Source organism: Trachinotus anak, unplaced genomic scaffold, assembly GCF_046630095.1.
Source record: "Trachinotus anak isolate AG129_WGS33_773 ecotype Australia unplaced genomic scaffold, CSIRO_AGI_Tana_v1 ptg000010l, whole genome shotgun sequence".
Taxonomy (NCBI): Eukaryota; Metazoa; Chordata; class Actinopteri; order Carangiformes; family Carangidae; genus Trachinotus; species Trachinotus anak.
Genome location: NW_027273861.1, coordinates 4,362,893 through 4,422,500, shown reverse-complemented (window position 1 = coordinate 4,422,500; position 59,608 = coordinate 4,362,893). Strand labels below are relative to the sequence as shown.

Genomic DNA, 59,608 nt, shown 5'->3' with positions numbered 1-59,608 from the left:
ATTCACTAAAGAAAATTCACACAAAACACACCTTTTGTCTTTATGAGAAAGTCCACATCCTCTTTTCCAGCGACGCCAAGTTTCACACAGATACACGCTGCACGTCTGCATCTGTAAACTCAGCAGCTCCACTGCTCAGTGTCATATGTTCAATAAATCTTTTTGTTTCTTTTGAGAACTTTAATGAAATTCAAAATGTTAACACCAAATCTAATCTGCATATTTTTTCACTGGAGCCATGTTCTGCTGAAGGAAGAGTCCATCCTGTTAAATTTATAGGTCGACAAATTAATCCAGGTACAAGCGAAGCCATTTCAGACACATGCTTTTCATCAGTCTCTGTGAAAGCACAACTGTATCTGTTTTCATACAAATAGGAATCAAACTGACTGTCGGATGCAAACATCAACATGTCTTCATGCAGTTTATGGGCACAGCTGATGATGATGAGTTTTAATTTGCTGTTCTACTATATTTGTTTGTTGCCGTTGACAGAAGTGGAGGGTGGGAAGAAAAAGGAAATGAATGGTGCATTAAACCGAGAAGTATCAAATCAGGAAGGAGAGGGAACAGAAATGTTAAAGCTTATGCAGAAGCAGCCAATAAACTAAGGATATTTTATTTTTATATTTATACAGTTATGCCATGACACTCATTTTCAAGTGATTACTTAATGTTAAACAAATATAATGATTTCATAATTTAAAACCTAGTGACCAGCTTCAGTTAAAAATAGAATATGTATTTAATTTATATATGCAATTTTATTAAAACAAAATACATATAAAAATTCTATATGTTTATATGTTTTACTTTTTAATTTCTGTCTTTCTATTCTGGGAAAGTGGTCTTAGACTTTTGGATCCTACTGTATATTTAAACATATAGCAAGAGGCTTTGGGATGGATGTGTATTTATGCAGCATATGTTTACAATATAAGCATAAACACATAAACATACATATTTTATTGACTAAACATACATATCAAAATGTGACATTGTTCCAGACATTGTTACATATGTTGTTACATATATGTTTTTCCATATATTTCATAAATGGAAATTCAATATATGCAGGATACATATTTGCATATGGGTGCTATTGTGGTTTCAAAGAGGCTGATCAATTGCATGTTAGTGAAATGCCCTTTTTCTGTGTAACTGGAATCCAGCTAATTTGGCAGCATATACACTAATGTATGAAGTCAGTTGATGATCAGTTATATGTTCACTAATCACACCATCATCACGAGCCATGCATTAGTTAAGCACATGTGTTGTACCCCTATTATAAAGTGCTACCATCAGTTTTTAAAATGATAAGTGTCGTCACCTCAAAACATTTTTCCCTCTCAGCTCTAGTGACTAAGGATGACCAGGCCTTTGCTGTTAGAGCCAGCAACCTGTGGAACAGTCTATCTATTGATATAAACTAGACAACATAATATATTAATTATTAATTAAATCTTACCTTTATGAACTCTTCTTAAAGGCTTCTTTCATCAGGAAGCTTTTATGAATATTGCTACATTTTTGTATTTTATTTTCCCACAATCCAGACAATTAATATTTTCATGTAACCTACAGTACTTGTACCTGTTTTTTATATTTATGTAAAGCACTTTGTAACTTTGTCAAAAAAAGTGCTACATAAATAAAGCTTATTATTATTCATGATTATAGTGGTAACTGGGAAAATGTTTTTCACAGTTTGGCTGCACCAACCCTTTATCTAGGTGAGCTTAACCCGGTGAACTTCAGCCATGATTAATGGTTTACTATCAGTGTGAAACGTGGAGATTGTGTGACTGGCTTGTTTGCTTGTTGGATATCAGGTCGCCCCTTTCACCAGCCTGGTTTTCCATCCTGATCGTCAGCTTGTAACCTCAGCTCTGATCGTGACGTCAGCAGCTGGTGTCAGAGTGGTGATATGTAATGAAAAGCTGGTGCCTGTCTTGAAAATTTGTAGTATTTTGTGTCTTTGTTTGCAGGTGAGTCCTGAACAACAGATACATGCTGCGAGTCATTATACGCTGGCCTCAGCCTGTTTGCTTTGGAGGATAACTCTGTCACTGAACTGATCTCCTTACACTTCCCCAGTGGCTCAGGTAATCCAGTAATGCACGGAGGGTGGAAAGTAATATCTTATCAGACTGAGATGCATTCATACGACGCCGAGCGGAGCCTGGGAGGTGTAATCTGCATCACTCACCTCGCATCCATTTAACGTGGTCTGAGAGGCTTTAAGTCACAGCTGCAGAAAAGGAGGATGAGGTCTGCCTTTTAGTGGTCTACCTGCCTAAAACTGAGTTCATCATTAACTCAGCAGTTAAGAGCCTTCTCCAGGCAAACATCCACTCTGTAAACATTTCTTCACCATCATTTTTTTTCCTTTTGTTGCTTCTTGAGGGGGTAGGGAGGAGAAAGAATGTGTGAACTCTGACCTGACTAAAGATGGTGTGCGTACACCATCTTTTCTAATAGATAAACTGGTCAAAATATGCAGTTTGCACACTGACTGACACTGAAGGCATCGTCATCTGAAGAGAAGAGCAAGATGGAGTGGGAGGAGAGACAGGAGGTTACAGTTCAAGGGAAAGAATGAGGGAGGGAGGGAGGGAGGGATGGTGATGGGAAATGAGGCTGTGTAGAGGACATCCTGTGCATCGTGTACCCACCTGGCCTTCAACAGATACCTCTGTCAGCTCATACAAAATCAACCTGGGGGTGGAGATAAGGCAGGCCTGCAGGGTTTGTTATTTAAGAACGGTTTTTGCTGTTTTTGTTGAGTTTGTGTGCAACAGAGATCCATTACGTTACAGAGATAAACATACAGGGTGAGTGACCGGCTCAGCATTTCTAAAATTAGTGTGTAGGCCATCCTTTAACTCACAAACTCACTCATCCTCTCTTCTTCTTCAAAAGCTCTTCTGGCTCTTGACAGGAAACAAAAAAACAAAAAAAGGCTGGAAGCCACAATTGAAACCAGATGAAAAAGGACACGAGTGAAGAGTGCATGTCGTGTCAGCGTCTAACTTCCTCTCATTATCCAATAAGAGAGCAGTAGTTGTCAGCGTCCAACTTCATCCTATTATCCAGCGAGGGAGCAGCATGTCGGCGGTGCCTGAAATTCTCGGGGGACAGGGAGACATAAACAAAGAGCAAAGTTTAGACTCACAATCACACACACACACACACACACACATGCAGACACACATAGAGGCAGATTCAAACAGGAGTCTGTGCCCAGCCTTTTTAGTGAAACTCTAGAGCGCAGCCGCTCCAGGCGTGGTATGTCAATTGTAAACACAGCCGTGAGGAGGCCGAGACAAGTGGAGGAGGCTCCGCTCTTCCCACTCTGCTCTCTGTCTACGGCGAGAGGAGGACAAACTGGGAGAAGCATGACATCATGCCCAACACATCACACAACTGACGTTCACACATACATTATCCAAACAGAAATCTAAAGTGATACTGAACCCTGTTTCAACACGTCAGTCATTACATACATAACATGTATATGGTAGACATCGTTGTTAGTGGCAGGGGCAGCTGTTCCTGCCTTTGATTCAAGTCTCACACACACACACACACACACACACACACACACACACACACACCTGTAACTTTGTATGGCTGCACTGTAAACACACACACCAGACAACGGTTTCACAAAGACAGATTTTGACTGTGGCTTAGATATAACACATTGTCAGACTTCAGGTAAAAGTCTAAAGTCTTCTTCCATTGCACAATGCAGTTTAGTTCTTAAACTGGACTGTGGTGCAATGAATTCTGGGTAAATTAAGAATTTAGGGGGAAAAGAAAAATGGCCGACTGAGCAACCACATCCAGCCCCTGAGCTCCATTTACTCCAGTGGAAAATGTTTCAACAGTTACAAGGACATTTTACTTGAAACATTCAGCAAAGAGGGAAAATCTGACTTGTTAAAAAAAATCTCTTTCCCTTCTCATTGTTCTCTTCATCACAATGTTAGCAAACCACGAATTAAAACCCATGTTTTCCTGTTGTTCTTGCGTTCTACCGGTAAGCGCAGCTGTCATTAATTGTTATCATGGTAAAAAAAAAATTGATTTAATTTGATGTCTTTTGGTTTGTTGCTGTTTTTCTTTCTATGGACCCCCAGTCTTTGTCCTTAATGAAGACTGAACTGAGCTGGTCTTAGGCCTGGGTTCGCTGAAACCGGCCCCAGCTCCTCTGTTGCTGCTCACGGAGTGTTAGTTGCTGTTACTGTGGTAACCACAGGTGTTGCTCAATCAACCAGGACACAAATCCTGAGGGTAACAACCTTAAACTCATTTCTAAATCGCACAATGCATTAACATTATTGTATTATTCATTACTGTATTGACAGTGCAAGCTACCGCTATAACGATAAAGCACCAAACAGGCCCACTGGTTTCATAATGTAACTCTATCTTAGAGATTTGTGCTATTGTGAGACAACGAAGGGTAGCGCTCTGGGACACAACAGCTGCACCCAGCTCACACTGTGTATGACAGTGTAACAAATGGTCCCAACACATGCTTATCCACCTTGGACAGTTAGGAATATGCTTATGATTTGACAGATGCAGCATAGCTGTGCCCTGTTAGACCCGGAGCTGTGCCAGAAAGGAAGATATGCTTTGTAATCTGAGATGTGAATATAGAGGAGACATACACACACGCAAGCACAGGAAAAAAAGAAATGTGTGGATGTGATTTGGTTTCCTGGACAACAAACACTGAGAAGATCATTTCATCGGGGACATGTTCGGTAATAAAGTTCAATATTTAAATGAAACTTGAGAGCTGCAGAGACAACAAGACAAGACGGAGCATAGCTGTGGGGGCACTGCTTCCCTCATCATAGATTATAGTTACATTTATGATTATCACTACAAACAAGTGTAACCTACATATGTTTTATTCCAATTTTGGATCAACATTATTTTTTTATAGATTATTTTTTTAATTAGATTTTTAACCACATATCATAAATCCATAACATTACATGAAGCCTCACCTCACTTTCTCATGCAACAAGAACAGATGGATTACTTTACATTGATTCATCACATCTCTTATATAACTGGTTCAGACCCTGAAGACACATATACATATACAGTACATGACATACATTCAATGTACAGCTAATCCTGCTTTATATTCAAGGACAATTCTGCATCTTAATTTACAGCTTGATATCCACTTGACTTATACTAATGCACAGTATATTGCATCTATCTATCTATCTATCTATCTATCTATCTATCTATCTATCTATCTATCTATCTATCTATCTATCTATCTATCTATCTATCTGTCTGTCTGTCTGTCTGTCTTTCTGTCTATCTATCATGGCATATTTGAATTCACTGCACGGATTAATTGCAGTACATTAGATTTCTTTCCTTCAGATGTCACATGAATTGATTCCATATTCTTTCATAGTAATAAGCTTATCTCATATGACATTGTTCTAAGTAACACGTCTAACTAGTTTTTACTGTATTGTAAGTGATTCCTCATTTGGAAAGCACCAGCAGATCACTGACAAAAGATCTATACATAATATTTTTATCTGTATTTAATTCAACTCAGGTTTTTCGGATAAAACACATAATATAAACACAAATTCTCAGACTGTCTTTCAGTATTTTTTCCTCCTGCCTTATTTCATATACAAAAACAACTGTGGCTACTCATTAAACTGCTGGTACTTTCTGCAGACGTGGAGAACGTGCAACAGGAATCAAAACACTCACAAGTACAAATGTATTGATCTTTTTACACACATGCACTTGTAAAGTTAGTCATTACACAAGGTTTAGATACAAATACAGGTGCAAGAATTTGGTTGATAATGAAAATGCAGGTTTTGCATGTTCACCTCTCTCAGATAATCTGATAAACACAGCAATGCTCCTCGTTGTGGCATTGCTGTGTAAAGCCTGTGTTTCTCATTTCTCTGCCAGAGTTTCAAAGACTGGATTTACTGGGATCTTTTATGGTCCAGCAAAAACACACAGCAAACTGAAAACTTACATCAAATGCAAATCATGCATTGCAAAAGTGCAGACATTTGTAGAATAACAGCTGTATTACAATTCAATGCTGACACATCAACTTTCACTTCTTTAACACATTATAGTGTTGAGCAAGTAATGATGATGTAAAACGTCTATCACTGAAATGCAAGAACCAGCGTGTCTCAGAGATTTAGAGTTTCTATCATGTGGGGAGAGAGTGTTTCAATCATCGCAGAGACCTGAGAAGGCCCAGCAAGGTGCTCAGGCTTTATTAGATTTGTTCTGTGGTTGTCAGGGGGAATTTCTACAAAAACTCTCAACGTCTGTCTGTTGAGGAGGATTTTCAGTTGGTCCCAAAAGAGACTTTACAGGAAAAGACCATAAAATCCTTTTAAAGAACATTCCAGCAACCATATCACAGTCTGCTGGAGCAGGCCAAGTTTATGGCTCTGATATGAAATGTTAGAGATGAACAAATTTACCCAGCACACATACTCGCAGCCCTGGAGAAATATTCATGGTCATGGAAATCCAGTTTACTGAACTGAAAAACATATAAATTAAATGTATTATAAAAAGATGTTTGACTGACTTTAATATGAGCACATTAAAAATCAAAGTGGTTTAAGAGAGGCTCCAAGAATTCAGTCGCTTGCTCCCAAGTGTCACGCCTGTTAAGGCAATATCTGGAGTTGGCTTTCAGATGTCTGAAGCATTAGGAATGCAAACACTGCACCCTCCTGGCCAGGGAGGCACACTGCAGCCGTCTCTGTGGAACTACATAGAAACTGTCTTCAGTGTCAGCGTCATATCTAGTTTTTCCATGAACTGCTCCCTTACAGAGTCATTCAGACACACTAATCAACAAAATTCAGATGTGTGTACCCACTAGCAATGAACTGACCTAATACATGTTTGAACATTGAAAGATTGAGAGATATTCAAAATAAATAAATTAAAGCACCATGTTCAATTTTAATCATATCTAAGCCTGGACCGTGAATTTTAAAACCATGTTTGTCATTGATATAATTTTCATACAAAGGAGAGTAGAGGATGGATCCTGTAATCTTTCACCCCACCACCACCCCAACCCCCACCCCCATGTCTCCCAGTTTCAGATGGTTGTGACACCTCATCTGTGCACAGAGGGATCTCTTTCTCTTTCAGACAAATTATTCTGAATTAGACTCAACAGGTTTTCACATTTATGCTCTTTCTTAAATAAACAGCAACCAACAACCGTCCTCCTTCCCATTATTTATTTTTTATTGTCATTACAGCTGGATATGACATTTGTTCATGATATGTATCTGTTCATCTTAATTGGTCTCTTGATTAATAGGAGGTAACATGGTGAACGAGTGTTTGTAATAATCTGAGGAAGCTCTCTGATCCATGTGTGGGAACAGGGATCGTACCAAAGCAGATCAGTGGAACTGGGAGTCTGTTCACTGGAGACAGGTTTAACAGAGAGCCTCAGTTTAATCTCTCAACAACAATAAACACACCTCAGTGAAAGACTGCTTAACATTGGTAATCCATAACAAGTATGATGCGTATGATACTTTTTTTTTTGTAATTTCTATTGAGCAAAAACATGACATAAATAACCATTATACAGAACAATAAACACAGATCTAACTTAACACACTAGGTCACACTGAACAAACCAAATAATGAACACAAACACATAAATTAGAAACCAAAACAAAACAAAAGCAGAATAAATCTGATTCTTCATCATGTATTTAGCTCAGTACCATTTTTAACAGCATCAACTTCAATAAACCTTTCCCATGTCTCTAAATGTTTTTAACATTTTTAAAAAATATTTAATTTCACCTTATAGCTCTAAGAAAAAAATCCAGTTGAAAGCACAGCTTCATTGCATTAAACATCTTTTGAACTTCCCTCCAAAAGGTGGGATGCACTGAAGCTGGAGAGCTGGACTGACTTACTTTACCTGTGAAAATATTATTGTTGTTGTTGTTTACTTGTTTTATTTTTATTTAAATTTTTTTCTGTTTTTCAGTAAGTAGCTAGCTTTGTATTTTAATTTATTGTATGTCTTTGCATGTGATCCCAGACCACACGGCTTCATGAATTTGAAATTCTAGAGGTACAATAACACACCAGAGGACACAAGGTGTCCAGTTTGTTGGGTGTTCCTCAATCAAAAGGTGGAGCCCAGGGCTCCATACTAGGACCACTGCTGTTCTCTATATGTAAATAACCTCTGTGCTTTGTTCCATTTATGCAGATGATACAGTTATATTTTGCACATCTCCTTCAATAGTACAAACCCTTGAATTCCTGCAGTCTGCCTATATGTTGTTCAGTCCCATTTAACTCAACTTACAGAAAGTCAAAGTCATACTGTTTTCAAATGGTAAAGCATCCAATTCTCCTAAGAGCTCAACCGCTCAAGGGGTTGAAATTGAAATTGTCCCAGGTAGAAGTGTTTGGGTATTAATACTGATCAGAATAAATTTAGATTTAAATAAATTCTGTTTCTGCCTTCAGGCAAGAAAACTGCTTTTTTTTTTTTACCTTTACTGGATGACAGTCATCTGCTCTTTATGAATGTACCTGACCAGTATTTGACAGCACTCTTCTCTGTATGGTGCTGTTTATCTCTGTGTGTCTGCACACTTTCTCATTGGTTGGCTTTCATATATAAATCTCTGATTGGGCTAGTTCCTTCTTATCGGTGTACTTACACATGTAAGAACCAAAATCAAATCTGTGCTCTCACAATATTCTACAAATGTTGATCCTCAGAGTGAGAACAAAAGGAGTCTACAAAGATTTTAAATGTGCTGCCCCCTCTTCCTGGAATAACCTACAGATTACTGTCAGCTTTAAAGGATTGAGAAATTATCACTCTTGGTCAGTGTGATTGCTCATTTTATCATTATATATATTATGAAAGAAGAGAGAGATTCAGTACGGTGAATGTTTTCATTTTCCTTGGTAAATCTCATCGATAGTGTTAAGAAGTAAAGTGTTAAGAAATGATATCCAGAAACTAGTTGCAAGTACGTAATAGTAAATGTCCATATGTAAATTCCACCGGACAGTTCCTCTCCAGACATGTTTTAAACTATGTAAAAATACTCTGCTATGATTAATAATGTGTTTACCATGGTTTTCCCACATAAACAAATGTGGGTCTGAAGCCCATCTACTCTGACTTCCTCATTGAGAATTCTGGATCAGGCCTTGCTGAGGGGTTAGCTTGTAACTGGCAGTGGCTGACACAGTGTTAGTGGTTGTGCTAATGCTAACTATCACTGTTTATACAGACAAGGTTTCAGGTGTATTTAGCCCCGCCCCCTGTCTCCACAAGTTGACAGGATTGGTTCTTCAGGTTATATGACATATGAATTCCTGGCTGTTCAAGGTGGAAACACTCAGACATGGTGATGACTGATTATTTCACTCATCATATATCTTGTACTATATAAGAAACATAATAAGGACATGTTAACATGGCTTAACACTTGATATGAAGAGTTCTGAAGAAGTTCAGTCAAAGCTAATTTGATGTTTCAGCAGTCTGCATTATACAAGCTTATCATCGTTTTAAGTAGGCTTTTTTGAGCATTTCTTTGATGAGCCATGATGAAGGGAGAACAACACAACAGAATGAGGAAATTTCATACTAAAAACACCATAACACTTGGTAGATACCCACTTTATTTGCCTAATTCACACTAGGGAAGCTTTGTATTAGATTTGGTGGAACTTAAGAACGTATTTCTGCTTAGAATGAGGATGTGGATTTATTCACGTCAGTGAATCTGAGAGATCTCTTCACAGCCAGTGTGGACAGGAGGAATGATGATAGCGATGCATCACCTCCCGAAATAGATGTAATCAATGCAACTGTTTTTCAGGGACTGTATCATGCTTCTTGTCTTATAATCTTTCCATTAAAACTGTGAAGTACCATTGACCTTTCACCTTTTTGTCCAGTTCAGTTTATTGCTGAAACAAAACCAGGGTGAAAAAGTCATCTAGTCTCTTTATATTGAATAGATACTAGGTTAGTCGTAAGGTAATTATAGTACATTATTTCTACACAAATGTCTTTTATCTCAGTAATAATTGTTGTCAAATATGAGAAGCACCACTTGTGTCTATGACAGTGATGGACAAATATAAACAAGACATTAATGACTGTAGACATTAAGCTCATTCTCACTTTATCACAGCATCTTAAACAAACTTCTCCATAAGGCTGCTCAGGAGACCATCTGGACCAGCTGCCTGTCTCCGTTCACCTTCATCCCATCTTCTCTGAGGCTTCAGTGGATCGACTGTCAAGCTGTGCTGCAGATGAGTCAACAAAAGCCAGAGGAGGGTCTGTTGGGGGAGGGGACTGTTTACTATACATCAGATGAAGCCTATTTGATCTTCCATGACTCTCACCTGGCCTGAGGGACATTTATGGTCACATTGGACATTTCAGACCATTTATAAATATTAAATTCAATTAGTTCTCACAATTCTATCGGTGTAAGTGACAGCTACTAAGATCAAGACCGGTGTAAAGAGCAGTCAGTCGGGATCAGTCTTAGCGGTGTCACTGTTTACATGTAATGATGGCAAAAATCAAAACAATAAAAAAACAATAACCAAGGCCCATTTCCAATGTATACTCTCTAAACACTTTAAAAATGAATGAATAATTAAGTGGTACAACATAATAATTGTACCTTTTTGTGATCATGAAAATAGACTTCCTTAAAGAATTTCACCCAGTTTACTTTAAAGTTTTGTTATTCTGCATTGTTATTGTCTTTCTGTCCTCAAACCATTGATTGAAGCCCTTTTATATGTATCATGGCTGAATTCATGTAAAAACATATGGGTAACAGAAAAAATGCACCTTGCATTCAATAGTACAGGGCTGCAGTTGAAACGTTTTTTGTCCTTAGGAAGGTTTCCACTGAGTGATATAACCTGGAAGTATCTAAGTGGTAGCCTGATAAGAGCTGGTCCAATTCTCTAAATGATAATAAGGAAAGGATCATCAATGCCTAAATGTAGAAACAATGTTTTATGTTTGTGACACAGTCCAACACTTATGGAAATCCTTGTCTGGTTGTCTGAGCTCCAAATCCATAAATATAGATTTATTGTCTTTCAAATCCAGTGAGTCATCATGAAGAACAAGCAGACTGAAGATTATAGTTAACAAAACACTACATACATAAATGTCTTTTCACCAAATCCCTTCCCATTGTTTAAAGCACTAAAAATGAATTTTCTCTACTTAACAAATGTATAAAAATGTCAAAAGCGCTCAGGAAACTCAGTATTATCCTGGCCTCAGGCCACTTCTTTATTTTTTATTTAATTATTGTTTTAATGAGTCAACTTTCTCTGCTTGTGTATTCCTTTCATGTTGTCTTATTTCAACATTTCAATCCTGTTTGTTTTGATTTTGAATAGCCCTGATGTAAGTGCAGTCAGATTCTCACTGCACCACGGTTATTTTTTCCTGAGTCCTCTCCTTCACATCTTTCCTTGACCTCATGACATTTTCCATTGAGGTCAAGGAGAGGTGGTTAAGAAAAATTATTCTGACTTATCGACTGCTGCTCAGGTCTCCAGGTCTCAGCTCTTACCACTGGGTGGCAGTAATGTGTAAAGTATTCAGTTTCAACCACGACTGTAGCTCAGATGAGGAAGATGCAGTGCTGTGCTCTGGGTGGAGAGGAGGTGTGGTGGTGGTCTCCACAGAAGTCTCACATATCAAAGTTCACATGCTCTGTGTTAGCTGGATTTATGGACCATTTCATCCATATCAACAAGCTGCAACCACAAACCACACACAAACAGCTCAGGGATAAACACAGGCGAACACATTCAGACAAGGATGTTTCCATAAAGCACAAACAGCTTAAACCTAAAATAAACACAAATCCAAATTAATATTGAGCAGGGAGTCTAAGAAAGACTATTTGTCAGTGTAGCTCTTCAGTACAGGAAGTTGGGGGGGGACCAAAGCTGCTGACATTTTGTCCATCATCTAACTAAAGTAGAAATGTCCTAAATGTGTATAGGTTTTTGATTAGACACCAACAAAAACACAAAAACTGATATATAAATTGGCATTTGGAGTTTTTATCATCAAAATGCATTTCAGAGGGTATCAGAGCATGTGATGGCAAAGAGCTCCCAGTGGACTGCATATAAAGAGCATCTGGGGTAAAAGAGGAACAAGACATTAGCCAAAAAAACACACAATAATCTCAGCCGATCAATTTCAGTGAAGGAAGAATACAGAAATAGAAACAATCATCCTACTTTCATAAACATCCAGCAAGGCATCTTGAAGCTGGAGACACCTGTCATTGTTGACCTCTGACCCCCAGCTGCAGCTCTGTTCTGGGGACACTTGAGATATCCTCTGACAATGTATGGAAGACACATATAAATGCACACACACAAACACACAAACACACACACACACACACACACACACACACACACACATGCACACAGAAAGGCACACACAGAGAGACATATCTAATTGCATTACCTGCACTGATGGACAGGTGCATTGCAGACCAAATCAGAAAAGGGGGGGGGGGGGTCATCTTTGTTTCTCCTTTAAACAGCATTACAGGCATCCACATATGTCTGAGTGTGTGTGTGTGTGTGTGTGTGCTACTTGTGTGCAAATAAGGGGCCTATGGAAAGCAGAAGGCTGCAGGCTGTTATCTGTCCATGTGAGTGTTTGCTGTTACAACAGAGCTCTGGCTTCTGTGCAACAACCAAAGGAAATTTGCTCTGACGTTTAAGATAATGCCAAGAGAGTAGACAGATGTGAGGTGGACACAGTTCTGGAGAGCACTCGTGGGAATATTGGGAACAGGATTAAGCTACAAGAGCACTGAGCACATAAGGCTAAGACAAAGAAAATGGGATAAAGTTGATCAAAGGTGATGACATCTATCGGAAACTGAGCAGAAGATTAACTACACTGGTGTCAGGTCATTCACAGCCCAGTCTGATGAGGAGGATTACGACCTTCCACACCTCTAATATGTGTAAAGCATAACAGATGTGCCTGGAGAAACCAACCACCTAATCAGCCCCACATGCCTTCTGCAGTGGGCCATAAAATGCAAATATGTGCCACTCTGATACCGACCCACCGCTCATTCAATCACAGTGTTCTGTGATCACAGAATCACAGAACACCAATCATAGATGGGAGGGCTCTTTTGATTAATTCTGAAGCAATGGTGGCTGAAAGTGGGATTGGAAGTTGTGACCGCCGGCATCAGGCCCCAGTTTGAATAAGAGATAAGATTATCCAGGCACCTACTCTCACAATGTATGTCACTCTGTAAGGTTGTGATCTATTGTGGACGTAACATCGTTACCAACACCTCTGGCTATGTGTCTGTGCTTGTGTGTGCGCATGTGTGTGAGCGAGATGGCTGTTTGCAGAAGCTTTATCAGTCAGCAACACAAAGAGCTATTCAGTGCCCAGAGAGACATAACAAAGGGACAATTTAGTACAACAAAGACACCTCCGTCCTGGAGGCCATGCTGGGTGCAAATCAGAACAAAAACCCTTCCATGAGCTGGCATTAAAACTGCAGACTAACATGCAAAATTATCACATCAGGTGGAACAAGCCTGGGTGACCACGAGCCTTGGGAAATGGAAAAAAAGGGACATATTAAAGGGCCAGTTCATTCAAATCCTGAAAAAAAGTTTTAATGTATTTTTGCGTTTATCTCATGTAGTATCTGGTCACACAGATAGTTTTTTTACTTGCCAAGATTTGGAGACATCAACTGCCAAATTTCACTTAAGAAATCAGCAGCATCATTTTCCGGTGCACCCTGTGTATTCTGGGTAATTCACCAACCTCACTGTGATCAGGTTTCATGTGGACCATTTCCACATATACCATACTGCTCTCTCATCTTACCATATCTCACATACCTATCATGTGGAGATATGGGGAAACACTTGTAAAACAAATACAAATTCAATTTTCACACTGCACAAGAAAGCTATGAGAATCATCAATCAATCAGATTATTATGAACCAACAAACCCACGATTTATTCCTTCATAATTTCATGATCTGGCTGACTTTAATACTGCACAGATACTGTATATAACACAAAATCATTTACTCCCAAACTGTATTCAGATATATATATATACATATATACATATATACATATATACATATATACATACATATATATATATATATATATATATATATATATATATATATATATATATATATATATATATATATACATACACACATACACATATACATATACATATACATATATATATATATATATATATATATATATATATATATATATATATATATATATATATATATATATATATATATATATATATATATATATATATATATATATAAGAAGAAGATGCATATCTAAGGGGTAATCTAAGGGGTAAATCTGTGGATGAGTCATGACAATGAATTAAGAATGTGTAGTTCAGTTTTTTAAGTTTCTTAAAAATATGGTGATAAATAAACATAAAACAAAAGACATAAATGTAGCAGTGGAGGTCTTTTCTTTTTACTTTTTCTTTCTTTTGGTCTCTGTATGTTTGACAGGCTGAAACTCCTGATCCTGCTTCATGTTCATTTTAATACATTTTTTAGCGGAGAAAAGTTTGTTTTTTTAGCATTTTTGCTTCTCTTTGTTCCCATGTTCTCTGACTATACATTGGCCTGTAGTGAAAGAGTTGCTGATCCATGTAATAGGTAGCTATAAAAAGCTGTCGCTTCATCCTACATGTTTTTGACCAATATTTATTTTTTCGTGTTTATTTATAATGTATAAATGTTAATAAGGACCAAAATAAATTGAACTGAACTGAACTGAAGAGCAGTTCCAATCAAAACTCCTCACAGTAACTTATCTTGAGTATCCAGTAAATGGGAGCACTATTCTGCAATGACATGTTTAATTTTTCACGTAAATTTTAACGCTGGAAGTATCTAAGTGGTAGCAAGTGGTAGCAATATTTCTCAAGGAGAAATATGTCAAAATTTGGATTAATTAAATCAAAATGGTACCACTAGACATAAATGTGAAGGTTTTTATTTGGGTGAACTGACCCTTTAATCAAAATGTGGCACAAATCTAAATGGTATAGATACTACAAATCAGATTTTACAATCATCCCCTGAATATCATGGTTCCCAGTGAGATAGTAGGTCGATGGCACCTCCACCTGATGACATCTTTGAAAAATGGTGTTAAGTGGCACACAGGAGGCATACTTCCTGTATGCAGAGACAGGATTATAAGAGATGGGACACACCCCATCAATCCCAGAATAGAGTCATCAGAGTTGATGGATAGGTCTGTCAAACAGGATGAGCTGATCAATGCTCACCACCCAACCCTTCAAACATACAGAGCGAGAGCCCTCAGTCAAACAGAGTAATCAACCACACAAAAGGAAATGCAGATTACCTGTTGCTATGACGACTGCAGCTGCAGTGTGACAGCCATCCAATCAGACTGAGTCCTAAATAGAGGTAGCTTTAGAAACACAGTGAAATTTGATCTACCTTAGTGGGCCAGGTGCTTCCTAATAACCAACAGAAGCAACATAACCAGTAACCTGGTTAAAATGAAGGGTGCTGCTGCTTTATATCTCTCACTCCTTTCAACGTGATACATGATCGGATCATATATCAGGATCATATGTTCATGCACGTATTGATATTATTCTATTAAATTTGTTCCCAACGTGCACTATTCTGTATGATCCACACAGAATACAAGAAAATCCAAATATGCAGAACTATGCTGAGGTTTGTGATTAGGATTGATGTGTCACACTCTGTATGTGGTAGGGCAGCTGGGAGTCAGAGAATGCCCCCCTACCCCCCCCCCCCCCCCCCCCCCCCCCCCCCCCACCCCACCCTCTGTCCTCTTAACACCACCCCCACCTCCACCCCACCCACTCTGCCTAACCCCCCTCCCCCAGCCCATCATCATCATCAGACACCAGCAGCTGGCAGCCTGCCCCATTTAACTCCCTGCAGCACTTACTGGGCCTGGCTAATCACTGGTGCTCAGCACCAACCGTGTCCACCACACCTGCCCCCTCACTGGTGGGACTGTCCCATCTGGGACCTTATGATGAGGAATTTCTGGGGGGTGTCTTCTTACTTCCCAAAAGAGCTCAAGATGGTGTGAAAGGGGAAATGAAAAGCGAGACATCAGTGACTGGAGCTGAATCCTGTCACTGATGAGATTTGTGTTGTGTAAAAACTGTGGGAATGTGAAGCTCTGATCGTCAAAACTTTAGTGCATGCAGGAAAAGCTTTGTGGCACAAATGTATAACGTGTAACCATGGTAATGATAATGGATGTGATCTGTAGCTGTCCTGTGTCTCACTTCCAGAAATCACAACAGCAGACTCAACAACACTTAAGTCAAAAAATATTCTCTGAGTTTTAGGTGAGGTTGTGAAATTGTTTTTCTTTTTGTAGCCAGGTGCTCTTGATTAACAAAGCATTGTATAGGTGACAATGCAGGAAGGAAAGGCTGTGTGTAGTTTTGTGCTGAGATAAGCCATCATCATTAGCAGAGACCAGATGGTAGGTTGATCATGCACATTGCCTTCCCACTCTGGTATCTGTCTTACTCATTAGAAGCCACATTACCACACACACACAGTGTGATGATATATTCAGTTTAAGACTTGATAAAGAGAGGTGAACCTTGTCTGTTTATTTTACACAACAAATAAGTCCCTGTGCTCACACACCAAAGGCACTGGACTAACAATAATTATTTGAAACTCCAGCTTTAACTAGACCTTTTGACTGTGTTGATCCTTGTTTTAAAGGGAAGAAAAGACATCTGCTATCACGCGCTGAAAGAACAGAACTGTGTTGTCTTTGTCTTTAGTCCCTAAAACACAAATGAACAGTCAGATGGTGACATTCTCATGACTCTCACACAAACACAATCACTCTGTCCCATCCACGCTTAAATATATTTTGCCAGCAGCCATACAGTGCTGGTGGTGGCCATTTGCGAGGCAGATCATATGGTAGGGTTGCTTGTCAGCTTTGATTTCAGAACAGGCGATGAAGATTCATCTCCCTTGACAGGCGCTGACATAGAAAACTATATTTAGCTGTTGGCGTCCGTGCGTAAAGTGACGCTGGCGCAGACGCAGCCACAATAGTTGTGGACTGAATACTGATGGGCATAAGACGGAGCAAACTGTAGCACAACATGTAGTCTGGTAAGGTTAGGGAAAGCATTTCTGATGAGACATCCACAGCCACAAAACATAAGATTGTCCTCATAATGTGGCACCAAGTTGTGAAGTTCCATTCATTCTGATCCTGTAGGACTGTGAGGTCTGTGCATTTAGATTCAGCTGGAGGTTGACTGGGAGAGGTTTTGTATTGTTTGTCATCTAATTTTAAAATAAAATGACATTACATTAATTATGCAAAAAATTATACATCTAATAAATCTACTATTGAATTTTAGCCGACATAATACTGCTTTAGTGCTGTGCTCATGAGCTACACCGGTTCGTTACAGAGTCAAACACAGACCAACTCCTGCTCTCCACAGGAATATCAGCGAAATGTGTCGCTGTAATTTGGCGCACAGTGCACTCACCCTACTGTCGGCCACTTCCCGGGTCCTGCTGAGGGTGTAGGCCTACTGCACTTTATGAATAATGAAACAATGACGTAAACAATGCGGTCCTCTCTGCAGCCCCGGCTCCAGGCTCGAGGCGGGCGCACCGAGGCGTGATGCGGTCGTGACGTAGACTGAGTCGCGGATCTTTAATCCTCTGCCGCAGCGGCGCAGCCGGTAACCGGAGGAGGGGGTATCACGGTCGGATAGGAATGGACCACACGGGCTAGGCCAGCCGACTACGAGGCCGCAATATCTCGGCCGTTCGACAGATGATAATATCACCGAGTAAAACTGAGATTACGACCAGAACGAGTCGACTATTTGCATAGGCCAGACCCCCTCCTCTCTGTCTCTGCCGTCAGCCTACAGCCTATTCACAGACAGCTTCCTATTAAAGAGACCTCATTTTGTTCAAATAGATTTTCAGACGCATTCATTTGCTTCACTTAAAGGCCGAATTTGGTATCTCTCCGCCGGCTGGCGGATACTGCGCCTCGTCCTGCCGGTTTCCTTCGGCCAGCTCGCTCCCCGGTTCGCCCTTCAGCAGCGTCGCCGCGTCCTCGCTGTTCCTGTCAACTGCTGCGCATCAGCAAAACATGCAGGATGAGCCTGTGGGGGTGACCACCACGCAGTTACCCCCGTCAACCGAGGAAAAGGACAGCAGCAGCAGCAGCAGCAGCAGCAGCAGCACGGTCAGTAAATCTGGGAAACAACCGAGCCGAACCGACAGCCGCGACAGCCGCGACAGCCAGCTGAGCGCTTTCACGCCGGATTACAACCATCTACAGCAGAAGGTAGCTTTTCCCGATTTCGATCGAGATCATTTACGTCCGACCCAGTCTATCTGTGACCTTCAGCACAGCCGCAAAATACATCAGCAGTTAAGTCAGCACACCGAGTTTAGCCCAACAGAGTCGCCCCCACCCCAGGGACGTTTCAGTCACCTGCCGCAGAGGCAGCCCTTCTCCGAGCCAGACCCCAGCGCCGCTGGCCCCCGCGGCTCTCCACTGGAAGAGGCTGAAGCCGATGCTGCGTCGCCATCGTCCACTTCAGTAAATCCAAACAAGATCCAAATGGACTCCCCCATCACCCACCATATAAATAACGGCAATGGCAGCAGCAGCACCGGCAACATGTTGTCCGGAGGTCTCGGCGCCGCTTTCCCGAACCTCCCCGCCCAGGAGATGCAGAGCGCCAGCGGGGGCTCGTCTTCACCATCCCTCCCTGGGTTCGGCACCCCATGGTCCGTCCAGACCAGCTCCTCGCCCCCACCCGCACCCAACTCCATCAACCCCATCCACGCCAACGCCATAAACCAGATGCCCAACACAGACTCTGACAACAGCTTCTACCCAGGTATCCCCTCCTCCATCAACCCGGCCTTCTTCCAGAGTTTTTCGCCGGTGTCAGCTAATCCGTGCGCCGGGATTAATGTGCAGGGCTTCAGCGGTCCTTTCTCGCCCCAGATAAACGTCCCTCAGCAGCCGCAGAGTCGCAGGTCCCCGGTCAGTCCCCAGATGCATCCTCAGCAGGGCGCCTTCCTGCAGCAGAGGAACAACTACAACCAACATCAGGTGAGCAGCTGTAGGCCAGAAATCACATGAAAGTGACACAGCTCCTTCCCTTTCACCAGCAAAAACAAAGGCCTCAACCCCCCAAAAACAAACTCAATTCTCTTAAACCAATTTTAATCAAGATATTAGGTCCCCATAATTTTAAGTCATGGCCACCACTTGATGAATGCCCTTAAGTTAGGGAGCATCTTGTGACACTGCAGAGCCTTAAGACTTTGTGTGTGTATGTGTGTAAAATATACATCTGTAAGCTTTGGAGAAAAACAGTCTTTTTTTTCTTCATAATGCATTTGCCATTTTCTCTGCAAGGGCTGAAGTCACTACTCTTGAGGTCAAGGGAGGGAGGGGTGAACAGGGAACAAGGGAGCATCACTGAATCTAGCTGTTGTTCTCTCCTGGAAGCTGGCAGTGGGACGCAGTCACATGGCACTGGACCATCCCTGTCTTGTGGTTCACGCAGTAGGAATACAAAGGCTCGCAGGGTTTGGTGTCCTAAATGGGTGCTTATGTGGGTCAAATGAAGACATCTAGTATTTTGGTGGTGTGTGTGTGTGATGGCGGACAGTCAAGGGACCTTGAGGATAGACCCGTGGCAGTAGCAGCTTACACAGATTATGCAGTAGTCTTGGGGCATATGTGTAAGTAGCCTTCGGGTTCAGGTTTCTCATGTGATTTGCACACTGGGTGTGTGCGCGCGAGCATGTGTGTGCCTGGGTGTGCCTAAAGTGCATCTGTGGTTTTGCTGTTTCACTGACCTTTAACCCCATGCTTTGTGTACGAGTGCTATGTAAATATATTTTCATTAAACCTCAAAAGACAGCCAGCCCGTCCAGTCCAACGTTCATAAGCACTTCCAAAGGGCCTGTAGAATTAACAGGAGGAAATGAATGGACATGCAGCACGCAGCAAAATAAATCTTATTTTTATTATTGTGTTGTGCAATTTTTTGTTCAATGGCTCCTTTGTACAAGAGTGAAACAGCGAGTTTTTACACTTTTACGTCCTCTAGGGTTCCTAACCAACCTCCCCAGCATAATCCTGTTTTTTCGATACTAAAAAGTATTTTTAAGCACTGTAAACATTATCTGATTTACCACACAGCTGTCAGCAGTGGATCAAAGGGGAAAGGACTTTAGATTACATTATGCACTGAGTGTGTGAGAAACAGAATGGCGATTGTGCTCTGGTTAAGATTTTCACGTGAAAGCACAGAAGATTAAGCATGATGCGATTCGATGTATGATTAAGAGTGGACACAAGGTCCAGGTAGAGCGAGAGTGTGTGTGTGTGTGTGTGTGTGTGTGTGTGTGTGTGTGTAACTTACACTGGCGGTGTTGCAGCGCACGGGATACTTAGTATTAGTCTTAAAGCTTTAAATCTTCTTATCTACCCACCCGCTACAGGAGCAGATCAGGCTCAGCTGTGGCTGACAGGGAGACAGGGAAGGATAGTGAGACAGGACCGGATGAAATGGAAATATAGATACTAAACATGTGCGTGCTCTTTCTAACCCTTTCCACCCTGTCCTTGTCCTGTCATTGATGTGTGTGCAGCCCATGATGAAGCAGTCTCCCTGGGGCAGCCACCAGGGGAATGGCTGGGGCTCCGGGGGGATGTCCTGGGGCCGGGACCACCGCAGAGGCAGCAGCATGGGCGTACCTGGCTCGGTCAGTCACGTCTCGCCCCTGAAGAAGCCTTTCTCCAGCAACGTCATCGCTCCTCCCAAGTTCCCACGCTCTGGTGGATCACTGGGGCCTAAGTCGTGGATAGAGGAAAACATGTTCCGCACAGACAGCAACAGCAACAGCTTGATGCCCCTGCAGGTATGTGTTTAGGGTTGATCCTGCACTGGCTCATGTTGGTGTTTTTGTGGGATCATTAGTTTGGTGTGTGTCTTTGTGACTGGGCGGGTTTTGTTCAACAGCAGAGACAAAGTTAAGATTAGACAAAGGGAATGATGGAGGTGTGTGTGTGTGTGTGTGTGTGTGTGTCTGTGTGTGTCTGTGTGTGTGTGTGTCGGTATCAGTGTGTGGGGGAGAGTTTCACTTGAGGTCCCCTGATGAAACAGAAACTGAGAGAGATTTATTTTTACCAACAGAGAGACGAAGAGCAAATGCTTCTTTAGACATGCATGTAATTTACCATAACAGCATCAGCATGGTTAGCATTTCAATCAGCTGGGAGGAGTTTGAACTGATTCGCTCTGCAGGTTTTACTAAAGCTGGAACAAAGTGGGGGCTGGGCTGAATTCATTTTCAGGATACCAACATCTTGAAGGTGACATCTACTTCAGGGCCCGAGGCTGCTGAAGCTCTTTGTGTTTGCATGTTGAGAAACCATGTTGTATTTACTGAGTGATGGAACTGCTGACAGGTCTGTCGGGGCTGTAGTTAGGTCTAGGTGGTCTCCTTTTGGTCACATTTTGATCACATCTCACTGGTTCTTTTTGTTTTCTCCTACGCCGTCAAACAGCAAAATCTTCATTAGTTCTTGGACCAGAAGACAGGAACACCCTGTGTCTTCTTTAGTGATTTAAATTACATCTGGCGTCGGACCGTGGCTGACCAATGCTTACTGTCTCTTTGAGGTTTATTTGGCATTAGTGCATTTAATCAACGGATTGGAGGCCGTTAATTACATGTTAGCTTAAAAAAATAAACGCATCAGTCAATAATTGTTTGCATTTCAACGCCAATATACAGTATATCAATTCTATATTGGTTGTAAATTATGATTATTTGGACTAACTTCAGAGTCATCTAACTCGATTGCTTTTGTTTCTAATGCTGCGTTATTTCCTGAAACCATGGTGTCATTGTCTATATTAAATTTCTGAGTAGTTTCTAATTTCCAACACTGCTTTTTACAGTGTTGGTAAGATAAGGTCATAATTCACATCTTAAATTGAACTGAACAGTATATTTCAGTATAAAAAGACATTGTACCATAGAGTACAGTTTATGATGTGATGTGACTCTTAATAACATATTTAACTTAGTTAATCATTTTCCTTGCTGTGTCTGCTGCTGCCCACTGTCTTTTATCTGCTCGGAGCAGATACCAGAATAATCGCTCATTTTAAAACCTTCTGATACAAAAGATATTCATAACTGTGACACATTCAAACTAAAATGATGATATCACCTAAATAATGGCGTCACCAAGAGGTTTTTACTGTTGCTATGAGCTCAAATTATTAGTGGTATCAGTGCCAAGAAGAACAACGCTTCCTATTCCAGGAAACAGGCCTGACTCCGTGGATTGTTAATTTCCATAAACAGTGTCGGACCCAGAATTTTTCAGATTCCAAGTCTTTTCCTTCCTTCCTCTCTGTTTAATGCTTGGCAGTCAGTGACATGCTGTGTCTCTGCTGTGTCATGTTTTTAACATCACACAGACGTGGACTGAGGAAGACAGGAGAGAGTCACTTTTACCTTCAGTAATGGTTCCATGCCTGTGGTGAAGGTGGTTACGGGACATTTCTTGAAATTGTACAGCAATTTTCTACCATTAATGCACACTATCACCCTAAAACATTGTTCTTACAGATTATAGTGTTAAAGAAGAAGAGAATATGTGATTCCTACAGCCATATGTTAATTTTCATCCATCATGCCAGACAAACAGCGTCCGGTTTTTCACATAAAAGTCTACAGGTCTTGGACACTCCTGCACATGTGAAAAGTGTTGTATAAAGCCTTTATTGACTCTAGAGGGAGCTGAGTGAAATCTGATTTAGGGTTTAAAGTTTAAAAACAATTTGGGGGTGTGGAGCTATGCAATGCTAAACCAGTGGAGTACTATGGACTACCATGAAAAGATCTCATAGACTAATGCAATGGTTCTCAAAGTCCAGGAACCCCAGAGGTCCTTGAGGTGGTTCCTGGGGTCCTCAGCGACAAGGAGAATAATTTATTTTCACTATAATTGTGTTACAGTAATATGTAACACAATGATGAAATCCATGGCTGTTTCGGTCAGAGGTTTCAAATACTTTCTGTAATAAAACATCTAAAAGCAAAAATCTCATCAGATGGGAGTCCGTGGTCTAAATTGTGTCAGTTTAGGGGTCCTCGATGTGAAAACATTTGAGAACCACTGCGCTAATGGACCAAAAAACATTTTCTCAGCCACCTCCAGTGGCATCAAGCCATACAGACACTTCTGGATTCATTTACCTGACATATAATATATTTCCTTCAGTTAACCAATTACACAGTTGAAAAATTACACTTTAAATAAGCAGTGTTTTGTAACAACAGTGTCCCTGTTACTCTGGATATTCCACAGACCTCTCAGTTTTCACTGGAAGAACTTTCTACCAAAGAAACGCTGACAAGATTAAGCATGTGTTTATCTTGAGTAAAAGAGACACTGTCACTGGAACGAGACGTCGCTGCTGGTGATGAAATTCAGTTCACCTCCACTGCATCAATGTGATGGCAGAAATATCACAGACAGAGATTCCTCAACCTGGACTAATTAAACTGAAATGATCTGCATAGCTAAACACTATTAGAGGTAACTGAGAAAATAAATCTTCTTGCGATTTAAACTGACACGTTGAAGGTGGCAATTCTGTACCAGATTTCAATGTCCTGAGCCTGTTTAGGATCAATCAGTGATCCCATTATCAAACTAAAACAAACAGGTAATGCACTGTAGATGTCAGCTGCTCTTTTTCATTAACTGAATTATATTATTTTTCCCACCAAACTCTCTGTTGCATTACAAATAAACATAAAAACAACACAGTAAGCTACAACCCATCATCATCAAAGTGTACTGAACTGACCTTTACCCAGCTATTATGCTGGGTTTGGTAAGGAAGGCTCAGCGCTCTGTGGTATGTTAGTCACCAGAATATAACCATATGAGTCATGGTTAAGGTTAACTAATTTCACTGCAAAGAGCTGATGAGCTCATAACCTCCATCTCAGCTCTCCGGCGAAATGCCACTCCTGGTTTTGGTTTCCATTCTCTCTCTGCCTCTGGGAATGAGTCCAGAGATCCAGGGGAATCCGTCATATAGACTGCTCGCAAACATACCTTCAGACTCCTAAAGTGAATAAATACGGAAAGAATGTTAATCCAAGCGTGAGCTACTCACACTCTTAAATCTCTTACATGTTAAGCCAAATACCTGCTCCTAAAGGCTTCATTATTCACAGGCCAAATCACAAAAGCGTGTTGGAAACGTGAGGAATCAGATGTTTTGTTCCCTCAGTGGACGATGTAAAGCTTCATGTATAAAATCTGTGTTTTTACAGGACCGCTCCAGGATGTACGACAGTCTGAACATGCACTCCCTGGAGAGCTCTCTGATCGACATCATGCGAGCCGAGCAGGATCCGATGAAAGGTGAGAGTCCCTTTCCCTTTCTATCTGCGTGCGTGGGGTCAGAGGGAGGTGATCGTGTTCGGGTAGGCAACCCAGCATTGCGCAGAGTGACTCAGTGCAGGAAAGTGAAACGGCTCGTGGCTGTGTTGCTTTTCCACACACCAGCTTATTTTCTCCCTGCTGAGAGCTTAATACTTCTGCCACCAGCTGCACATTTACATGACCCCGCCGCTGTGATCCTGTTGCTGCTTAACCTGGGCAGCACACAGAGCAGAGGAGGGGGGGGGGGCTTTTCTTTGCTGTGAATTGTCTCTAATGAGTTACAGATGTTTTCTGACAGATTAAACAGGATAATTTTTTAACTAAAGGATCATCTTTGGTTTCTTATGAATTATTCCTCATGGCAGTAGCGAGCAGAGAGTGTGCAGTAGTGTGACACTGTCCTGGCCTCCTGGGCTCAGCTGCTCGGACATCAGAGGAGCAGTGTCAAATAACTGCACCGTTCTTACCGTCCTCTTCCAGTGACGGCTGCTTGTAGCTCATTTACAGCCTCACAGGCCAGCTCCCACTTTAGAATAAATAACCCAGAAATAACAACACTGGATAAACCAAACCAGGCTCACAGTCAGGATTTGTTTGTATACGTGTAGAAACACCTACATACTTGAGCAGGTTTCTAGATTTGTAGTCTCCATTAAGACCCTGCTAAAATCAGGGCCCGTCCTGTGCCCTCCTTTCTTGGTCGAGTTTCTTGTTTTTCCTGCCGGAGCAGATGGAGAGGACATGGGCCAGTGTGCACAGCAGAGAGAGGGGATCTGGACTAATTTTAGATGTGATCACACTTTCACACACTGTGTGTGACAGCCAAGAGAGCAGACGAGAGGGAAGGAGGGCTTGCGAGGATGGGCTCTGCCATTTATAGCATTGCCACAGCTAACACAACAGTGGATTCTGACTCGCAGCTCTAGTAGACTGTAATGGTAACGCTGCAAGTGGAAATTTGATACAATGATAATGAAAAGATATCAGCCAATAAAGCTTGTTTGCTTGCAACAGTATTTTTAGATCCACTTGTGTATCTTCTTTGCGACAGCACTTGTTCATCTTTTTGAACATTTTAAGGCACCATGTAGAATTTGAACATTTCTGACTTCGATGCCACCTAGTGGTCGTATCAGAGAAGACACTGTGGTAGACAACAACTAATCTGATAGGGAGGATGAACGGCTAAAATGCAACTCACCGTCTAGACGAGTTTCCGCTGGCATTGCCTCATTTTTCCACAAACAAAATCTTATATTATCAGAATAATTTAAAAGATGCAATAAACACATTAAAACAAATCATTCAAATAGGGGCTTTAATATTTGTTTATAAAAGAAAAGACTAGATTAGAGATTATAAAGAGACCCCATGAACAAAAATAACCAAACGAAAAAAAATACAATCCAACTAAAATGATCATTTTCATTGCATGTTTAGTCTGCAGATTATTTTCTTTATTTATCATTTTTTCTATAAAAAGTGAAAATATCCATCATAATTCCCCAGAGCCCAAGATAACATATCACAATGGTTGTTATGTTCAACATACAAAACTAAAACACATAGATATTTGTTTAGAAAACTAAGAATAAAAATAATCTCATTTAAGAGGCTTGAACAAGTAGATTTTGGGCCTTTTTGCTTAACATGACTTTAGTCAATTCTGCAGATTGATTTTCTGTTTATCAGCTAAGTGATTAATCAACAAATAGTTTCAGCCATAAATATAAAATATAAATGTTGAAACACCACTTGTATGTTGGTGTGATATTTCATGACTTAATCTTTATGTCATAAACATGCAGTTCCTTCAGTCAGTGACAAGATCACATCATATTACTGGTGGACACATCACAGTCTTGTGGGGCTCCCTTCTTAAAGCTGAAGAGGAAATGATTTGTTCATTTAATCTCATCTCAGGGCCGATGAGAACAAAACCTCTGAGAAGTTTTACTCTTCTACGTTTCCTCTATTCCCTCGTAATATGAACTCAGCTTATCTCTGGGGTTAAGAAGAGCTGTTGTGACATGGCTGTTTCAGACACATTCACAGGCAGGCGCTATAGCTGCATGTGTGTGTGTCTGTGTCTGTGTGTGTGTGTGTGTGTGTGTGTGTGTGTGTGTTTTGTGTGTGTTCTCGCTTCCATGTACACACATTTGCCTCACCCTGTCTTCTCCATCTGCTCTGTCTCATCCCTATTTGTGTGTGTGTGTCTTTCTCTCTCTGTGTGTGTGTGTGTGTGTGTGTGTGTGTGTGTGTGTGTCTGTTTCTCATGTCAGGCCGTGTGGGATGCCCTAACCCCGGGGCTGACGGCCTACTCATGCTCAATGGTAATTATCTCTTAGCACCATCTCCCTCTGTGTCTCCAGCTCTCATGATGCTGTCACTGTCACTCCTTAGCCTCATTAGACGCACACAGCAGACACACACTGGTACAACAGGGTCACACTAGGTGAGGTGCCAGATCTGATGCAGAGATAAGAATATCTATCAGTATTTCTTCTTCTGTATACTACTTTATTTGCATATTTGCATACTTACTGTGTTTTACTGCTTTTCTTAATTCAAACCTGAGCTCTACTGTTCTAATGTTATCTGATGGCGCTCACATGAATGTTTCCATTGTTATACTAATAGTCACATGCACCACAAATAGCACTCTGTTACATCCTTTCATTAAGATGTAAATTTTCAGTGCCACTTAGGATAATTGTAGCCCTGCAGACTTTTTTTTTTAGCCTCACATGTGGACACACGTCATGTTGGTGTCAAAAATAAAATCTTCTTTTATAACAGCCGCAACAGGACACAAATCTGGGTCAGACAGCATTTGCAAATAATTTGCAAGCATGATTTATTATTATTATTATTATTATTATTATTATTATTATTATTATTATTATTATTATTATTATTATTATTATTATTATTATTTCTGGTGTTGCCTGGTTTTTGCCGTTCCCCCCTGAGACTCAGGAATCAGTAATTCATTTTTGTCATCTGTTGGGGACAGTTTTTGTGGCTGTGATCAGCCTTGTTTTTATCCTCACAGAGGACATCCAGTGCTTTTAGCGATGTAACATATGTGGAGTTGGACCTTGACAAGTTTATTTTTCTAGTTCCCCAAATGGCTTCCCTCATATCTGGCAAATTTTGTGGAAAAAAGGGATGCGTTCTCAGGGCAGTGAAATAGTTTTGCTCACCAAGGACATGTCACTGTATTTGTCATCTATAGAGACATCAGGAATTTTCATATGTTAATTTATTTCATGTGTTTTACTACACCATGTTGACGCCTATTTTATGTCTTGATGTCCTCAACAAAGTATATATGCTGCTCTCTTTCCTTTTCTTTTCTTTTCTTTTCCTTTCCTTTCCATAAAGTTTATTTTATCCAAAGTAATTTAGAAAATAGATTACCTATAAATCTTGTTCAGGTTAGTTTACTACATTTTTAGTCAGTGTAGTGTATTTCTTCTGACTGGCAGCTTATTAGACACTGACTGAACTACCTCTTAGGTACTGTAGGTAATGGATCATAAGACAACTTTGCAGATTAAGGTTTATGATCGTTACAAATAACTTTTGAGAAATGTCTGCATAGCTGAAACTTGCACTTTGTACTTTTCTACATGCAGCCAGGAGCTATGGGAGACGTCGAGGTAAACTCAGCTTTCTACAGCATATCTTTTTCCTTCTGGCTTATTCTCTTGTGGCATGCTTTATTGCTTGAATGGATGCCAAACCTCTGAGGCCTTCAGTCTGGGGTTAGACTCTAAACTTCAAATTCAGGAACACAGACTTTTTTGTGGTGTTGTTGCCACAATCACTAAATCAGAATTTTGCAAGTAAATTATCATTGACCATCAAAAGATACAAAATAAGAAAATTACTTTACATGATTACAATGTGATTGTATTGTTTTAGTATACAGACATGCATGATGTTGAGGGTTTCAGGTTTGGTCATGTTTATCTGAAGCATTATGGTTTCTGCTCTATGAAACTCCAAAGTGTTCAAAATCAAATGAATAAAAAAGACATAATAAACTAATTGATAATATGAATAACTTGTGTAAAATATATAAATGAACTAAGAGTTATTAAATATTTTTTTTAAACAGTTTTTTCACATCCCCCACACCTTTCAGCTTTCACCTTTCATCAGGTAAAATTTGGCTAACTGGCTAAAACTGGTAGCAGTCTTTACCATGGGCCGTGTGATTGTGTGGTTGAAAGAAGAAATGAAATCAAAAGTGACATTATGAAATTGACACTGTAGAATAAATGGTGGCATCAAATAAAAGTGTCTTTGGGGAAAATTCCATCATAAAATAAAAACTAAATTTTAATATAAAATAAATATAAAATATTTAATATGCAATAAAAACCCACAAAACTCAGTCATTATAAATTAAGAATCATAAAATAACATTTTATAAAAGTCAGTTTAGCTTCTTAAATTATTTCAGGTAATTGTGTTTTGTTTATTAATACAATTATTTATTTTGTAATTATGTATTTCACTAATACTGAACACTTTGGGGCTCCATACTGCTCAGCAATGTTGTTAACAGCTTTGGTCCACACAGCCTGCCTTTCCACACCTGCTTTATCCACCACACTGCTGGTAGATAAAGTGGAGCACACATGATTGCGTGTCCCGGTCTCAGTTCTGTAAAAAAACAAACTATAATCCTTGTTCTAAGCTGGTGCTTTGTCTCACAACCACTCAGTATAAAGCTGCAATAAAAGCAGACACATTATTTTATAGACAGCCTCTCATCTGGATTTGTCCATGTCATAGCAGATATATAAAAATCCATAAAGGAGAGGCAAGTGCTGTGATAAGACTGGGTTAAAATATGTGTTTGTGAGTGTTTCTGCTTGTGAGTGTTTAATAGAGTGAATAGAAAGAATTTGCTGTCGCCTTACCTGGTCTTTTTATTTTCCACCAGGCCGCTCCTCCCTCTTCCCTATTGATGACAATCTCCTTGACGACGGCCACGGCAACCAGGGTGTTCCAGGAGTCCTTGGCTCCCCCAACTGTTACCCCCACCAAAATGGGGAACGCATTGAGCGCTTCTCCCGTAAGGTGTTTGTGGGAGGTTTGCCCCCTGACATAGATGAAGGTGAGACATGAAACAGTCTCTCATGGTTGCATCATAGCCCTTTTCCACGGCATGGGACCAGCTCAACTCACAACTTTTTTGGTTTTCCATCAAACAAAAGGTGTGGATGGTACCTGGTATCTGTAAAAAATTTTTGGTGGTTCCAAGTGAGCTGAGATGACACCAAACACTGCAGACTACTGATTGGTCAGAGAGAACCGTCACAAACAAACCTGCTATTTTTAAACAGTGTCATTTTAGCCTGTTACATTTCTATTAGTTATTGTGCCATACTTTTAGTATGGCAACCCGCAAAACCACACTGGTCAACACTCCCTTTAATATCCTCCATTGTTCATGTGTACATGAGTAGTACATGGTACTAAAAGCAAGTAGAGTTGAGTCAAGTCTGTACAACGCAGTGACATTTGGTCCTTCTGTTCAATCATCCATATTTCTCTCTCTTCACTCATCGATTGTTCCTGTTTCCACTTTCTCTCAGATGAAATAACCTCAAGCTTCCGCCGCTTTGGTCACCTGGTGGTGGACTGGCCACACAAAGCAGAGAGCAAATCCTACTTTCCACCTAAAGGTACTGGCACAAGCTGCTGGCCTCCATATTAAACATACACTTATGAACAGTGTGTACATTGAGCCTGGATGCTGTGAAGCTAGGATGCTAATAAATGAGACTGATAAACGAATGTAAGAACATGTGTGTGTGTGTGTGTGTGTGTGTGTGTGTGTGTGTGTGTGTGTGTGTGTTTCCTAGGATACGCATTCCTGCTGTTCCAGGAGGAGAGCTCAGTACAGGCTCTGATTGAAGCCTGCATGGAGGAGGATGGGAAGCTCTACCTGTGCGTCTCCAGTCCCACCATTAAGGACAAACCTGTAAGTTCAACAGCACGAGTGAAAATTTTCCAGGATTATCAGAAGGTTGATTTTAATGTTAACTTTGACTTCAGGTGCAAATTCGACCTTGGAACCTGAGCGACAGTGATTTTGTAATGGACGGATCTCAGCCCCTTGATCCCCGCAAGACCATCTTTGTGGGAGGCGTCCCTCGTCCCCTGAGAGCAAGTAATTACACCCACTTTGTTATTCTCTGTTTCATCAGTGTTTCTGTTTAGGAACAAACATTCAGACCTGTGCTGCATTGGACAGGACATATTACAGTAGAGGATGAGCTGTATGCTTAAAGTGCGTGACATGAGCATCTGAGACTGGAAATCCCAGTGTCTGGCAGTTTCTTGTCCACTCTGTCTCACATCCTGTTGTGTCGCTTCCTCATCTCCTCTTATATCTTTTCTCTATCCTTTCTCTTGTCTAAATCTATTCCTCTTTTCTCCTTTTGTTCACTCTGACAAGTTGAGCTGGCCATGATTATGGATCGTCTGTACGGCGGAGTCTGTTACGCAGGAATTGACACTGATCCAGAGCTCAAATACCCGAAGGGTGCAGGGCGAGTGGCGTTCTCCAATCAACAGAGTTACATCGCTGCCATCAGCGCGAGATTTGTCCAACTCCAGCATGGCGACATTGATAAGAGGGTACAGACTAACTTTCATTAACAGCACACAAATTCCCTGCTTTCCATAAAGTGTATGTGACTCAGTTATTATTCGGAAGTGTCATCCATGTCTATGTGTGTGGAAGCTTGTTGCTATGGTGATCAAAAGCTTATTAAGGCTGATTGAATTAACTTCCTCTCCTGTCTCTGCCTCTGTAAGGCTCAGCCTTTCATGAACATATTAGATTTTTACTGTATTTCTTCATGCAATTCCCATGTCCTCTCCAAAATGTGTGCATGCAGGTGGAGGTGAAGCCCTACGTCCTGGATGATCAGCTGTGTGACGAGTGTCAGGGTGCACGCTGTGGAGGGAAATTTGCTCCCTTCTTCTGTGCTAACGTCACCTGTCTGCAGTACTACTGCGAGTTCTGCTGGGCCAACATTCACTCCCGCGCCGGACGAGAGTTTCACAAGCCCCTGGTCAAAGAGGGAGCCGACCGCCCCCGCCAGATTCACTTCCGCTGGAACTAGAGATGCGATCGCAGCCGTGGTGACACAGTCAGAGGGAAGGGAAATGAAACACTGGCTAACAGGAAAAGGAGCATCGCTCTGCCTCTCCTGCTCTCCTAAGCTATCAGTATAATCGAGTACGTAACACTATACAGTATACAGTATCCTATATATATATATATATATATCTATATATCTTTTGTAGCAGTCAAACACCACAAGCCTCAGTTTTTCACCAAAACCCCCCTCACATCTCAGGCTCTGACAACTCTACAACTCTTTTGTGGTACTTTCATCTTTTCTAAGAGGAGATTTAAAAAGAGATTAATTTTTGTAGATTTTTTTATCATTATTATTTTTGTATGTGAGATTTAAAGTAGATACAGGAATGTTTTTGCATGGGGGCAGCCTGTCTGTCTGTTTGTCTGCTGCTAGCCACCCCACAGTGCATGTAGTGCACACTTGTTTCTGGGAAAACCTCGATTCTCTAACGTTGACGCCTGCCCCAGGTCATTAACCAAAGGTAGCAAAAATGATAGGAAGCTTAAAATTGACACATTTCTGCCGCAAAACAAACGGTTGTTTTTTAATGTTGCCATGGGCTCTTTCTTCTTGGTAGAGAGTTTATTAAAAAAAAAAAAAGATTATTTCTGCGCTCATACTGACCCATAGAGTGATACCTCAAAATACAAAATCTGGTTTCTTCTAACTGTATTCAACATTTATACTAAACAAGCTACTTTAGAAGCTTTGCTGCTATATACATATATATGAATAGATGAGTAGGTATTATATTAAATACCATTTATAAACCAGAATCATGTAAAATGAAATGCAGTATGCACTGAACCACTAATGGCCCCCATTGCCATGGAAGGAGTTAAAGTGCATGTTATGACAATAGGCTTAGGTACACAACTAGCATGCAGGATAGATGTGAGGGAAAAAAAACACTGAGAAAAAACAAAAAACAAACCACTGAAATCATAATTAAAGACAAATTCTATAGTCAGTAGCATGACCATCTATTACAGATGCCTAAGAGGGAAAAAAATCAAACAGCTAAATAACTAAAAAAAACATATTTAAACTTGCATGCATTGATGTTTATCTGTTGTTTGATCCGTTTACATATTTAACAATACAAAAGTGATATTGATTCTACTGTAGACTTAGTGGACGCCATCGTTTTGTGACATGGTGGCTTATATGGCAAAAAAAAAAAAACCTCGAGAAGCAGAGTGGTGTTCAGTGGTTTGTGTTTGTGTGTCGTCCATGTGCTGTGTGACTGTTGTTAGTGTAGACTGAGGCTCTAGTTTAGACTACGTAGAGGAGAATTTGAAACATCAGAATGACTCTGCCTTCACCCTTCCAATCCTTTATCTTTGTATGGTCCCAAAGGTTAATCTGATAAAGCATCGTCCAGGCAAAACAAGATTTATCTGGGAGAAGTGGGCCTATTGGCTTAAGGTTGTGTTAATAAGCATCTTTAGGACATGTTCACTTCACTAAACTGCTTATTTTGTACAGACTAGTTGAAAAAGTCATGCTGTGTGGCTGCAGCCCAGTGACAAACTCTGGCCCAGTTACTGGAAGAAAAGTCTCCACAGCTCCTAACCCTGCTTTTATAATGAGGATGATGACGCTCGGTTTTTTGGCGTACTAAAGATGAAGCTCTCTTCTCTTTGTTTGTATTGTTTGTGTGTTTGATTTCCCACCGTGACGGCTTGAAATACTCTTAAAAACTATTTAGGGACAATCTCTCTGTGAGGATGGCGGCCCAGCCGTCCACTCGGTACTGTACAAGCGTGTTGCTCTCGTGTCGTTTTTGTGCTCCACGCCCTGGTGTGTGCTCCTCTGTGTCCATGTTCAGGCATCACGTGTGTTATGAAACTGATTACTTATAGCTGTTACTTATAGTTGAGTCATATAATTTAATGTGTCAACTACTTACCCATCACTGGCCCTTCAGTATGTTTTTTATGATATATATTATGCACTACTTTTCTATACCCCCCTCATGTTTCTTCTTATTCGCCCCCTGAAGTGATTTCAGTGCAGATGTGGATTCTCTGAAACCTCCACCTATTTATAATTCTACAGATGATTTATTAAATTTTTATTTTTTCATGATTGCTTATTTAAGATGTAGCGTGAAGCAGTGGTCTTAAGTTATCTGTGTTCTGTATGAGTAGAGCAGGAATCCAATATTTTCTAATATATTACCTGATGTAGTCTGGATGTTGTGAGGAGCAGTCGGAACGGCGTCACAGGCCGTGGCGCGGTCGAGATGAAAAAGTCAGTTGAAGAGTGAGCTCCCCCCCCCCCCCCCGTGGCTTCAGTTCTCATGTGTCCGATGCGAACATGTTTGAATATCGTCACCTGTAACACTTGACTCGTGCTGTTCTTGTGAGGTTCTATTTTCTATGTTGAACACTGTTACTTTGTTCTGTATGTGTCTTTGTTTTTGTAAAAATCATATTTATTTCACTATTTTTGTAGACAAAAAAAAACTATTTGATTTTGATTGTATTTTTCTATTTAAATAGGACTATTATACAATTTGCCCCCCCCCCCTCCCCCCATGATTATTATGTCTAAAAGTTCTGTTTAAAGACAAAGAATTATGTCATAATTAGTATCATCAAAGTTTTTGATATACAGCTGATTTTTATTTTGATACACATGATTTCATTTGAAGGAAGGAAACATGAAGGTTTTAATATATTCTTGGAAGACACTTGAGATTCTCCCCGTTGCATCGAGGCCTCGGCTGCCTGTCCTCGTAGATGCTCTGAAACTTGAATATAACACATTTTGAAAGGCTGACTAACCTCGAATCTGTGTTGTGATGTGCAATACTGTTTCTAATGTTTGTATAAAAGTAAGAACTACAGTGTAAACCTTTTTAATGCAGATTTATTTTTTTCATTGCATATTTTGCAGATTTCTGATCCACAGTGTCATTTTTTACTGTCAGAAAAAAATAAACCCCGTTTTTTCATTGCAACTATTTTTAAATCCAGATATCTTTGTACTGATGTAAATGATTGTAGTTATTTTGGATAGTGTTTTGCTAACAAAAGGAGAGACTTTTTCATGCATATTTCTATTTCATTTCATCTTGTTTTATCCCACATTTTTATTTCATTTAATAATAGCAGAATTCTTGGAATAATTTTTCATATTTAAATGTCATTGGTATTATTTTGTATTTTTATGTGGAAATACACTATATATAATTTTAAGATGCTAATATTATTTTGAGTTTAATTATTTTTGAAGCTAAATATTTGTAATTTTATTGTTAAAGTGACTAATTTCTAAATCAGAGTTTGTGTATACATTCACAGAAGTGGTTTATGAGGTGTTTGGATTGTAATTATTACTAAATGGTTCTTTGATATGCAAAATGAATATCATGTTTATTTTTATTTTTGTTGGTTTTGTATTTAAATGGGGTGTTGATTACAATCTTTGTTTCTTTTTTTCTTTCACTTCCTGAATAAAGACCCATTCTGTTTGGACACAACATGGCTGCTGCAGATGTTTTCTCTTTGTCTTGACTGGAGCTGTGGCCTCCTGATGTGCTGAGCAGGGAGACTTTAACTGAGCTGTGCAGCACACTGTAGTATAATCTGACTGGACCTGATTCATTATTTGTAGCATGTCCAGTATGTGCTGCATGTGTTTTGAAGAAGAAGGAGAAGAGTGTGCTCTACCACAATTTACACTTTATCATGACTGAAAAAATCATTATAATTCATTGTTTTATATCAGTCATCACAGATACAGTGGTGTGAACACTTGCCAGAAAAAGCACTCTAAGCGATCGTCACACTATATGTTGCACTAGACCACCAGTATATCAGACCAAAACAAATGCTTCGTGAGCCACAACTCAACCCCCTCTGCCCTCATTTCACGTTATGAGTCAGCAAGGTGTTACAGAGCCCACTGAAAGCTGCCACTAAACACAAGCACCATGTACACGAGAGCCTACAGAAAACACAACCGTTAGCCCACGCTAGTATTTCTGTGATATGCTCCACAGCTATACTGACAGTTAGCAGCTAGAAATAGCAACGTTTTTCGAACAAATTCATGATAATGGAAACAGCAAGTCAGCTAACATTATCATGCTACTGTAGTTGTCACTAATGAAAACAGATGTGCAACATTATGTAGCATCAAGAAAAGTCATTTCTGACTCAAGCTGGAGCCCTTTAGCAGCTCATAGAGTTCTCCTCTCAATAAAGCCAGACCCGTATTGGCTCCACAGTCGGATTGCGAAACAACTTCAGATGGGTACTTATCCACTGGGAACATGGTTACAGAATGACACTGAGGGAGCTGGTAAAGACACTGATTGAGCTGGCAAAAACTTAAAAAAACTTTCTCGATGTATTGATGGTCCACCAGCCAACTGGGATTTGAGCCAGTAGTCCCCGTGGCCAGTCCATCCCTGCTCTGGTCTTTTCTCTTTCTGTGTGGGAGCCTTTTTAGCCGAAATAGTGGTATCTGCAGTGGGGGAAATTCTGGAAGGTCCCTTTCACCTGAATGCTGCGTTGCACTGTGCTTTCTCACCTGTGGGTTTATAAACGCGGGGAGGACAGCAACAGCAGCGACTCACATGCACGAACACGCACACATACACGCACTAACATGCAGGCACTACTAGACCAGCTAGCTAAACAAACACCAGAGAAACTCCGATTACAACAGACTGAGGGGGTGTGACTTTGTTCTCTGCTCAGGACACCACTACTCCATAATCCTTACATAGAAAACAGTTGTTTGCTGCTGTATTATTGTTTAAACTCTCGTTTACAGAACCTGTAAAACTAGCTCCACCTTGATCAGCTACCACAGTAAAATGCTTCTTTAACATACATACATACATCAACATATTTTTCATTTTCTGCACAATGAGGCATTTACTTGCAAATAATAATAATAATAATCTTCTGAATGCAGGACACAGTATTTTTACAGTGTGGTGAATACTTCTTTCACCACTAGTGCAAATTTGCATAGTCATCAGGAGAACTCATTTTCTTGCAGCTATTATAATTATTTAATTCCTTATGATACATGTGAGAGTCGATATACAGAATATGTATCTGTACATTTACATCCACAATACAAAATACCTGGGATGGTTTCATGTGAAAAATGCAACTATATAAAGGCTAATCAACACCTGCAACTGCTTAAATAATACCCCAATTAAAAACTAGTCATGTTAACATATCATCTTGATTTCTGTGACACATTTACATACAATACCTTTAAAGGGGACCTCAACCAACCATTGGAGAAAAAAACTCACTCACATCACCATTTGGCGCCATCTAGGGGTACATGCCAGAAATAAAACTGACATTAACTCTGAGGTCAACATGGCACAAATGACTTCTGGCGTTATTATTATGACTTTTTATGAAACAACAGCTTTATTCTGCAAGATCCAAGCACCTGACTTCTACTCTGGGTGTCTCATATTTAAGGAGTCTTCATCCATGACATAATGGAGTTGATTCTGAATGCACACACAGTGTTTGCCTTGAGAGGTTTATGAGGCAGAGAGAAGGGAGTGGATAGGGGGAGGAGAGGGACGGAGGGAGGGTTGGATGGAGTGAATCCAGCTTGCTCCTGCTGTTGCTGCTGCTGCTGCTGCACTACAAGACGCTGTCAGCTCTGCACACAGACGTCTGAGAGCACAGCAGAAAAAGCCAACTAACATGTTCACCAAGGACTCAAACCATCAAGAAGACCGGACTGTGAGCAGATAGGACGAAGACGAAGAATTCTGATCAGCTGAAGATGAACTGCTGCCAGCTGTGGGGTAAGAACATGTTCTCACATACTTCTGTCTGCACTGTTTGTTGACTGATCATCCCTCATTCAGAGCAGTAACAAAAACAATGGACACCACAGAAACACTACTGTCTTTAATACTTGAGGTTTTTCAGCTGAGTGAATACCTTGAATATCTTTGCTAATACCTGTCAGTGTTTATGTGCTCAGCTGCACCCACACGTCCTGTATGCGTGCCTGGCTTCTGAGTGTGTGTAACTGCATTTATCCAAATATGTACACATACTATAAATGCTGCATGATCCCCCTGAAAGGCTGACAACTCATCATGTGCAGTAATTAACACACACCGTCTTATATCCATATATATATATATATATATATATATATATATCCCTTATCTATTTTGTTATATTTAAGTATCTAATTGTATATAGTATATCATTATCTATTATTTTTCTTTTTTTAAGTATTTGATACTCATTTGATTTAATACTGATGCAGTTTTTCTTTTGTTTGTACCACTAAAGGATTATCTTATCTTGTCTTATCTTATCTTATCTTTAGATATCTGATTTCTGGAGTGACAAACCGCCTCAGTATTCATTATGAGGCTTGTATCTGACTTCAATTAGAAACACCTTGAAGTCCATGACAGAGACCATTTCTGAAAGTGGACACAGAAATGTTCAGTGGAGAACAGACAAACACAATCTTGTAATTTTTGTTGACAGAATCCACCTCGCTCCACCTGCTCACTGGGAAAATAATAGAATGAGAACCATGAATTATTTTAATGGAGTTCTCAATGCGACATGCATATCTTTATAGCCAGAGGAGAGCTGCAGTCAGAGCCTCAAGAATGACTATAAAATGGCTTTTAAAAGTCTAACTTCTTATGCAATGATTAGTGTGTATATCTGTGTGTGTGTGTGTGTGTGTGTGTGTGTGTGTGTGTGTGTGTGTGTGTATGTGTGTTTGCATGCATTCACTTAATGTCCTCATGCACATGCACACATGCCTGTGTGTGTGTGTGTAAAGAGGACCATTTTAATAATGACAGCCATTTTATTAATGCTTACATCATTGCTGCAGAACGGAACTGGCGGGCGGGGTTTCTCTCTCACAGGACCTCACACTGGCTCTGTGACCAGTTCATTGCCCTCAAAATCAAAAACATGCTACATTATCAGCTCAACTTATTAGTGTTGTATGTGTGTGTGTGCGTGTGTGCAGACGTATTTGTGTGTCCTTCCTGTTGATCTCCTATGGTCATTGTGACACAGTGCACACATCATTTGTCTGATGTGCAGTGACAGATGTGTAATGACAAGTTGAACACGATGCAATGAAAAGAAACTTGTTTTTGATAACAGACACGGGGACGACCCTGCTCTGGAAACCTGACACACATTTTCCGAAGCCCCCTCCGACCAGAGACAGCCAGATGCAAAACTCATATTCTCACGCCCACATGGGCAAGTATGCAAAGAACAAGCATGTGTATTCATCAAATCCACATCTCTTACTATGAGCAATAAGTCAGGAAATATTTTCTTCTGGAAGAATTTGGTTCAAATGATTTTATTATTGTGGAATGTTTGATGTGGACTGAAGTGTGAAATCGCTATTTCACCTCTGCTGCATCTTCATCATCACTACTGTCTCTGATCTCATGGTTATTGCTGTTACTACAACTGAACATGATGAGAACATGTTCCTCTCTCCGTCTTTGTGTAACATAAATGTATGACAACTTATTCATCTTGGTTAGGTTCCCCTAACAGGAATTGCGCTGGATGTCATGTCATAACTTGGGAATGTTTTGGCAAAAAAAGAAGACTTGGAACAGGGACAAAGGTTTCATTTGAGGTCTTGCTCATGCAGTTCAGTGTAGGATGAGAACATCGTGTGTGAGACGGAGTCAAATAGCAATAGCTTCTCATTACAAGAATCACATCTGGTCTCATGCTGTACTTGATAACTAATTTGATTCACTGCTTTTGTTCTGTCTACGGCCATGACAACATCACTGAGTGTTTTATTGCCTTGTGAAAACTGATAACAGGTTCCTGTTTCTGGTCAGAACCTGTTTAGGAGTCTGGCACCACAAATTGCTGTTTCTGTCTGAGGCATAGACTGTATATAAAGAGGTCTGAGGTTTGTTTTTTTTTTCTCTTCCCCCTTTGCTCTGCAAACAAAACCCCTTTTTTTTGAGTAATGAGGCTAAAAGTTCAGGTCAGTGTGGTAACACACCAGAGATCTTCCATATTAGTTCTCTTAAAATTGTTGTTTGTGTTGACAGATTTGAAGATGTGGGCACTGATGGGAGTCGTCTGCCTGTGCCACTGTGTCTTGGGACAGCTGTTTGAGTCCAAGCTGAAAGGAGCGCCACGTCTGATCTGCAGTGTCCCTGGGTCACCGGGCCTGCCTGGCAAACCTGGTCCGAGTGGGCTCCCGGGAGCAGATGGGAATGTGGGTATCCCAGGAAGAGATGGCAGAGATGGCAGGAAGGGTGAAAAGGGAGAAAAGGGAGACACAGGTATAATATGAAACCTAAACAGATACAGCATCAGTTTATGTGTGCCTATAAATAAATACCACGCATCTGTGCTGCAGAAAAGCTGGAACAGTAACAGTTTTTATTATCTGACAGCTGGTATAAGCAGGAGCTGGCAAAGAGAGCATGAACTGATGACTTCCATAGAAAAACTACTTGGTTAGAAAATTATGCGTCAGACAAGCTAGGTTTCAAACAGCACCCACTGCAGGCTTAAAGATAAATGACAAATCCATGTAAACAGGCCTCAGGTCTCACACTTCCCCAAAAGGCCATGATCATCGTGGACAGACGGAGCAAATCTGTACTAGAAAACACTGTCAGTTCATCCTGTATATTTTTCTAACCAGGAACAACATAAAACCATTCTCAAGGTTGTCTTAGTAGATTTTTCTTACAGGGCTTTCAACCAAAACCCACAGCTTTCCTCTTTTGAAAAAATAGCAAATGAGGTGCCCGTGTGGCTTAGGAGCCAAGATGCTGAGCATGAACCAGCCTGGGACCTTTGCTGCATGTCATTCACCATATTTTTCTTCCTTATTTCCCATCGTCTCTCCACTGCACATATCTAAAGATAAAATCCCCAAAAATGATTTTAAAAAAGCTAGTGAGTGAATGTTGAGATTAGAATATTTGATCATTTTAACCTGTGTTTGCAAAGGCAAGAATGAAGTCCCATGCTCAAAAAATTTACAAAATGTACAAAAACACAAGTCAACAGGCTCTTGCCCTGGTCGTGCTTTTAAGTATAAGATCTAGGTAGTAATGGACAGAAGTAGCTTTCAATACATTAAAAAGTGAAATATAAACAAGACTGTGCCACAGAAAGAGTATAAATTGACATTTGCTCATTATAATATAAAAAAATATCAATGCTGGCTCTTGCTTTACCGTGCTGTTTTAATGCAAGTTATAAGTTATAAGGCGCACTGAGTTTCTTTCCATCTGGCTGCTGCTCCCTCATATGTCATATTTTATACTCATTGTTATAGGAGAGGCACTGCTGGCTGAGCCTATGGATCTAATCCACAGGGGTTTGCATGTGCGTGTGGACGTCCTGCCATTAATGTTTTCGTTAACATACCTTCAGGTTTTGCATTGCTGTAATTCTACCAAATTAGGAGATGTTACACAACTGGTTCTTCGCCCAAATGTAAACTGTTTCAAGTTTCCCTCAACACAAACAATTTATCAAGGTTATTCACAACTTGGTATAAATCTCTTCTTTTTTTAGATTATTCAGAAGGTAAATATTTCATGTGGGTAAAGCTGGCATAATGTTGCAAAGAGGTTTGGAAGGACTGTGTCTGTATCATCCAGCAGAAATACTGCACTGATATCACCTATGCAGCCTGACCTGCAATAAATCTGTCAGTGATAAATAAGTGTCACGTGCCTCTACAGTACTTTCCATTATGTGTGGAAACAGGAATTCAGACACGCACACCTCTCACACCTGAACATGAAACTACTCATTTAGCATACCCCACTGTACTTGCACGGACATACAGTATGTGACTCACAGTGTTTATTAGCTCCAGGATATTTAATCTGAGGATGTAATCAACTGGATATAAGACAGTTTGGATGAATGAAGCCAAAACTCTGCTGTTTCAATGTCAAGGTGGCTATGTTCCAAGGGTGACTCAATACATGTCACTGGGTGGGGAGTTGTATTTCCATTGACTATTCCTTCTATAGTCATACAAGTACATTTCAACAAGTGCGGAGCAGAAACTCCTACGGCAGGGGATTGACAAAAAGGCAATGCAAAAGCAAAAGCATCAGTAATGGTGCAGAAATGATAATCCCAACATGATTTTTCTGTTTCAGGGCTGAAGGGCAGAGTTGGCCCTACAGGTAAGATTGGAGAGCGAGGTGTCCGTGGCCCTGCAGGGAAACGAGGCCCTACAGGAGAGAACGGAGATGTGGGCCCACCTGGTCCTCTAGGCCATGAAGGAGTTAAAGGGGACAAGGGCCAACGAGGGCCACGTGGCACTGCAGGAATCTGCAAGTGTGGCAGCCTGCTGCCTAAATCTGCCTTCTCTGTGGGAATCACCAGCAGCTACCCAGAAGAGAAAACCCCCATCAAGTTCAATAAGGTCCTCTTCAATGAGGGCGGACACTATAACCCACAAACGGGCAAGTTTATCTGCGCTTACCCAGGCATTTATTATTTCTCATATGACATTACACTGGCCAACAAACACCTGGCTATTGGTCTGGTGCAGAATGGCCAGTATCGCATCAAAACCTTTGATGCCAACACAGGAAATCATGACGTGGCATCAGGGTCCACTGTGATGTACCTCAACCCAGAAGATGAGGTGTGGCTGGAAATCTTCTACCATGACCAGAATGGTTTATTTGCAGACCCTGGCTGGGCTGACAGCTTGTTCTCTGGCTTCCTTCTCTATGCTGACACAAACTATTTTGACCTACTGGCAGAGGACTATGCATAGAACCTGGAAAACACAAATCTAAACCAAAAACTGCTAGTCACTGTTGTTTTGACATGGTATGGTCAAACTATATTTTTATACAAATGTTCATACTGCTTGTAATATTATTACTATAGAGACTTATCTACTGATTATATAATTTGATAAAGCTTGAATATGTTTATGATTTATTTGTTTTGGGTGGGAGTCAATAACTTAAATAAACATTGTTGACAGGTTGAACTTGGTTTGTGTTTTTTTCTCTTGAAAAAAAGACACGGAACAGAAACATATGTGAGACAAAGATACGACAAAATGTAATATCAAAAATCAAAACGGTTCAGATAATTCCTTCGCATTTGCAATTGTGCCAAAAAGCAACAGCCAGAGAGGAGAATTCCAGGTTGGTATTGTGCAATGCGCGTTTGTGGCTTCTCGGATCCCGTAGTGAAGGCTTCCTTACGTCACTAACTTCTTTGATTGACAATCCGTCGGACGAATGGAATTCCAAAAAGGCTGAAGGCGGTTTGTCTGCACCGGAGCTTTTTTCCAGGGTAGGTTGAGCAGTAGTTTATCTCGTTACTAGGCAGCGGTAACGGCGGCGTTACTGAGGGAAAAAACTAACCTGGGCAAAAGTGACATGAGCACAGGGATGTATGCGCTGCAGAAACTTAGCCGGTTATAATACAGACTCGACCACAACAATAGTAGACATAGTGTGGCCGCTTTAGGCACTAGCTAATTATTGTAAAAACAACTATCATCGTCACGCTGGCCTCCTCAAGGTACTCGTTCCTGCCTTGGTTTCTTCCGTAAATGACTCTAATGCAGCTCTACGTCTCTCATATACCACTTTTAGCTAGCTAAGTTAAGCTAATGTTTGCGCCGCTTTAAGATAACTGGCTATTTCTATTCTAGTGACCTTCGAGAAAAACTGCGAAAGAAGGGGCGCGCTTTGCAAGAAACTTTGGTAAAAAACAAAAATGAGGACGACGTTCAGGTAAAGTTTATAACTGTCAACCTAAATAAATGCTGTTTAAGATGCTTTGCAACTGTGGACACCCAGCATCAAATGAACAAGAGCTCTCCTCGACAAGACTTAACATGACCAGGAGGAGCGGCTCACTTTATACACACTCAGATACACAGGCACAGAGATAAGAGGGCTGCTAACGCTTTAGCAAATGTAATTGTACTCAATAGGCTCTGGTACCGTCTACCAAGTTGGGTGAAGAGAAACGACACCCCCCAATGAAGGTTGGTGTGTGCTTTTTACTGTAGCCTGTAGGCTGTAGTTTCCCTCCTGCGTGTGCGGCTGGCTGCCCGACAACCTCTCAACTGCCTTCCTCCTGCCTATGAACCCTCTTTCAGCTTTCCTGTGCTGAATAGCAATCTTGATGCAAGTAGTTCTGTTGTTGTTCGTCTTAACTGTATGCTGTATGCTATACAGGAACCTCAGGACAGTGAGGAAGATCCAGGAGAGACACTGAAACGCACTTTACGGGCTCAGAGACAAAGGCGGAAGAAGAGGGTACATCTTCTTCAGGCACTGTTTAAATTATCCTTCTGTGATTCCCTGATTGTACCCAGCTCTAACAAAAAAAGTAATAAAACCTGCTTCATTTCTTGCTCTATATTAGCTGCTTGAACACTCTTCAGCGCAGGAGTCCAATGATGATGTGGAGGAGATATCCACCATTCAGCCCCAAAGTGAAGATGAGGAATCAGTTGAGAAAGCACCTGAGCCAGTAGTTCTGTCCAGACCTCCAACTGGTTCTCAGAGAGGTTGATGTCCTTGTCCTCACTAAATCTGCCTCATCTTTTATGCTTTTTGCACCTTTTTGATCCTTTGTTCTGAAGTGTATGGAGATGTTTCAGTTTCATTTCAACATAGTGAGCCAAACTTAAGAAAATGAATAAGTAAACAAATCTGAGAAGCACAACATTGTGTATAAGTGTCAGGTCAAGACAAACTTTATTATCCCCCAGGGGCAATTTGTAATGCAGCCAACAGAGAGTAAATAAATAGAAAATAAACATACACAAAATCCAGGACACACAACATACATATGTGGGTTTCTAGGGGGTAGATCATATCAAATTGTTGATGAGGCCAATACTGACTGGGACAAATGAAGATTTGTACCTTATAGAGATAGAGACTATAACTGCTGATGTTTGATAACCAGCCCCATACTATACTGACTAATGTATTTAATTGTCATTTCACGATGTGCTTCTGTCTTGTAGGTCTCTCCTCAAGAATTCAGTATACCGCAAGCTCTCAGCATTTAGACAACTTTGTGACACGACACTTGGAAGAGAAGCTAAGAGCAGCCAGAGTAAGCCCAATTTCCTTTTTTTTCCCTCACAAACCAACTTCAGGTTTGAATAAGGATTGAAAGATATCCTTTCCAAAATCCTACTGTTTTATATAAATGTATAATTACCAAAAAGTGCTGATGCATATTGAAGGGCCTCTTGTCTTACAGTCTAAAGGTGAGAGCCTTCAGCAGGAGGAGGAGGAGGCCTCTCTTGAGCCAGCCAGTCGCCTACAGAGCCTCAGAGACAGAGATACTGTAACAAGGTTTGACAAAGAGGTGAGCATCTAGCTCAATCTAACCATGATTATACCCCTGTAATACAAGCACATCCCAGTAGTGGAAGTTTAACTCCCAAAGTTTTATAGGTTGATTCCGACAGAGCTGGAAGACATAATGTCCCTCTGGACCTCAGCACCAGGGTCAAGTTCAGAGGAACGGCAAAACAAGTAAGGCTTAAGAGGAGAAATGAAATCCTTTGTGTACATATCATATGTATTATTGTTTTTATTTATTTATTCCTTTCAAATACAGGCAGAAAAGGGGCTACCAACTGCTGAGGAGGCGTACAATTTCTTCACATTCACGTTTGAGCCAGATCCACAAGATGTGGCCGAGAGGATTAGCAGGAAAAGACGAAGACAGAAAAAAACAGCTGAGAGGGACAGAGATGAAGAAGGAGGAAATGAAGCTGAAGAGCAAGAAGATGGTGAAGTAGATGGAGATAATCAAGATGAAAGGGAAGACCAGGTAACACACCAACTGTATTGTAAATAATTTGTCACTTGAAGGGTAGACTCTTCCAATTACTGACTGTTGAATAACACAAAACTGCAGCTTTATAAATGATGTGGAGGCTCAGCTCAGTTGGTAAAGCTGCCAGCATTTGCAGGCAATAAGAAATACCATTAAAACTTATTTACAGTGTGCACACATTCTCTGTTTGTGAGGGAAGTGAATAATTAACTTGAAAAAACACATTTTGATGCTTATCATGTGAGTTAGGACCATATTCATTACACATTTCATCTCTGACCATTTGATCTGCTACATTATCATAATACACATGTGTGTATCATGATTAGTTCCACCTGTTTTGAAGTTGCAGTTGCACAAGACACAAGCAGGTTCCAAATGCCTAATTTTCTTTGTCCCGCCTCAGAGAGAGGAAGCTCCTCTTGTGCGAGATGCAGAGGAGGATTTATTCGTCATTGAACAGTCGTCCCAAGACTTCCTGGAAGTGAGGAAAGCGGAGTATGTTGGGTACCAAAAACTTATTCAGCGAGAGAGAGACAGTCAGCTTTTCTTTACACCAAGTTTTCAAACAGGTATTCTGATTCACACCCACATCTCATATGTACTGCAGTGTCAGCTTTAGATTTCTGCTCAGTATAATAACTATCTATTTATCATGGTCACAGTTCCAACCTCCATCAAACTGCCTGAAAACATGAAGCCCCGCTATCTAGAGGATGAGGGTCTGTATGTAGGGGAGAGGCCTCCTGTATCCCTGACTAACGAGAACATTCTGGAGAACCGCATTTTGAAAATGGAAGAGGTAATCTTGGCCAACATCCTAGACAGCTCAACAATGTCACTAGGTCTGTACCTCCTGGGAATCCTGGGAATATGTTTTTTTTTTTGTTTGTTTTTTAAATTATTGTCATTTGTTAAGGGAAAGAGGTGGTTTGGCGATGATGGCAGGATCATAGCTCTGCCTGACCCCATAAAGGAATCATCCACAAGACCCCCTCTCTTCCACATGGAGGAGGACCTGGACCCTGCACTACAAACTGTATACAGGAAGGTCAGACACATGCCCACTGTGACTCTCTCTTCCATCACCCCATTCATTTGCCACATCTAAAGCACCGTGCACATTCATGCACTGAAAGGGTTGTGGCGCCCTCAGATTTGAGTGTTCTCTAACCCCTTTGCCATTTTGAAAAAAGCAGAAGGGCAGTTTGGCATTTGATACAAAGGAACAGGGAGGGGACAGAGTTTGTTAGCAGGGAATAGAGCAGAGGTGGAGGCTGACACATCTGGATTATCATCTCTACAGACAGTATACAGTCACATCAAAACTCCAAGTGGGAATTGAAACTAATTCAAGCTGTGAAGTTACCTTTGAAGAAGTGATGACATTAACATTAAATATTAGTTTTTATAGGCATTTGTTTTATTTAAAGAAACAAGAGAGTAGCTGCAGCTAATGACTAATCTCATTATCACTTAATGTGCTGATTATTTGAAAATGTCAGTGTTCATCACAATTTCCTGAAGCCACAAGAGATGCCCTCAAATAGCTTGTTCTGTTTGACCAACTGTCCAAACCCAAACATATTTAGCTTACTATCACATGAGAAACAAAGCAGCAAAATTAAATAAATGACCAATGAGAACTAGGTAGTGTTTTGTATTTTTGTCAATCTACTAATCAATTAGAATACTAATTGTTTAAAATCTAAAGAAGAGTTTGGTGACAAAGCAATAAATCTATAAACTGAGCTAATCAATTAATTTTTTTTTTTTGTCTCAGCTCTGGTGAAAACAGAAATGTATTCATGTTAATGTGTTAGGTGTGTGTTAATTTTTCAGTCCAATCAGATTTCATGGTCCATCTGCATTCCTATGAGAAGCAGTTAATTCTAGACTTTATTATTCACATATTTGGCAATGGTTTGACTGACAGTGGGGCCAAAATATGACAAATCCTAAATGAACTAATAAAGCAGGTTACACAGATCCATGGATACAGAAACAAGTCTGCATCCCCTCAGTATCATCAAAGATCCTCACATGTATTATTATTATTATTATTATTATTATTATTTTTATTATTATTATAAGTATTATTATTTTATTCAGGAAACAGGCATAGCTGTCATAGGTGATCAATTAGAAAACAGGGAGTATATTGTAGTTCAGTTGAGTGTTTATGGTACATTGTTGTCATGCATGACTTTTCATTACAGCACCCCGTGATTGTGCTATTAATCTTGCCAACAATTTCATGCTTCCTTTAAACTTGCACACATACTTAGACACAAGCATGCAAAGCATAGTGATTGCTGGTTTTCAGTAAATTGCATGATGGATGATGTTATTCAATCCCCCCCAGCCACTAAAGTCCAAGTATGCAAATCTGTACATCGCTGGTGCAGCGGATCCTGAGGGAGACTACCAACTTGATGTTGATGTCTCAGGACTCATCTTCTCCCATCACCCACTCTTCAGTCGTGAACATGTCCTGGGAGCCCGTCTAGCTCAGTTTTATGATCAGTACCTCACAAGGCAACACAATAACCTCACAGGACACCTTACTGACAAGGTAAATTCCAACAGCTGCCTGCTGAGCGAAGCCAGCATCACTGTAAAACTTCCTTACAATCTTTCCTTACATTCAACGCCTTAAAATTTTTCTTGTATTATTTAAAGAGGCCACATATATACAGTATCCAATGGGTTTTGTGTTTTCTGTCTGCTGCAGTTGAATGGATTGAGGAGAGCGCTGCGGAATATGCTTGAGGTCCACGGTGGGCAAAGCCTCACTCAGGCTATGCAGCAGAGGATATCTGAGTACAGCCTGGAGGTTCGGTGAGTTCCCTTAGATTGTCTCTCATCCAAGTCTTTTTCAGCCCAGAAGCATGTGCAGTATTTTTATCACTATGACAATGAATATTCCTGCTGTATGTTTAGAAACACCCGACAGCTGCGAGACAGTGAGCAGGAGAAAGACCGGACTCTGCTGAAGAACATAGTTAAAGTGTGGAAGGAGCTCAAGGCCCTGAGAGAGTTTCAGAAGTTCACCAACACACCTTACAAGCTCTACCTCAGAAGGTAGATCTCTTTCATTTACAGTCTTATAGAGTACAGTCTTATTGCTTCACAACTTCTAACAAATATTTACTGAACAATGTGTCTATTATTTTGTTAAAATGTCCTACATATTCTTGTATCCCTGTCACTAACGTGTCGTGTTCACATTTGCTCCAGAGAGAATGTAGACCGGGCATCAGATGAGCAGGAGTATGAAGATGAAATCTTGGCAGAGGTTGTGGAATTGGAGGCTGAAAGTGAGGAAGACTACCAGAGAAAGCTGGCAGAGTACAGGAAACAGCTGGAGGAGTGGAAGCTGTCAAGAAGAAAACAGGTGCCTACCTGTTTATTGTTTATTAAGCTTAGCTCACTCAGTGTCTAACACCTGGACATATTGCATGCTGCTGTACAAATAATAAATATTAGCTTCTGAGAAAAAATGACTTTAAAAGTGTGTATATTTTAATATGCATTGCATATTGTGTACGTATATAAATACATACTGATACCCAAGTTGTATATCTTGTGTGCACTGTTTTCAGAAAGCCAAAAAGAAGAAGAGAAAAAAGAAGAAGAAGGGCCAGGTACAGGGCGACACAGAAGAAGAAGATGAAGAGCAGGAGTTGAGTGAATCAGAAGGACCCGTTGAAGAAGGCCCTCCAAAGCCAGAGCCTCCTAATAAGCCAGACTTTGACTCTATAGAGCAGCAAGTTAGAGAGAAAGCCTCCAGGATACGCAGGAAACCAGGAGAGTCAATCCTGATCCCTGAGCTGTCGGCATCTGGAAACATCACAGCCAGTGAACTCTGCCCCAGGTCTGAGCACAAACATGGAGAAAGTCTGGATTTTTTTAAACAGATTTTAACTTCACTTCAGATTCAATTAGTAAACTAATAAGAGTTGAAAATGTGAAATGCGTGGAAATACAGAAAATGAATCCACTTCTGTCACAATACTGCAACTCGAATTGTGAAACAGCTTAATTTGTATTTGAAACCAGTGAAATTATCTCATCCCTGGCAGATTTTCTACTCGTTTTGAGAAAAGTGAAATGACAACACTCAGACTTACGAGATGGACTGCACTTTCATTGTGGCACTGTGGATGTTTTTCATCACTTTTGTTTTCTCTTTGTTGTAGGGCTGAAACGGCTCGAAGAGAGGATGTTGCAAGGCGCTCTCTTTTCATCAAGATCCTGTACAATGACAAAGAAGTTTCCCGAACTGACAGTCGCTCCCTGAACACTGATTTCAGAGTGCACTTTGGTCAGATTTTCAATCTCAAGATAGTCAACTGTCCCCAAAGCATTAATTTGCAGGTACAGTACAGAAATATTAAGTGTGCTACCACTGATAGATGGCTATAGGAGCTGTATTCTTTTCTCAACATTTCTGCATGTGTGTGGTTGTGCACTGTTTGTTGGCAGGTTTTTGAGGAGATTGGATCATCATGTTCCCTCCTGGCTGAAGTGTTCGTCCCAGTACCAGAACCCTCAGTCCTGACGGGCAGCGTACCTCTGGAGGAATTTGAGTTTAGCAGCAACCAGAGAGTGATGTTCGACCATGAAGGGGTTGGAAGTGGTAAATGTCTACATTTGACGCCAGCTCAGATCTGAAACACTGTCACTCGCAAATATCAAATATCATTATGATATTTCAGTAACACAGCAACTTGTCATTTCACTGATCTCAGTCCCTGTCCTCCTGTCTCTCATCTGTCTCTTACGCACTCTGTGTGCCTCGTCAGATGTCCCCCTCTCCTTCGAGGCTGATGGCAGTAACAAACAGACCCTGCTGACCTCTGGTAAGCTGTCGTGTTGTGTTTCTTGGGGAATTGGGGAGGATGATGTACCACTCGCCCCTCCTGTGTCTCAACAACCTGGCGGCATACACAGGTATTATCACGTTAAAGCACATTATTGGAAGTTTTGCATTCTTTAACCTGTGAACTACAAACCCTGTATGAGTTACATTAGGGCTGAACAATTCATTCAAATATTATCAAAATCTCAATATGGCTAAGTGTAATATCCAAATCAAAGGAGCTGTAAATTCTGTGTAACAAATGTGTGACAACAGATCATTAAGGAAACATTATGGTGCCACAGAGACACCACAAGATCCAACAAAAGTCACATCATCATCATTTTTACATTTTTCAGTGAAAGTGAAAAGCAAAAATGACCATTCCAACTTTTCTCTTGACTCATATCGCGATTGCTAAATTATTTTTTGCATATCATTCAGCCCTCATGTACATCCCTGCAGACCATTTTACAGAGCATACCACAGGTGACTTACAAGTGCATTTTTCTACTCTCTAACCAGCCTCCAGTTTCAGTTTATATCAGCATGTTATAACCTTGTCGATTTGCTTAGACTTGAAACTTGTTTAACAAAGGTAAACAATCTGGTGACACTCGTAGTTTTATTTTTGCAATCTCAAGGCTCATTAATTGTTGATGCAAATAGGTAACTCATAGTATGCTTAGGAAAATGGTCCTTAGTCATGTATAATGTTAACAGTCAAGGTAAATCACCTTTTTGGTTCCTAACGTCTGTCAATAAACATCGTAACACATGACCCAAGAACACTGTAGCTTTTACTAACATCACTCACTTTCTGTTTTTAGTGGTTTGGGCCGTCTTGATGCTGTCACATATATCGGTGCATCTGGACTCTATGACATGAAGAAAATTGGGGAATGGGCCACACAGTCACGACTGGACCCCAACGATCCAAAAAATGCTTCCATCATGCAGCTGCTAAAAGTGGGTACCAGAGTCCAGTACTGTGCATAACAAGGAAAGTCTCACCAACCCAGGAGACTTCAAGTTTCTTGGTTCTGTAACGCAAAACTTTCTTTCTTTGTGTCTGTGCTTAACCAGGTGGCCAGTAGTGGAGAGGTGACAGCTCCAGAGTACTTCCGTCTGGAACAGCTCCAGGAGGAGTTTAACTTTGTGACCGATGAAGAGTTGGAGAGGTCCAGAAGATTTCGCCTGCTTAAACTCAGGAGCCAAGAAGTTGCAGAGTTTCGAAATTACAAACATGTTCCTGCTCTGGAAAGAGAGGTCACTGATAAGGTGTTCCAGGTCAGCTTTCCAAATATTTACATGTTGTAGAAGATTATGGATATGGCAGAATGAGGATGTATTAGCTCTCTATGAGGCAATTTTTTTTATTTTTATGCCTCCACGCCAGTGACACGATATCATAACACCTTGAAGGAACTTTTTCAAATTTGGCACAAACGTTCAATTGGACACATAGGTCATTGTGACCTCACAAAATACAGTTTTGGCCTCTTGAATGTGACATGTTAAGAATATCTTGAGGGTTTGCTTAGATTTGGCACAAATGTCAAAGTTCAAGGTCACAGTGACCTCATGGTCTTATGAATACAATATATCAGAAACGCCTAGAGGGAATTTCATTACATCTGGAACAAACATTCACTTAGACTCAAGGATAAGGGTTCTGGCACTGGATGCATTGCGTGTGCATGACAGCTGCGAAACGTCTTGTTTTTCATTTTGCCGTCCATGCTAATGGATTAGATCACACTGCCTGTGTGAGATGCACATCGCGTGATCTAGAAGTTCGGCGCGTCGCCTTTTTTTCACTCATGATGCACAGCAAAAAAAAGACCTGTTGATTTCATTTTGACATCATACCAGCAATATAACACAAAACGGACACCTTCCACTGTAGTCCCTATGTCCAGGCTGAATCTGAACATGACACAGACGTGAAAAAATATAAATATATATTCTTTAACCATTTTAGTAGCTGCATGCAGAGACACTGACATTTTACTGACATTTTCTGTTCCAATGAGAAATTCATTAAAAATTAAGATAAATTCAACATTCAAGTGTCCTACAAAGTCTGTGTAGACAGAAAGAGCTGACAGTGGCAGAGATGCAGCCAGTGTGAACACACACACGCGTCTCTTTCCGTAGCAGATCAGCAGCAGCAGCCACAAGGCACACGGCATCCTGTGTGCCCCTGGCGTAAACTGATGAGAATTTGGTGTTCAATGGTTAAGGTCACTGTGGCCTCACAGAACACATTTTTGGCCATAGCTCAGTGCTGTAACTCAGGAAGGGGAGATTGTGACCATATTTCCTGCAACTTGGCTGGTTGGCAGCAGTAATTCTAGTTTTTTCTTTGTTTGAAATCATTTCAGGAGTATGAGAAAAGACTGAAAGACGGAGAGATTATTGACACCAAAGAACATCTGGATTCACACAGAGCTTTAGTTGCCAAATACCTTCAGAAGGTGAGCAGACACATATGATCTAAACATATTTCTAATCCAGTATTTGGCACGTAGTAGCACTAAGTTTAGCATATTTTGGCTTTTTCCCACAGATCCGAGAATCAGTCATCAACAGATTTCTTCTTGCCAAGCATCACTACCTCCTGTCGGACTTAGTGATTGAAGAGGAGATACCAAGCATTGGGTAAATACCCCTGCGGATATTATTAACTAATCTTTCACAGCTTTTATGTTTGTCTTATGTGTTACAGTAAGAATATGTCTTTCTTGTCAAACACTAAATACTAGCAAAACACTGAGAGCTTCTTCCTTTGTTGTCATCTATCATTTGTGTATACTCCACACTTATTCCTCCTGTCACAAAGAATTGAAAAATTACAATGAGTGCCTGAACTCTATGCTTCAGTTGTAAAGGAAAAGATTAGATAACTTGGATTACCTTGAACTGTGGCCAAACCGCCAAATCAATGTATCAGAAAGAGTGATCGGGCCTATATAAACCACAGGCTGATGTAAGTATGTTTCTTGGCCTGATGCTGCTTCAGTTTATTTGATCCTGAGCTCAACACTGCATTCCCCTGGCTAATGCTGCTTTCTGGAACCGTTCAAGGTAGTGTTATAGAGCAGGTCTCGCAACATATGGACACGATAAGAGAAAATCTGAAATTAATTTCAGTCTTTGACGTTGTTTGAGCAGATTTACACACAGTGATGTACGCCATCGCCACTTACGCTGTTGGGTGTTACTTTGCAAATTTTTTATTGAGGTGAATGTTATAATTTTTTTTCTGTTCCATTTTTTGATATTCTTCTGCTGTGCATTTTTAACAGTGGTGCAGGTCCTGGGTATGTGCTTAGAGCTTCTTTCTTTTTCTACCACCACCCGTGTCTCTGTTTCTCCATTTAGTTTGAACCCCAAGTACCAACCAGTACAGTAGTCAAAGTCAACCTTTTGTAGTATTCAGTCCCTTTAGGAATTTGCAGAATATGGATTGAATTTTTTATGGTTTTTAACTGTAAAACTTGAAGAATCACTAAATGTTACCTTTAGGAACAAAAATATTAGTGTTAGACATTAGACTTTTTTTTTTCTGCAAATTTGACAGTTTTGGCTAATTTGAAATGTGTTCATCTTGCCTTGGCTGCTGTGATACTGACTTTACTACAGAGTGTAACAGACCAGTAGTAGTACACAGTAGATACATATTAAGCAACACAGTATAAACCAGTTTTCACCTTACTGGTCCCATTTTTAGCAGCTCTTACTGTGCCATCAAAGGTCACACGAGAATGACATGTTGAGATAAACATCACTATTGTGACTATAGAATTGGAAATACCTGGAGGGACTGAGTACTGTTGGTGGTAATACTTCCATCCCACACCAATGGAAAATATTTGTGATCGGTCAATATAACTTACTTGCATTCAGTCTGATGTCAGTTTAAAGGAACGGTTGAATCAAGGTGTTTGTTGTGACGATCAGGATTCTGGGACTCAACCTTTTCAAGCTGGCTGAACCCAAGCGGCCGTTGAAGCCTCAGAGGAAAGAAAGAAAGAAGGTGACGGCTCAGAATCTATCAGACGGAGACATCAAATTGCTGATCAACATCATCCGGGCCTATGACATCCCTGTCCGCAGACCCCAGAGCAAGTGAGTGTTCAGCGCACCTAGTCAAATTCAGAATACATTAGAACAGAATGAAATCATTTGTCCGCGGAAACGTCCATAAAACTTTCTGTTGTGATGATTTTACAGGACACCAGAGACAAAGTTGAACTTTTATTTGTTTTTGTTTCAGTAAACCAGGACAGTCGCCTCAGAGTGCCATCCAGGTTGGCTCTGATTGGCTCCTCAGCCAGGTACAGTACACCTCAACTGTACTGCAGAGCTGGCAGCAATGTAATCTGTGTGATCATATCTTTATCTATGTCTTTTGTGTGTGCGTGTTCTGTGTGATGTAGGTACAAGTGAGGCCATTTGTGGAGGTTTCCTTCCAGCGCACCGTTCTTCAAACAACCACAGCAGATGGACCAAACCCTTGCTGGAACGAGGAGCTGCAGCTGCCGTTCAGGTGAACAACAGTGTACTTCATGTCTTGACATGTGTCTGGTGACATGTAGGTTTAGGTTAGCACCAGTACATCCAGTGGATTTGAACTTATATACATACCTGAGACAGTATCAGGAATATTGAACGAAAGTTGAAAGTTCCTAGTAATTTTAATGGGCATTTAATTCATTTAATAAGCTAGCTTTATTTGTAACCTGGCCTTCTTCTCTACAGTGCCCCAAATGGTGACTACAGCACAGCGAGCTTGCAGTCTGTCAAAGACGAAGTCTTCATCAGCATATTTGATGAGGTGGTTTATGAAACTGGAGTGGTGAGTAAAGCACTGACTTTCTGTCACAGTGTTTATGTGAGGACATGCTCCTTTAACTGCAGTATTTTGCTTCTCAGAATGACGCAGACAGAGGGAAATCAATACACACCCGCACAGAGAAGCACTGGTTAGGCTCTGTCCGGATTCCCTTCAGCACCATTTATTCTCAGTCCAGGGTGAGAGTCCTTATTGTGTATTTATTAGCAGATGCATTAACAAGAAGACACACTGACTACCTGCTCTGCCCACTAATTATTTTTTCATTTCCACCTGGCAGATTGAAGGGACATTCAAGGTGAACACACCTGCAGTGCTGCTGGGGTACAGTAAGGAGCGCAGCCATGGCACGAATGATGGTTATGACATTTTGCGGAGCCAGAGCGAGGGAGCTTTTATCGGACTGTTCATCACCATCGAACCCCAGCTGGTGCCTGGGGAGTCTATTAGGGAGAAGGTAAGTCAGGTCCATGTGCTGACCTCAAGGATGGACTGTCTCTGCTTTTTAGTTCCCATTCTGCATCACTGTGTGCTAGTTTATCTCACTTCATTTATGTCTGTAGATTTGTTTCTTATTTTAACATATATGTTCACATCAAGTTAATTTCATATAAGTGTATATTTGTGACCAGATCCATGTAACATCAGTGTATTCATTTTCTCTTTTGTTTGTCATCTTTTTGTGTCACTTACTTGACTTTGCTCTGCTGCATGTACTAGATAAAGGAAATTAAGGTAAAAGTCCATTAGAACACTCATCCTCTTTTCATCTCATTCACCTGTTCATGACCACATTATTCTAAAGGTTTATTTATTAATCCACGTAGTGTTGACTTGTATTTAATCTAACTGTGACCTTCTTGTGCAGTTTGACAGCCAGGAGGATGAGCGTTTACTGCAGGCTTCAGAGAGATTTGAGAGGGATGCAACACAGAGATACCCGGACCGACCCTGCATTACAACCGTCATAGACCTCAATGGGAAGACGGGCTTCATCACACGTTATATTCGACCGCTCAAGCCCCCACAAGAGTTACTGGATGCATTCCCTAACAACCCCCAGGAAGCAACGGTCAGTGTGATTGAAATGAATATAAAAAAGGACAGCTCAATTGCGCATATTCTTAATAACATGTATTCACTTACTCTCTCTACACAGGCCCTGGTCGCCCGGTTTGTCTCGCTCATCCCTTCTCTGCCAGACAGAGTTTCGTTTTCCAGTGCCTGTGACCTGTGGAGCACCTGTGATGTGAGTGAACACTCTTTGAGATATTGTGATTGTAAGAGGGAGGCCTGGAGAATGCCCGTCTGACAGCACCTCGTGTTTTCTCATCTTGTTTATAGCAATTCCTGACCCTCCTAGCAGGAGATGAAGAAGAACATGCTGTACTGTTGTGCAACTACTTTCTGTCTATGGGCAAGAAAGCCTGGCTTGTAATTGGCACTGCTATACCAGAGGTGGGTAACATTAACTTGTGAAACATGGCTCTACTTTTTCATCGGTAATGAGGTTGAAGATGTTTCTCAGGTATGGACATGTACTTTATATAAAAACAAAACTAGGTTAAAACATAGTATATGACTGGAGTGTATATGGTCAATGTGTGAAATTGAGGACGTAATTGTGGAACCGCTGATGATAATGACATCATCATGTTGTATTTACCTTCTGCCTAGTGTCAGCTGGTTTCAGCTCTTTATCTGTTTGCTTCTCTCCTCTTCTGTGCTCACATGTACAGTATTTAGATTAAGCCGATTTCACAATAAAGCTGTTCTCATTTACATGTTTTTCTGTTTCTGTTGTCAGACAATGGAACAAGTCAGTGACTGAAACACGACCCACTAAGACTACATGTTAACTTTCAAGTTATTTCTAAGCTGCTGCTAAAATCCTGATTTTATAACCACAACATTGTCTGACACAATCACCAAACACACAAGTTATAGACAAAGACTGAGCTGTGATTTCAGCTATTTTTGCTGTAGATGATCACTCAGAAAGAAAGTGTTAGAAGCGAATCTTTCCTGTTTTGTCTCTCACGCAGCACTCCGTCAGTCAGTGACCTTCATGTTTCTAGGGCTGACTGCTGTTGTAGTCCAGCCGATAGTGAGGAGCTTTTGAGGCCTTCAGTGTCAGCACTAAGCTTTCTGACCTTTTTATTTCTTAGGGACCCACAGCGTATGTCCTGACCTTTGAGCAGAGCCGCTACCTGATCTGGAATCCCAGCAGCGGTCAGTACTATGGCCAGTATGACACCTTCTGCTCCCTGCAGACAGTTGGTTGCCTGGTCAATGCAGACAATGTGAGTGAGGAGAAAGCAGATCATTAAATTAATTGTTTACAATGTGACTTTTCTAATAATTTCCTACTGTTTGCAGAAGTTAATGTAATGTTCTGTGACTTATCTAGGTGTGGTTAAATGTTCAAGAATACACCTCACCAATGAGATTGAATTTTGACATCACAAAGGCCAATCTGTGGAAGCCGTTTTTCTCCCGATCCTTCTCCCACCCTGGGCTGTCGAGTGTGCAGGTGAGTGTTCTGTGTTTCTCTGTAGTCTTATAGTAAGTTTTCTGGTGATATCATCCATGTTTATACTAAATCTAACTGCCTTTAGCCAGAGGAGCTGGTATATCGGCGCACGGACAAAGCAGCTGCAGCAGAGCTTCAGGACAGGTAAGCTCCGGCAGCTGATTTAATTAGTTACACTGTGTCATGTCGATTTTTTTCTTTCACAACACATAAGACAAAACACATCTCACTCTCCACAGAATTGAGAAGATCCTGAAGGAGAAGATCATGGAGTGGCGTCCTCGTCACCCAACCCGCTGGAACCGCTACTGCACCACCACCCTGAAACAGTTCCTGCCCAAACTGGAGCTGAGTGGGGGGCGGGACGTGGCTGAAGGCCACCGCCACGAGCTGCAGAGCCTGCTGGGAGACAACAGGGTAAGTCTGAAATGGGTGTGACCTTAAAACAGCTACTACACTGAGTCAACGTATGATATCATCAGTCATCAGTCTATCTATATCAATGACAGAATATTCTGTGATCTCATCCGGGCAAAGTTCATATCATAAAAGAGGCATATGTTTCTGTTTAGATTTCAGGATTCCCCCTGCATCTGCCATTCTCAGAGATTCGGCCCATCGTAGAGGCAGTGTACAGCACTGGAGTTCACAATATTCAGGCATCAAATGTGGAGTTTGCTCTGGCTGTGTACGTGCACCCCTACCCTAATAATGTCCTGTCTGTGTGGGTGTATCTGGCCTCACTCATCCGACCATGATACAAGAGACACTCATCCCCACCGTGTATCACTGTGCTGCTTTTAGCCTTAACAGCTGATGACATTACTCACAATGTGTTTGCACACTATTGTGCAGTATTTCATATGTATAAAATGTAAATGTAAATATTGATAATGTTTAGTAATGAGTTTGATATCTACATATCTAATCCAGTCACCTTGTATTAAATCCCAACTCTCTGAACTTTAGTGTTGCTTTTCTTGACCTCGTCTGAGGTTCTGAAGCTATAGCATGTGTTGCTGTTGTATCAGACGGAGCCAAAGGTGTTTCAAATATATTCCATACATGGAGGAACAGAATGTTATAAATATATAGGAACACCTTACAGTCTAATCTGTCAAACCCGACTCAAGAGTAGACAAAAGAGGGAAGACCACACAAGTTAGAACTAAAAATAAGTTTATTGCACGTAACTGAAAAAAAATTAATCTCAAGACGGTAAAATAAAACACAACAAAAACAAACAGGATAGAGGCCAGGGGAAAGGGAGAGGCTGGCTGACCTGTCAGTGTAGTGCAGCCAGAGCAGGTGAGCTGAATCTCTCTGATGACTGTACTCCATCCATCAGGCTCCTGCAGGGCAAGGCCTGCTCACAGGGTCTTCACAAACCCTCCACTACTAAAAAAAACTTACCATTCAGTTAAAAATCCAACAGCTCTGACCAGCTCAACAAAAACAGGATTACAGTCTTTACATAAACACGGCGGAGCTGTATTTTCTCTGTAATTAACTGATAACGCGGTATGCTGGGCTATTGAAATATGTTTTCCACTTGTCACATTTGCAAACTTTACGATTTGTTTTTACACAGGAATTAAAATGACTAACT

At 40.8% G+C, this 59,608-nt stretch overlaps 3 protein-coding genes across 7 annotated transcripts; all 3 read left to right on the top strand.

Moving 5' to 3' along the window:
* Window positions 1-17,936: 17,936 nt before the first annotated feature.
* Window positions 17,937-35,375, top strand: cpeb2 (cytoplasmic polyadenylation element binding protein 2). 4 transcript variants are annotated; one of them, XM_071487025.1, is made up of 11 exons: window positions 17,937-19,328; window positions 20,882-21,151; window positions 24,599-24,689; window positions 26,993-27,043; window positions 28,352-28,375; window positions 29,671-29,844; window positions 30,326-30,415; window positions 30,596-30,714; window positions 30,789-30,903; window positions 31,192-31,373; window positions 31,637-35,375. In XM_071487025.1, exons 1-11 carry the CDS (start codon window positions 18,351-18,353, stop codon window positions 31,862-31,864), a joined length of 2,322 nt encoding a protein of 773 aa, XP_071343126.1. In that variant the 5' UTR covers window positions 17,937-18,350; the 3' UTR covers window positions 31,865-35,375. The 4 variants fall into 4 exon arrangements, with proteins under 4 accessions (XP_071343126.1, XP_071343128.1, XP_071343127.1 ...); XM_071487027.1 differs by lacking the exon at window positions 26,993-27,043; XM_071487026.1 differs by lacking the exon at window positions 28,352-28,375.
* A 2,120-nt stretch (window positions 35,376-37,495) lies between these two features.
* Window positions 37,496-42,903, top strand: LOC139626615 (complement C1q tumor necrosis factor-related protein 7). Its single transcript, XM_071487018.1, has 3 exons — window positions 37,496-37,691; window positions 39,969-40,205; window positions 42,057-42,903. The coding sequence occupies exons 1-3, from the start codon at window positions 37,670-37,672 to the stop codon at window positions 42,683-42,685; spliced, it is 888 nt and encodes a 295-aa protein (XP_071343119.1). The 5' UTR covers window positions 37,496-37,669; the 3' UTR covers window positions 42,686-42,903.
* Window positions 42,904-43,225: 322 nt separating this feature from the next.
* On the top strand, window positions 43,226-58,967 carry cc2d2a (coiled-coil and C2 domain containing 2A). 2 transcript variants are annotated; one of them, XM_071487007.1, is made up of 39 exons: window positions 43,226-43,449; window positions 43,583-43,664; window positions 43,868-43,921; window positions 44,115-44,195; window positions 44,305-44,449; window positions 44,915-45,006; window positions 45,157-45,264; window positions 45,354-45,434; window positions 45,520-45,735; window positions 46,148-46,313; window positions 46,407-46,543; window positions 46,661-46,792; window positions 48,107-48,316; window positions 48,476-48,582; window positions 48,685-48,825; window positions 48,982-49,138; window positions 49,347-49,618; window positions 49,944-50,121; window positions 50,230-50,383; window positions 50,550-50,697; window positions 51,436-51,574; window positions 51,692-51,895; window positions 52,993-53,085; window positions 53,178-53,269; window positions 54,572-54,739; window positions 54,888-54,948; window positions 55,051-55,160; window positions 55,373-55,469; window positions 55,547-55,645; window positions 55,747-55,923; window positions 56,187-56,201; window positions 56,335-56,538; window positions 56,626-56,715; window positions 56,811-56,924; window positions 57,635-57,769; window positions 57,877-57,999; window positions 58,085-58,143; window positions 58,239-58,416; window positions 58,572-58,967. In XM_071487007.1, exons 3-39 carry the CDS (start codon window positions 43,916-43,918, stop codon window positions 58,755-58,757), a joined length of 4,875 nt encoding a protein of 1,624 aa, XP_071343108.1. In that variant the 5' UTR covers window positions 43,226-43,449; window positions 43,583-43,664; window positions 43,868-43,915; the 3' UTR covers window positions 58,758-58,967. The 2 variants fall into 2 exon arrangements, with proteins under 2 accessions (XP_071343108.1, XP_071343109.1); XM_071487008.1 differs by lacking the exon at window positions 56,187-56,201.
* The last annotated feature ends 641 nt before the right edge of the window (window positions 58,968-59,608 follow it).

Coding starts and splice junctions, on each gene's coding strand:
- cpeb2 (XM_071487025.1), top strand. CDS start 18,351: ATGCAGGATGAGCCTGTGGGGGTGACCACCACGCAGTTACCCCCGTCA. Junction 28,376..29,670: donor GAGCTATGGGAGACGTCGAG/GTAAACTCAGCT, acceptor ATTTTCCACCAG/GCCGCTCCTCCCTCTTCCCT. Junction 30,904..31,191: donor CCCTCGTCCCCTGAGAGCAA/GTAATTACACCC, acceptor CACTCTGACAAG/TTGAGCTGGCCATGATTATG.
- cc2d2a (XM_071487007.1), top strand. Junction 45,736..46,147: donor AAGATGAAAGGGAAGACCAG/GTAACACACCAA, acceptor GTCCCGCCTCAG/AGAGAGGAAGCTCCTCTTGT. Junction 53,086..53,177: donor TTGCCAAATACCTTCAGAAG/GTGAGCAGACAC, acceptor TTTTTCCCACAG/ATCCGAGAATCAGTCATCAA.
- LOC139626615 (XM_071487018.1), top strand. CDS start 37,670: ATGAACTGCTGCCAGCTGTGGG. Junction 37,692..39,968: donor GAACTGCTGCCAGCTGTGGG/GTAAGAACATGT, acceptor TTGTGTTGACAG/ATTTGAAGATGTGGGCACTG. Junction 40,206..42,056: donor GGGAGAAAAGGGAGACACAG/GTATAATATGAA, acceptor TTTCTGTTTCAG/GGCTGAAGGGCAGAGTTGGC.